Source organism: Helianthus annuus, chromosome 11 (assembly GCF_002127325.2).
Source record: "Helianthus annuus cultivar XRQ/B chromosome 11, HanXRQr2.0-SUNRISE, whole genome shotgun sequence".
NCBI classification, from domain to species: Eukaryota; Viridiplantae; Streptophyta; class Magnoliopsida; order Asterales; family Asteraceae; genus Helianthus; species Helianthus annuus.
The window spans coordinates 122,229,326-122,301,414 of record NC_035443.2 but is presented as its reverse complement, the minus strand read 5'-3'; the positions used below and the strand labels follow the sequence as shown (position 1 = coordinate 122,301,414).

General features: G+C 40.6%; 1 protein-coding gene across 1 annotated transcript; it reads left to right on the top strand.

The window, feature by feature from the left end:
• Positions 1-49,734: 49,734 nt before the first annotated feature.
• LOC110889583 lies at positions 49,735-53,273 on the top strand. The gene is made up of 7 exons (XM_022137136.2): positions 49,735-49,918; positions 50,037-50,104; positions 51,022-51,130; positions 51,469-51,551; positions 52,122-52,280; positions 52,537-52,638; positions 52,874-53,273. The coding sequence occupies exons 1-7, from the start codon at positions 49,855-49,857 to the stop codon at positions 53,024-53,026; spliced, it is 738 nt and encodes a 245-aa protein (XP_021992828.1). The 5' UTR covers positions 49,735-49,854; the 3' UTR covers positions 53,027-53,273.
• Positions 53,274-72,089: the final 18,816 nt, after the last annotated feature.

The following is a 72,089-nucleotide window of genomic DNA, read 5'->3' as shown; positions in this document are numbered from 1 at the left end:
CGACCAGCAGCGTTCCAAGCCTTCTTTATCTCGATTTCTCGCGATTCTTGTAAGTTTTCAACCTAAATCTTGTACTTCTATGATCTACACACACTTCTTCATCATTTTCACCTTCGAATCTTAACTTTTAACCGTGAAATCAGTGGATTTGAGGTGTTCTAGGATGATGTCAACTTGGAGTTCTTATGAACTCCAAGTTTTGGCCTCATTTCACCAAGAACAACTCAGATCTAAAGGATTTCCACAAGATTAAACAATGTTTTCGCAGAGATCTACACATATTTATGGTTAAAAGGATTGAAAGATGGTTTTCTAACTTTCTTTCAACTCTTTTACACTCAATGCACTCAAAACCGATAGAATCGGAGCTCATTCAGACCTTCTACTCTTCTCTAGTGATGTGTCGGTTTGAGATTTGGATCCTATCAACGAGACAACCGACTACGGGATAAACATGAATAACCGTCAAGGAACAATCAGCTGATCGGATTAGGGTGATTCCTTGTTCGATCAAACGACTTGGGACTTGCCAGAGTTCCATTGTTTAGAACGTTGTCATACCGTCTCGAGCAAATTGCAAAACTTTCAAAAATAATCAGGTTCAAGACGATCAGGTTCGTTGGGACGGATTGCCGCCCGATCGGATAGTCATCCGATCGGATAGCCATCTGATCGAACGACTATCTGATCGGCTTGCACTTGGTTCCATACTTAAACTTTTTATTCAAACTTTCAAAGATCTGAACGTCGAACGGACTGTTGCTCGATCGGATAGCTATCCGATCGAACGACCATCCGATCATTTGACTTTTGGAACTTCGACACTTGATCATTTTCATAATTTTCAAAGATCATCAGTAACTAACGGATTGCCACCCAATCGGATTGCTATCCGATCGAGTGACCATCCTGCTATGAAGTTGTTCTCACTAAGTGTCCTGCCAATCGGATCGATAGCCGATCGAACGACCGTTCGATCGATCGACCTGAAGGGTAGAGATACTTCTCTGTTTTCAAAATGCTACAACAAAAACTTCAAAGCCATCATACACTAACACATCCTTATCAAACGAATGTCAATCTAATCGAATGGCCATCTGATCGGATGACCATCCGAACGGATTGACATCCGATCGAATGGCCAACCGATATGTTTGCCATCTGATGATTGCCACTCGATACTTACCCACTTTTCACCGTTTAATGCGCCACTCATCGTTTGTGCTATCGTTAACTGTTCAGGCTAATCTCTCAGCGCTCCCTTCAATCCAAGACAGTGTTTATTAACTTAAATGCTATCTGTGAGTATACTCGAACCCTTTTTGCTTTGCGCACTTTTGGGTGTTACATACGTTACTTATTCTAAATCACAATCAACACACAAAGCAAACACTATTTATATGCTGACCATTATTGCATACTACGTGTTATTCGATGAATGCTTGTATGTTATGTTAACACAGTGATTGTTGCCCGACACCTTAGCAACGACAGTACTATAGTTTGGACTCAGCACCTGTCATGGACAGAGATTGTTAAGTGCTTTGCTTCACGTGCCCCAGTGGGGATATGTGTTGCACATTCTACATCTCGCAGTCACGTCTGTGCATATTTCTCTGTCGATAACCTACTTGCCTTCACTTTGTACATGTTACATGCTGGTTATGCGTAAACGATTTCGAACTCTATTATACTATCAAACTTTTATGCTCACCTTTACACTATGTGTATTGACCTCTATTTTAATGTATGTGACAGGTGTTTAGGATGCTTGTGTTTTGCTGCTATGTGGGAATCAAGCTTAGGAGAGTCTAAAAACCAACGAACAATTTATTTATTTAAATATGAGTTGTCGAAACAGAATTATTTGTCTTTGAATTGTCTGTAATAACTATGCTACTTGTTATGTCATGGTATGGGACGTGATGCTTAAATAATTGGTAATTGTAGTTGTTATGGAAACTTCTGGACATTCTGTTTCGCTCAGTGTCACGCCCTGATGTTTCCGTCATCGGTTGGGGTGTGACAGATTGGTATCAGAGCCATAACTATAGGGAATTAGGCAAGACTCCACCTAGTCCGGGTCGATGTCTTAGAAACGACCTAGTCTATAGTCTAAGTACCAACAGACCGCCTTGTGCGAACTCGTTAGGGGTTACGCACGAGCTTACTGCTATTTCTCGATCGACTCGCACTCACACTATACTATCACACAGCCTTCCCTAAGGCAGTCGCACTACACTATTTTTGAAAATGAACGAGTGATTAGATCGAGATTAGGTGTGAAAACCGTAAACTCTCGATTAAATCGCTTGTTCGACCCGCATTTTACTATCAAACACGAGAATTTGCGTTGAATTAGGAGTGAAATCCGTACTTCGACATAAATTCCTTTCTCAATCTCGTGATTCTATCACATAAACAGGAAGGTAGTCGCTAAGTTAGGGGTGAAACCCGAACCTTGATGACACGTTCCATTCTCTATTCTTGGTTTTACAAAACTCTCACCAAAGTCTCGATGGATTCCAACGACTCGAGTTGCGTAAATAACCGAAAAGATGCGTGCCATTCACCGTTTTCCGGTGATAGAGCACAATATATTAGACCAAAACGTGTACTTGTAGTCATTGAGAAGAGTCAAATCACTTTGGGTAGTCAATGTCTATCAAGCCTTAGACAATCTATCTTCGATTTCAAGCTCGCAATCGCCAATTTTATGCATTTCGATTCTGAGCCCACAACTGCTGACTCTGATATTCGTCGTTTTATGTGGAATTTTATGTGTTTTTATGTGGTTTTACCTGTTTGTATGTTTCGATTTTGGTAATTTATACGCTTTCCGCTACTCGCTTTGATCGACACACACAATTCGCACTTCACATCTATCTCAACACGCTAACAAATCGTTACTACTTGTGGATGATCACATGCTATGTTACTCACTTATGCTATGCTACTCGCTGTGTACCCGCTAATCGCAATTGCTATACTCGAAATCTCGAAGACTTTGAAAGATAGGCGAATACGTGTTGTATATGTAGGTGAATACGTGCAAAATATAATGTGGGTTCTGTGTTCTAACTGCCTTATGTGCTTTATGTGCCTCATGTGTTTTATGTGCTTCTGTGTTCTGTGAATATGTGCCTATGTGTAGACGTGTTCCTGTGCTTTATATAAAGTAGCTCTGGGTGAGATAATAGGCTATACTCGACTTAATCGAATTGTGTCTGAGTCCTTTGGCGATGTCTATTGCAGACAATGTCGTCCTTTGGATCATTTCACTCCCGATCTGCTCGCCGTAATCATGAAGACAAGCATATCGCTTCACTAGTCGTTAAGCAGATAGTGAAAGTGATTTCTCAGATCGTTAATGAGTTGAATGAAAATGGCAGCAAGTCTTCCGAAGAGTCTAGGATTGATTCACCAAAGTCTACTTTTAGCTTCAAGCAGTTCAAAGCTTGCGGTCCGAAAGAATTTACCGGCGAAGATGGGCCTACGACCATGTTTCAATGGTTTGATTCTATCGAAGTCACTCTACGTTAGAGCAACTGTCTAGATAATCTCTGAACTGTTAACGCCACCGGCGTCTTCCAATCCCGCGCTTTAGATTGGTGGACGGCCGAGAGAAACAAACGTGGGAATGATGCAGCTTACGGGCTGACGTGGGACGAGTTGAAGGACTTGATGATGAAAGAGTTCTGCCCTCCCCACGAGCTCCAAAAGTTGGAGGACGAGTTTTGGCATCTCAAGCAGAAGGATGGCGACAACGCTGGTTTGACTGCTCACTTCAAGCAGCTAAGCATAATCTGTCCAGGTTAAGTCTCGATGCCTGAAATCACCATCAAGAAGTATATCCGTGCTCTTCCGGATTGCATGGCTGATTTCGTTCATGCTGCAAAGACGTCAACCATCAAGGAAACTTTTCTACTCGATGCTGAGATAAACGACAAGCGAGTCAAGGATGGATACTAGGATAAAGCCTCTAAGAATCTGCACCAAGTCACCACTGCTTCACCGCTGAAACCGCCGCCGCACCGCAGTCTTCAAAGTCCTCCCGTCGCAAGAGGAAGAACAACAACAACAACAACAACAACAAAAGTAGCAAAAATTGTGCTGTCACAGCTGCCGCTCCTCTCCAAGCTGTACCCGGTCAGCCGAAGCCTCAACACCGCCAAGTAGGGGCACCGGTTACCCATGCACCGCTGGCTAAGCGTGCATACACTGGTCCTCACCCGGCTTGCCCTACTTGTACTTATCACTACCTAGTGGGAATCGCTTACAGATACTGTGTGCATTACAACATGTACGGCCATTTCAATGCCAACTGCCATACAGGTCCACGTCAAACTCCAGCACCAGCTCAAGGTCAAGCTCCTGCTCAACAAGCTCTACTTCCTGCTCCTCAAGGCCAACAAGCGGCTCCTGCACCTGCGATCCACGCTAGAGTTTGCTTAGTGTGTGGTGATCCCAACCACTTCGCAAATATGTGCCCGAATCGAGTGGTGAAGCAAGTGCCACAACAGCAACAGCAACAACAACAGCAACAGCAACAGCAACAGCAGCAGCAGCCAGCAGCACGCGGACGTACTTTCAACATCAACGTCCGTCAAGCTCAAGCCGATAACAACGTGGTCAATGGTACTTCCTTGTGAATGGTATATATGCTTCGTGTTTATTTAATACTGGAGCCGATAACTGTTTTGTGTCGTTAGAATTCGAAAAGCTCCTTAATCGTAAGCGCGTCCATCTCCCCTCGTCATTCGATGTTGAAGTTGCCACCTGAAGAACCGTCGCTGTCAATTCTGTTCTTCGTGATTGTACTCTCGAACTCAACAATTACATCTTTCCTATCGACCTTATTCCAATGCAGCTCGGTAGTTTTGACGTCATAGTAGGCATGGATTTTCTTCGTGAAAATCGTGTTGAAGTTGTTTGTTTCGATAAGATGATTCGCTTCTTGCTCACTAATGGTGATCTATTGTGTGTCTACGATGAAGTCGCGTCGAAGAAACTCCAACTCATGTCGTGTGTCCAAGCTAGCAAGTATCTCCGCAAGGAATACCAAGCTTTCTTGGGTCACGTAGTAGTAGCGGAGAAAACGGAAGTTAAGGCATTCGATAAGGTGCCCGTGGTTCGTGAATTTCTGAATGTCTTTCCCGATGATCTACCTTGTTTACCCCCGAGTCGTGATATTGATTTTCGTATCGACCTCATTCCTGGAGCCAACCCTGTTGCTAAATCTCCTTATCGCCTCGCTCCGTCCGAAATGCGCGAACTCTCGAGTCAACTCCAGGAATTACTTGACAAAGGCTTCATTCGCCCTAGCACCTCTCCTTGGGGCGCACCAGTCCTTTTCGTCAAAAAAAGGATGGGTCGTTCCGGATGTGCATCGACTATAGGGAGTTGAATAAGCTGACAATCAAGAATCGCTATCCTCTACCCCGAATCGATGATTTGTTTGATCAATTGCAAGGTGCTACATGTTTCTCGAAGATTAATTTACGCTCAGGTTATCACCAGTTACGCATTCAGGAGGAAGATATTCCGAAGACCGCTTTTCGAACCCGCTATGGCCATTATGAATTCGTCGTAATGCCCTTTGGTTTAACCAATGCACCTACGGTTTTCATGGATTTGATGAACCATGTGTGCAAACCATTTCTTGACCGCTTCGTAATCGTGTTCATCGATGATATCCTTATCTATTCAAAGTCGAAAACCGAACACACACAACATCTACGTTTGGTTCTCGAGTTACTCCAGGGGAATCGACTCTATGCAAGTTCTCCAAGTGTGAATTTGGCTAGAGGAGGTTCAGTTCCTTGGTCACATCGTTAATAGTCAAGGTATTCACGTTGACCCCGCGAAGATCGTAGCTGTTAATAGTTGGGTTACTCCAAAATCACCATCCGATGTACGTTCGTTTCTCGGATTGGCGGGCTATTACCGTCGATTCATTGTTGACTTCTTGAAAATCGTTGTCCCGCTGACTTCCTTGACGCATAAAGACAAGCCTTTTGTTTGGGGAACCGAACAAGAGACTGCCTTTCAAACTCTCAAGCATATGCTCTGCAATGCTCCCGTTCTCGCTTTACCCAACGGAAACGATGACTTTATTGTCTATTGTGATGCCTCAAACCTTGGTCTTGGTTGTGTTCTGATGTGTGTAAAATGCAACATATAAATTACATCAAATGAGGCATAAAACTAACCCTTTTTAAGTACTAATGTTGGAAAAAGTGTGCTTTTGTCTTCCTTTTGTATTTTCAGGGTTAAAAGAGCTTAAATGAACAAAAGAAGCAAAAATGCAGCCAAATCCAACATAAATACAAAGAAAAGGAAGAAACGTGGCATGCCCGACTCCTCGACAGCATCTCCCAAAGCAAAAACAAGAAGAAAGCTGAGCATGGGGCTGTGCCCAGCTGAGCATGGGGCTGTGCCTAGCTGAACACGGGGCGTGTCCAGCTCAACACGGGGCCGTGCTCAGCGAGCACGGGGCAGTGTCCAGAATGGTCAGCCCTGGCACAAAAGACAAAGTGGTAGAAGCTTCTATTGCCCACCACGGGGCCGTGCCCAGCGGACACGGGGGCGTGGTCAGAGTGCTGCAGGTGCATTTATTGTAATTGCGAATTACAATTAATGAAGAGAGAGAGTGTCAGACGGGCACAGGGCCGTGTCCAGCGGACACGGGGCCGTGCCCAGGCTTCTGTTCAGCCTATAAATAGGAGTGCTTGGAGCCATTTCAACTCATCCCTTGGCACACCACCTCTCTCACACTTCATCCACCACTCACCACCACCATAACACCATCATCCATTGTCCATCGTAGAGTGTGTGAGTCGTCTCGGGATCCAAGATTGATCGTAAGAGTTCTTGACAATCAAGGCCATGTTTGCCTAAGTCTCTTACATCACTTGGTGAAGGCAAGTGTTTAGTATAATACTTTTTATTTTTAATCTTTTGCACTTTTTATTTGGTTTTGTATTAATGACTTTAATAACTAGTTACTTATGTTGAAGGTGATCTTTCCTTATCGTTTGTCCGTGGTGTCTTGGCGTTATTTTACTGTCTATATAAAATAAAAGATTTTCACCATTCATATCTCCACGGTCTATATGGAGGTATGTTGGCTACCTGGTCGGGGGTTTAGGGAACGGTTTGGTAAGGGTCTTGCCCTTGTTCAGCGTTTAGAGGTCCTGCAAGGGACCTGGGTCAAATTTAGTAGGATCTCCTTCAATGCCCATAGGTATTGGATGGCGGGGATCCAAACTCTTTGACCCCCTCATAAGTTAACTACTATTAATACTATAACCCGGCTATTTAGGACTGTATCCCCGCTGACTCAGACTACTTAGTCGAGGGTAACGTCACCGCCAAAAGCGGGGCCTACCATAATTTGCATTAATAACTTAATTCATTATCTTCCAATAATCCGACCCTTTAGGATTGTATCCTTGTTGACTCAAACTACTGGGTTGAGGGTAACGTCGCCTTCAAAAGAGGGGCCTACTACAATAACTAAGATAATCTCTTAAACAAGTGCAAAAGTGCGAAAATAATCAAAGGTTATACTAACACACGTGTCGGATCCAAGTGATTCATCTTGTCTATCTGTTTTTATTTTATTTTTCAGCATTTAGTTAGTTTTTATTTTCTTAGTTTAAAAACATTTTTCTCACTTTTTGATTTGATTAGACGTTGAGGATAAACCGGTATTAAAAGCTCTTGTGTCCTTGGACGACCTCGGTATCTTACCAACACTATACTACGTCCACGATGGGTGCACTTGCCCATATGTGTGTTTAGTGTTAGTGAATATCGTGTTTTTATAAATTTAAAACTTGGCTAAAGGTGTAAAAAGGGCTTAAATCTACATCTAAAATATAACACACTTAACGCACATCAAGTTTTTGGCGCCGTAGTCGGGGACACAAGGATTTTAAGAAAGCTTAAAATCGACGGCCTAATCAGTTTTTCAAAACCTTTTCAAAACGCGCGCACATTTTTCTGCATTTTAGTTTAGTTTGCATTTACAGTAGCCTGAACACGGGGCCGTGCTCGCTGAACACGCCCCCGTGCTGCATATTTTTAGAGTAGATACCCAGATACAGAGTCTGAACACGGGGCCGTGCTCACTGAACACGCCCCCGTGCTCAACGTGACCAGTAACTTTAATTAAAACGCCCAGATACAGACCCTGAACACGGGGCCATGTCCAGCCTCTGTTTCCGTCTTTGTTTTTGTTTTCTGGTCCCGAGACTCAGTTGTGGTCTGCTGAGTGATTCTTATGGATCAATACTCAGGTGATTACAACTACACCTATGATGAGGATGATTATAGGGGTAATTATTGCACTAATTGTCGTAACACACGCTCGGTTCAATATAATAACTCATATCAACCATCCAATTCATACAACTACTATGAGGAGCCCAGGTACGAGCCATCAACTTCATACACATCCTATGAAGACCAAAGGTATGAACCTCCTTCCTCATACTCATATTTTGATGAACCAAGGTATGAACCTTCATATTCATACTTTGAAGATTCAAGATATGAGCCACCACCTTCATACACTTATTATGAGGAACCATGGCGTGAACAACCCACCTCATATGAGTACTATGAAGAACAAAGTTTCGACCCTTATCCATCATATACTTACAATGAAGAACAATGGTGTGAACCATCTACTTCATATGGGTACTATGAGGAGCCAAGGATCGAACAACCGGATTCAAGCTCTGAGGATCCCAATTCTTTTTCTCTCACCGAAGTGACCAATAGGATATTAGAACACATTAAAACTATCGAACGTTACATGAATGAATCTCGCGCAAGGGAAGAGGAGTCCCGCGCAAGAGAAGAATTAAATGGTAATAATAACGTAGAGATAGTTGAAAATGTAAAAATGGAAGAACAAGAAAGTGAAAAACCGACACATGAGTTAAACAACGAAAAAGGTGAGTCCGATAACGTTAAATTACAAGAAGAGTCTAATTTTGAAGAAATTAATCTCTTGTCACCTTCTTTTGAAAATCATTGTTTAGTTACCCCTCATGCTAAGTTTTTAAAAGAGCTAAACACTAATACTAAAATTGAAGAAATGGTAAGTGTTAAGTTAACTAATGATCAAACTTCGCTAATAAAAGAAGATCCTTTTGAAATTAACATTACACCGGTTCCATGTTTTTTTCAAAATTCTTTTATTAGTAATATAACAATTGATAAAGATCTTTGTGTTAATTTAATGCCAAACTACATTTTCGAAAAATTAAGTATTAGTGATTTTTCTCCACTTCAAATACCCATTTTTCTATCTAACCGGAAAATAATAAAATCAATCGGTGTAGTTGAGGATATCTTGGTTCAAACAAATCAAATGGTAATCCCAACCGACTTTGTCATCCTTGATGACGCTCCTCTAGTGTTGGGACGGCCTTTTGTAAAAACTCATGAAGCTTTGAAAAACCGGAAGTACAACAATCTACCTCTTCAATTAGGGGCATTCAAAAGAAGCATAGATCTTGAGCGCTCAATGAAATATCCTTTTGGCAATAATGACCCCCTAATTGAAGATGAGCCAGAACCACCTGATAGGGAGGGTCTAGCCAAGGACCCTTATAAACGTGGCGCACCACGGAGGCATTCCGCGGAACTATCCTTAGTTTTAGATTAGTTTAACTTTTATGCTTTCTAGTTTAGTTTTAATTTGCAGGAATAAAACACACTCAGGATGGTGATGGATACTAAGGGAAGCTTGAACCAACACCCCATGCACAAAAACAGAGCCTCTCGACAATTTTTCTTCATTACAGCAAGTTCAGCACGGGGTTGTGCTCAACCCAACACGCCCCCGTGCCCAAAAATCTGCAGAAATGCCCAGTTCAGGTACCTGGACATGGGGCCGTGCTCACTGAACACGCCCCCGTGCCCAGCCTTCTGTTTACTTTTGGTACTGGCAGTCTGGACACAGGGCCGTGCTCAGCCAACACCACCCCGTGTTCAGCTACCCAGTACCATAAAATCTTGTTTTTAACCCACTTTTACACATTTTAATCAGCCGAAAAAACTTATTTTTGGAACACATTGAGGACAATGTGTAATTTAAGTGTGGGGGGATGCTAAAACCTTGAATTTTGCAAGTCCTAATTACAAGCCTTACACAAAACTTTATTGGAAACGCTAATCACCCCAAATTTTTTCAAAAAAAAAAAAAATTTCGTTTTTTTTTACTTGTCTTGGTTTAATTTGGGAATAACAAGTTCTAAAAAGGTTATATTTTTACAAATTTACAACCGATAGCGTCGTGATAAAAAGAACCAACATAAGAAAATTATGAAACGGCATGACAAATCTAGTTAAAATTTGATTATATATACTTGATCACATAAAAACCCATTCCCACAAAAAGTGAGTTTTGAGCCTTTATTGAGCATACAAATATACATCTTTAAACTAAATGCTCATTTTTCGTTTCTTGTGTGAATAGCCGCTTGGTTTCTTACGACTCTAGAACTTGCCACGACGATACATTCCCGGTCCTTACCAACTTAAACCCGAGTAAGTAAATGATGGAGGCATTAGGACTAACCCTTTTTTATTTCTACTCCATTATTTTTCTTTTTTTTACCACCTACCCAAAATCCCCTAGTTAACCCCTTTGAGCCTAAACCTTTTCATTTCTTAACCTAAAACAAACACCCTTTTTCCCACCAAAACCCCTTTTTCATTTTAAACTCTTTATTTTAGTAACAAAGCGCAGTTTTTCTTATGACTTCCTTAAAAAAAAAAAAAAAAAAAAAAAAAAAAAAGATGTTTATAATGAAGCCAAAAGAAATAAACAAACAAGGTTATCAAAAAGAACTTTGTTTGAAAAAAAAATTGCTTCATTAAATAAAAAGTCAAAAAAAAAGGGTCTTACGAAAACCGACGCTTTTTACGCTTTTCGCCCTTTTACTAACCACTAACCCAACCACCCACCTTTAGCCCAAGCCTAACCCTTCACCCAAAAAGTCCTCTTGATATTTACAAAGGTATAAAGTTAAAAAGGAGGAGGATTGATTGCTTGGCAAGCTTATGGTAGGAATAAGTTCCATGCCGCTCTCGAGTGATTCACTAAAAATACACCTTCGGCCGAGTGTTGAGTGATCCCCCGTGAGGTATGTGAACTTGTATATAAATGAAATTTTAAAAAAAGGCATGCTATGCCCAAATAAGTAATTTATCGTATGAAACGTTCTAAATAAATCATAACGAATAGGATTGTAAATAGTATAAAAATAAAACCCAATAAAGATCTTGGATTCCCGACACTCAAAGACAAGCCCAAAACCTTCTCTTCTACCCATTCCATTTGGGAGTGTAAGCACATATTAAAGAGTTTTGCTTGAGGACAAGCAAAGATTCAAGTGTGGGGGTATTTGATGTGTGTAAAATGCAACATATAAATTACATCAAATGAGGCATAAAACTAACCCTTTTTAAGTACTAATGTTGGAAAAAGTGTGCTTTTGTATTCCTTTTGTATTTTCAGGGTTAAAAGAGCTTAAATGAACAAAAGAAGCAAAAATGCAGCCAAATCCAACATAAATACAAAGAAAAGGAAGAAACGTGGCATGCCCGACTCCTCGACAGCATCTCCCAAAGCAAAAACAAGAAGAAAGCTGAGCATGGGGCTGTACCCAGCTGAGCATGGGGCTGTGCCCAGCTGAACACGGGGCGTGTCCAGCTCAACACGGTGCCATGCTCAGCGAGCACGGGGCAGTGTCCAGAATGGTCAGCCCTGGCACAAAAGACAAAGTGGTAGAAGCGTCTATTGCCCACCACGGGGCCGTGCCCAGCGGACACGGGGGCGTGGTCAGAGTGCTGCAGGTGCATTTATTGTAATTGCGAATTACAATTAATGAAGAGAGAGAGTGTCAGACGGGCACGGGGCCGTGTCCAGCGGACACGGGGCCTTGGCCAGGCTTCTGTTCAGCCTATAAATAGGAGTGCTTGGAGCCATTTCAACTCATCCCTTGGCACACCACCTCTCTCACACTTCATCCACCACTCACCACCACCATAACACCATCATCCACCACCATCATCCATTGTCCATCGTAGAGTGTGTGAGTCGTCTCGGGATCCAAGATTGATCGTAAGAGTTCTTGACAATCAAGGCCATGTTTGCCTAAGTCTCTTACATCACTTGGTGAAGACAAGTGTTTAGTATAATACTTTTTATTTTTAATCTTTTGCACTTTTTATTTGGTTTTGTATTAATGACTTTAATAACTAGTTACTTATGTTGAAGGTGATCTTTCCTTATCGTTTGTCCGTGGTGTCTTGGCGTTATTTTACTGTCTATATAAAATAAAAGATTTTCACCATTCATATCTCCACGGTCTATATGGAGGTATGTTGGCTACCTGGTCGGGGGTTAAGGGAACGGTTTGGTAAGGGTCTTGCCCTTGTTCAGCGTTTAGAGGTCCTGCAAGGGACCCGGGTCAAATTTAGTAGGATCTCCTTCAATGCCCATAGGTATTGGATGGCGGGGATCCAAACTCTTTGACCCCCTCATAAGTTAACTACTATTAATACTATAACCCGGCTATTTAGGACTGTATCCCTGCTGACTCAGACTACTTAGTCGAGGGTAACGTCACCGCCAAAAGCGGGGCCTACCATAATTTGCATTAATAACTTAATTCATTATCTTCCAATAATCCTACCCTTTAGGATTGTATCCTTGCTGACTCAAACTACTGGGTTGAGGGTAACGTCGCCTTCAAAAGAGGGGCCTACTACAATAACTAAGATAATCTCTTAAACAAGTGCAAAACTGCGAAAATAATCAAAGGTTATACTAACACACGTGTCGGATCCAAGTGATTCATCTTGTCTATCTGTTTTTATTTTATTTTATTTTTCAGCATTTAGTTAGTTTCTATTTTCTTAGTTTAAAAACATTTTTCTCACTTTTTGATTTGATTAGACGTTGAGGATAAACCGGTATTAAAAACTCTTGTGTCCTTGGACGACCTCGGTATCTTACCAACACTATACTACGTCCACGATGGGTGCACTTGCCCATATGTGTGTTTAGTGTTAGTGAATATCGTGTTTTTATAAATTTAAAACTTGGCTAAAGGTGTAAAAAGGGCTTAAATCTACATCTAAAATATAACACACTTAACGCACATTATGTTCTCATGCAACGGGACAAGGTTATCACTTACGCATCTCGTCACCTCAAGATCCACAAGAAGAACTATACAACCCACGACCTCGAGCTAGGCGCAGTTGTTTTTGCGTTGAAGATTTGGCGACACTACCTTTACGGTACCAAGTGTATGGACTTCACCGACCATAGTAGCCTACAACACATCTTCAGCCAAAAATAACTGAATATGCATCAACGCCGATGGGTAGAACTTCTCAACGATTACGACTGTGACATTCGTTATCATCCTGGCAAAGCAAATGTCGTTGTCGACGCCCTCAGCAGACGAAGCTATTTGCATAGCATTCGTAATGTTCACGCCCAGCATCATCTCGAAACCCTCATCCGCGACGCTCAGCATGCTTGTTTTACCGAACGCACTTTGAAGAAGGAAAGGATTAACCATAACGGCGAGCAGTTAGTGAATAAATCGGATGGGATATTCCATTATATAGACCGAATTTGGATTCCCAAATGTAGTAAGTTGCGACAAATCCTGTTGGATGAAGCCCACGAGTCTTGATATTCTATTCATCCTGGTACCGACAAGATGTATCATGACCTTCGTCTACGATACTGGTGGCCTGGCATGAAGAAGGATATCGCAATTTACATTTCGAAGTGCCTGACTTGCTTGAAAGTCAAGGCCGAACAACAAAGACCCTCTGGCTTGCTTGAACAACCCGAGATCCTGATGTGGAAATGGGAAAGCATAGAAATGGATTACGAAACTCCCGCGTACAACCTCGGGTCACGATAGCATCTGGGTTATCGTTGACCGTTTGACTAAATCTGCTCATTTCCTGCCGATACAAGAAGACTTTAAGGGAGAAAAATTAGCCCGAATCTACACCGACGAAGTTATCTGTCGACACGGTACACCTCGTGACATCATCTCTGACCGTGATGGTCGGTTTACCTCACGCCTTTGGGAAACATTTCAATCTGCTCTCGGTACTACGCTTAATCTAAGTACCGCTTTTCATCCCCAAACCGACGGTTAGACTGAAAGAACGATACGTACTCTTGAAGACATGCTCCGCTCGTGTGTCATAGATTTCAGTGGTAATTGGGATGCTCACTTACCTTTAGTCGAATTCTCGTACAATAACAGTTATCATTCTAGCATACAAATGGCACCATTTGAGGCATTATACGGAAGAAAATGTTAATCGCCAATTGTGTGGCATGAGATCGGAGATGCGCAACTAATCGGTCCCGAGCTACTTCAAGAAACGACTGACAAAATCCTCCAAATTCGAGACAATCTTCTAAAAGCTCGGAGTCGTCAGAAAAGTTACGCCGATAGACGCCGCAAGCCCCTTGAATTTGATGGTGGCGATCACGTACTCCTAAAGGTATCACTTTGGAAGGGTGTGATCAGATTCGGCAAGAAAGGAAACCTCGCGCCTCGATATGTTGGACCCTTTAAGATTCTAGAAAGGATCGGAAAATTGGCCTACAAACTCGACCTACCGGAGGAACTTAGCAACGTTCACCCGACTTTCCATGTATCGAACCTTAGAAAATGCCAAGCCGAGCAGGACTTACAAGTTCCACTAGAGGATCTACAAGTGGACGAAACATTACACTTCGTGGAGAAGCCTGTCAAGATCGTGGATCGAGAAACCAAGAAGATATGGCGCTCACGCATTCCCATTGTGAAGGTTCGCTGGGAAGGCAAACGAGGCACAGAGTTCACCTGAGAACTCGAAAGTTACATGAAGGCGAAGTACCCGCAGTTGTTTGTTACGGCTTCAGCCTAATTTCGGGACGAAATTCCCTGAAGAAGGGGAGGCTGTAACATGCCGTGTTACGAAAGTCAAAGTCAAAGTCAAAGTCAAGATTTAAGTCAAAGGAAGAAAAGATTCCTAATTGCGGTCTGTCACTCCTTGCTTAATTACTGATTTGACTTCTTTGACTTGTAATCGAATCTTTTATTTTAATCGCTTTAGTTGTATTATGTGGAGTATCTATTAATAATCGAGGTTTAATCGATGTTTATCGTTTTGTCGCTAATCGTATCGCAATCGCATTCGCGCCTTGATTGATAGGTTCTGTATATTGTTTTACGTGTGTGTGTTACATACGTGTTACATGTGCATGTTTACTTTATGATTGTGGTGATAAATCGAAACGCAATTGCAACCCTATCGCAACGCAATTTAATCGCAAACTCTAAACGCAAGTTATTTATGATGATTGTATGTTAGATATGGTATTGGTTTATTAATCTATCGCATCGCTTAATCGAAACTTGCAAAACCCAATACGCGAAATGAAACGCCGAAACTCAACTTACCAAACCACCTCGATCGACTGGCCAACCGATCGAATGGCCAACCGATCGGATGACCATCCGATCAGGTAGCCATCCGATCGAAGTTCTATTCGACACCTTTACACTTTCCCTTATTGGCAACCTATAAATACCCCTCCTGTCACATCACTTGATGTGACAGCTCTCTCACTCGACCAGCAGCGTTCCAAGCCTTCTTTCTCTTGATTTCTCACGATTCTTGTAAGTTTTCAACCTAAATATTGTACTTCTATGATCTACACACACTTCTTCATCATTTTCACCTTCGAATCTTAACTTTTAACCGTGAAATCAGTGGATTTGAGGTGTTCTAGGATGATGTCATAATGGAGTTTTTATGAACTTCAAGTTTTGGGCTCATTTCACCAAGAACAACTCAGATCTGAAGGATTTCCACAAGATTAAACAATGTTTTCGCATAGATCTACACATATTCATGGCTAAAAGGATTGAAAGATGGTTTTCTAACTTTCTTTCAACTCTTTTACACTCAATGCACTCAAAACCGATAGAATCGGAGCTCATTCAGGCCTTCTACTCTTCTCTGGTGATGTGTCGGTTTGAGATCTGGATCCTATCAATGAGACAACCGACTTCGGGATAAACATGAACAACTATCAAGGAACAGTCAGCTGATCGGATTAGGGTGATTCCTGTTCGATCGAACGACTTGGGACTTGCCGGAGTTCCATTGTTTAAAGCGTTGTCATACCTTCTCGAGCAAATTGCAAAACTTTCAAAAACAATCAGGTTCAAGACGATCAGGTTCATTGGGACGGATTGCCGCCCGATCGGATAGCCATCCGATCGAACGACTATCTAATCAGCTTGCACTTGGTTCCACAATTAAACTTTTTATTCAAACTTTCAAAGATCTGAACGTCGAACGGATTGCCGCTCAATCGAATAGCTATCCGATCGAACGACCATCCAATCATTTGACTTTTGGAACTTCGACACTTGATCATTTTCATAATTTTCAAAGATCATCAGTAACTAACGGATTGCCACCCGATCGAATTGCTATCCGATCGAGTGACCATCCTGCTGTGAACTTGTTCTCATTAAATGTCCTGCCAATTGGATCGCTAGACGATCGAACGACCTGAAGGGTAGAGATACTTCTCTGTTTTCAAAATGCTACAACAAAAACTTCAAAGCCATCATACACAAACACATCCTTACCAAACGAATGTCAATCCAATCGAATGGCCATCCGATCGGATGACCATGTGAACGGATTGACATCCGATCGAATGGTCAACCAATCGGATAGCCATCCGATCGATTGCCACTCGACATTTACCCACTCTTCACCGTTTAACGCGCCACTCATCGTTTGTGCTATCGTTAGCTGTTCAGGCTAATCTCTCAGCGCTCCCTTCAATCCAAGACAGTGTTTATTAACTTAAACGCTATTTGTGAGTATACTCGAACCTTTTTTGCTTTACGCACTTTTGGGTGTTACATACGTTACTTATTCCAAATCACAATCGACACACAACGCAAACACCATTTATACGCTGACCATTATTTCATGCTACGTGTTATTCGATGAATGCTTGTATGTTATGTTAACAAAGTGATTGTTTCCTGACACCATAGTAACGATAGTACTATAGTTTGGACTCAGCACCTGTCGTGGACAGGGGTTGTTAAGGGCTTTACTTCACGTGTCCCAGTGGGGATATGTGTTGCGCATTCTACAACTCACAGTCACGTCTGTGCATATTTCTCTGTCGATAACCTACTTGCCTTCACTTTGTGCATGTTACATGCTGGTTATGCGTAAACGATTTCGAACTCTATTATACTATCAAACTTGTATGCTCACCTTTACACTATTTGTATTGACCTCTATTTTAATGTATGTGACAGGTGTTTAGGATGCTTGTGTTTAGGATGCTTGTGTTTTGCTGCTTTGTGGGAATCAAGCTTAGGAGAGTCTAGAAACCAACGAACAATTTATTTATTTAAATATGAGTTGTCGAAACAGGATTATTTGTCTTTGAATTGTCTATAATAACTATGCTGCTTGTTATGTCATGGTATGGGACGTGATGCTTAAATAGTTGGTAATTGTAGTTGTTGTGGAAACTCCTGGACAATCTGTTTCGCTCAGTACCGCATCCCGATGTTTCCGTCATCGGTTGGGGTGTGACAATTATCTCCCATCCCCTGAGTTTCCACAAACTCACCATTGCCGGAAACCTGCATCCCATCGATCGGAGAAGACTCCGAGGATGGAGCACCCTCCGATTCCGAATCGAAATCACGGCCAAGACAATCTGGAACCCAGTCATCGGGATCCTCCCCCACCCATATTCTAAAAGATTTATCCTTCCATTTCAAGGCAACTTCTTCTTTTATCCTGCTCGAATGACTGACGAAAACCCCCACCCTTGCTATTGACATGTCCTGATGTCACACCCCAACCGATGGCGGAATCATCGGGGCGCGGCACTAGGCGAATCAGATTGCTCAAGAGAATCCATAACAACTAAAGTGCGACAGTATTTAATGCGTTCATTATCCCATACTAACAAACAATTACAATCACATAAGCTGTCACGAATTTTTCATGTTCTCTTAAACAATACAAATCCGACAACCTAGATTTTAGGTGTGTTTCTAGACTTCCTAGCTTGATTTGATGTAGACTGCAACTAAACCTGCAACATACTTTAAAATAATGTCAATACAAAAGTATTGGCGAGCATACAGGTTTGATACGTAATAGTATAGTAGATAAAAGCTGAGAATTTCCACATTCATAAATGTAATACACGACATATATACTCACAAAACTGATACTACCATCTAAGTCCTCGAGCTTCGATCGCGATTGCTAAACTTGACCCCGTCGGGCGCAATAGTACTATACTAGTCATGGTGGGACGTCGCGAGTATAAGTCCTAGCACATATGTAACTAGCATCACGTATAACTATGCACATTGGTCATTCGCAAGTGATAAATAGTTTAAGCATTTAATGTGATTTGATTTGATAGCAACGTATGTTACACCCAAAAGTGCAAAAGCAAAAAGGGTTCAAGCATACTCACAGTCGGTGCTTAGCAAGCAGCAACCACGACTTGGTTGGATTGAAAGGAGCGCGTCTGAGATTAGCCTGATTTCAGATTGATAGTGTAAGCGTTGAATAGTGCGATAAACAGTGGTGGTGAACCAAGTGTCGGATGGCAATCCGGTCGGATGGCCAGTCGACCGGGTGGCAATCCGTTCGGATGGTCATCCGATTGGATGACCATTCGATTGGATTATCGCCTTGTTTGGTGAAGAGGTGTTTGTGTATGCTGGTTTGCCTTTTGAAGTTTTCTTTGTAGCATTTTAAGAACAGTGAAGTATCTCTACATTTCAGGTCGGTCGATCGAACGGTCGGTCGATCGGGTGGCTGTTCGATCGGATGGTGACCCGATCAGCGAGACACTTTGGTTGATAAGTTCATCAGACTGGTCGCTCGATTAGGTGGAAATCCGATCGGGTGACAATCCGTTGGAACTGATGTGTGGTGAGGATTTGTAAAACATTTAAGTGTTGAGGATCCAAAAGTCAGCCGATCGGATGGTCGTTCGATCGGACGGCAATCCGTTCGTTGTTCAGATCCTTGAATGTTTAAAAATTTGTTTAAGTCTTGACCCCAAGTGTAACCCGACCGGATTGCTGGTCAATCGGGTGGCAGCCCGATCGGTCGGCAATCCGATCGGACGGTAACCCATCCCACAATCTTATCATTTTACATCTTGGCTATTTCGTTAAGTTTTTGCGATTTGATCGAGACGTTGCGACCACGAGCTAAACAATGAAACTCTACCAAGTCCAAGTCATTGAATCGAATGGGAATCACTCCGTCCGATCATTTAACTGTTCTCGACGGTTATTCGTGTTTAACACGGCAAGCCGGTCATCTCGTCAATAGGGACTAGTTCTCTAACCGACACTTCACTATAGGAAGAGTAGAAGGTCTGTACGAGCTCTGTTGCTACCGGTTTCGAGTGAAAAGTTAAGAAAGTTTGAAGAAAACTTAGAAACTTAGATTTGACTTAGATTTAGGTGAGATTTGTGTTTATACACCGTGGAATCTATCAGATCTGGACTTTTCATGATGAGATGAAGTCACACTTCATTGTTCCTAAGAACTCCATGATGACATCACCTTGGAACGACTCAAATCTGAGGATTTAACGGTGAAAAAGTGAGATTTGTTGGTGAAAAAGATGAAGGAGTGCGTGTAGATCATAGAAGTACAAGATTTGAGGTAGAAACTTACAAGAATTGAGAGAAATCGAGAGAAAATGGCGAGAAGGCGTCTGGTCGAGCGAGAGAAGTCACATCAACTGTTGTTGATGTGACAAGTGGGGTATTTATAGGAAAAGGAGGAGAAAGGCGGTGCAGTGCATCGGATCGGATGGCTGTCCGATCGGTTGGCTGTCCGATCGGATGGCTGTCCAATCGGATGGCCGTCCGATCGGGTGGTCATTCGATCAAACGCCCCCGGCGAGCTGAGTTTTGGCGTTCTGTTTCGATTGTTAAGCGTTGCGATAGTTTGGTTACACATTCTCATCCACATTTTCATATCTTTATTATAATTAGCCACGTTGGGTCGTATATACATATCCATATTTCAAAGTTGCGATACAATAACCGGGTTTCGTTTCGAATGTGCGTTACTTTGCGACGCTTCACGGTCATCGAGGAGGGTAGAATAGGTCCTCTCTCAATGTCACCGTGAACGTTAATGTGTGTGATGCGTTGTGCGTTTTGAGTAATGAGTTGCACTGCGACACATCACGACTATCAAGGAGGGTAGAATTGGTCCTCACTCGACATCTTCGTGGTTGTCAGCAAGTACAATGTGCTGTGATAGCGATAAAATATGCGAAAATATTGCGATATAGCGATGTATGCGATATAGTTACATTATGATCCGAATCTCTGGTGCTAGGCGTAACGGGTGTAACGAGTAGTAACAATGCACGAATGTGCGGGTTGTTACAGCCTCCCCTTCTTTAGAAAATTTCATCCCGAAATTAATCCATAAGAAGGGTCGCGAGAGTTGATGCGAATGAGCGTAGCGATTAAAAGTGACGAGATAGCGAGCGATAGATAGAGAATTAACGCGTGAGAGTATTACGAAGACTAAGCAAGAGCGACGAGTTAAAGCGATTCGTATGATCAAAGGAGATAACACACACAAGAATGCGATCCCAGAGCGTTTTAAATTTTCAAAAAGACGACTTAATTAGGAAAAACTTGTTTATGAAAATCTTCTCACGGTGCGACGTTAAACTGTTTCGATGTTCACGCTAGCGCTATGAGTAGGGTTTTGGTTAGGTTACTAAAAGATTTTAAAGTGATTAAAACTCGTTTTACGAAATTTTCTCGTCACGCGGCAGCAACTTGAGTCGATTGTCACTCCAACGTTATAAGATAATCTCGTCTTGTACAAAGGTTTTGATCAAATGCTAGAAAAGTTTCGTAAGAAAGATCAGTTTAAAATTTGTTGTAAACAAAGCCTTTTAATAATACCAAAATTTAAATTTTAAGGTCGGCCCCGCATGGCACTTTTCCACGAAAGTTCGACAATATGGTTAAAACACTTATATATAGGAAGTACCAGCGGCGTATCCACCATGTTGTAACCATATGGTTTCTGTCTCGTGAGGCAGTGTCATACGTGTCGACATAGTACAAACAGATTTGCGATGACTCGATCCAAACGGAAAAGGGTTGGATCGAGTCTTGAAAGGCGAACTGAGCGATAAATTCGTTTTCGAACTCAGTTTAACGATACGAGCGAGTGCGAGAAGCGATAAGCGGTACGCGAAAACTTGATAGCGCGACATTTTATAATAAGCGAGGTCGACGGTGACAAGCGTAAACAATAAGCGATGAGCAGTAGCGACAACCGTCAAGCGATAGGCGATGATCGATGTGTTGCAAGAAATGGGAAATATGCGCGTTGAATGCGGTTCGATTGGATTGATTAATTACCACAAAATTTAACTAACATTAGACCCCACATGGCCTTTTCCACGAAAATCTGCTAATATGGCTAAAACACTTATATATAAGATGTACCAGCGGCGTATCCATGATGTGCGTGAAGTGTGTTATATTTTTTATGTATATTTAAGCCCCTTTTACACTTTTAGCCAAGTTTTAAATTTATAAAACACGATATTTACTAACACTAAACACACATATGGGCAAGGGCACCCATCGTGGACGTAGTATAGTGTTGGTAAGATACCGAGGTCGTCCAAGGACACAAGAGCTTTTAATACCGGTTTATCCTCAACGTCTAATCAAATCAAAAAGTGAGAAAAATGTTTTTAACTAAGAAAATAAAAACTAACTAAATGCTGAAAAATAAAATAAAATAAAAACAGATAGACAAGATGAATCACTTGGATCTGACACGTGTATTAGTATAATCTTTGATTATTTTCGCACTTTTGCACTTGTTTAAGAGATTATCTTAGTTATTGTAGTAGGCCCCTCTTTTGAAGGCGACGTTACCCTCAACCCAGTAGTTTGAGTCAGCAAGGATACAATCCTAAAGGGTCGGATTATTGAAAGATAATGAATTAAGTTATTAATGCAAATTGTGGTAGGCCCCGCTTTCGGCGGTGACGTTACCCTCGGCTAAGTAGTCTGAGTCAGCAGGGATACAGTCCTAAATAGCCGGGTTATAGTATTAATAGTAGTTAACTTATGAGGGGGTCAAAGAGTTTGGATCCCCGCCATCCAATACCTATGGGCATTGAAGGAGATCCTACTAAATTTGACCCAGGTCCCAAGCAGGACCTCTAAACGCAGAACAAGGGCAAGACCCTTACCAAACCGTTCCCTTAACCCCCGACCAGGTAGCCAACATACCTCCATATAGACCGTGGAGATATGAATGGTGAAAATCTTTTATTTTATATAGACAGTAAAATAATGCCAAGACACCACGGACAAACGATAAGGAAAGATCACCTTCAACATAAGCAACTAGTTATTAAAGTCATTAATACAAAACCAAATAAAAAGTGCAAAAGATTAAAAATAAAAAGTATTATACTAAACACTTGTCTTCACCAAGTGATGTAAGAGACTTAGGCAAACATGGCCTTGATTGTCAAGAACTCTTACGATCAATCTTGGATCCCGAGACGACTCACACACTCTACGATGGACAATGGATGATGGTGGTGGATGATGGTGTTATGGTGGTGGTGGGTGGTGGATGAAGTGTGAGAGAGGTGGTGTGCCAAGGGATGCGATGGAATGAAACCAAGCACTCCTATTTATAGGCTGAACAGAAGGCTGGGCACGGCCCCGTGTCCGCTGGACACGCCCCCGTGCCTGTCTGACACTCTCTCTCCTCATTAATTGTAATTCGCAATTACAATTAATGCGCCTGCTGTACTTTCACCACGCCCCCGTGCCCGCTGGACACGGCCCCGTGGTGGGCAATGGAAGCTTCTATAAGTTTGTCTTTTATGCTGCTTCTTGGGCACGGCCCCGTGCTGGCTGAGCACGGGGCGTGTTCAGACTTCTGCTTTCTCTTCCTTGCTTTGGAGGATGCCGTTGAGGGTCCGGGCAGTCTACTTTTATTCCTTTTCTTGTATTTATGCTAGAATTAGTTGTCTTTTTGCTTCTTTTGTGAATTTGAGCTCATTTCATCCTGAAAATACAAAAGAAAGACAAAAACACTCTTTTTCCAACATTAGTACTTAAAAAGGGTTAGTTTTATGCCTTAATTGATGTGATTTATATGTTGTATTTTACACACATCAAATACCCCCACACTTGAACTTTTGCTTGTCCTCAAGCAAAACTCTTTAAATGTGGCTTACACTCCCAAATGGAATAGGTAGAAGAGAAAGTTTTTGGCTTGTCATAGAGTGTCTCCAAGATCTCTGTAAGTTTTATTTTTATTTATTTACAATCTTATTCGTTATGATTTATTTAGAACGTTTCACAAGATAAATTACTTATTCGGGCATAGCATGCCTTATTAAAATTCCATTTATATACAAGTTCACATACCTCATGGGAGATCACTCAACACTCGGCCGAAGGTGTAAATTTTTTAGTGAATCACTCGAGAGCGGCATGGAACTTACGCCTTCCATAGGCTTGCCAAGCAATCAATCCTCCTCCTTTTTAACTTTTTACCTTTGTAAATATCAAGAGGACTTTTTGGGTGAAGGGTTAGGCTTGGGTTAAAGGTGGGTGGTTGGGTTAGTGGTTAGTAAAAGGGCGAAAATCGTAAAAAGCGTCGGTTTTCGTGACACACTTTGTTTTTAGTGACTTTTTATTTTGAAGTATTTCTCCAAACAAGCTTTTATATAGCTTTTGTTTGTTTTTGACTTCATCGTTTTTTTTTTGATAAGTCACATAAAATAGCGAGTTTACGAAAAACCGAGCTTGTTACTAAAATAAAGGGTGAAAAATAAAAAAGGGTTTTTTTTTTTGGTGGGTAAAAAGGGTTTTAGGGTAATGAAATGAAAGGTTTAGGCTCAAAGGGGCTAACTAGGGGGATTCTGGGTAGGTGGTAAAAAAATGAAAAATAATGGTGTAGAAAGAAAAATATGGTTAGTCCTAATGCCTCCATCACTTACTTACTTGGGTTTAAGTTGGTAAGGACCGGGAATGTATCGTCGTGGCAAGTTCTAGAGTTGTAAGAACCAAGCGGCTATTCACACAAGAAACAAAAAATGAGCATTTAGGCTAAAGATGTATATTTGTATGCTCAATAAAGGCTCAAAACTCACTTTTGTGGGAATGGGTTTTTAATGCGATCAAGTATATATAATCGAATTTTTAACTAGACTTGTTATGCCGTTTCGTAATTTTCTTATGTTGGTTCTTTGTTATCACGACGCTATCGGTTGTAAATTTGTAAAAATATAACCTTTTTAGAACTTGTTATTCCCAAATTAAACTAAGACAAGTAAAAAAAAAACGAAAAGTTTTTGAAAAAATTTGGGGTGTTTAGCGGTTCCAATAGAGTTTTGTGTAAGGCTTGTAATTAGGATTCGCAAAATTCAAGGTTTTAGCATCCCCCCCACACTTAAATTACACATTGTCCTCAATGTGTCCCAAAAATAAGATTTTCGGTTGATTAGAATGTGTAAAAGTGGGTTAAAAAGCAAAGATTTATGTTACTGGCAGCCTGGACACGGCCCCGTGTCCACTAGACACGGCCCCGTGGCGAACTGCCAGTAATGAAAACTTACAGAAGATGAACACGGGGGCGTGTCCACTGGACACGGCCTCGTGTCTGGCAAATAATTGCAGGTCAGTAACCAATCAGCAGGTCTGGGAGATGAACACGGGGGCGTGTCGGCTGGACACGTCCCCGTGTGGACAGTCTGTGAGCCTGAAAAACAGGTTTTGTCTCCTGGTTTCTCCATTTTGGGGCTGCAAGTGCTAAGGTTTAGCACTCTAATCCTTGCATTGTACCTGTTTAATCACTCAATACCACACCAAGCAAACACAAACCATCCTAATTTACCAACGTTAATTGTCTCCAAGCATAAAGTGAAAATAAAACGAAAATAAAAAAAAGTTAAAGAAAGTAAATTGTTCAACAAGCGGCACGCAGGCCGTAAATTGTTCGATAGAGAAGGGTACTTAAACCTGTGGGCTCATCACCAACCTGCCCCTTGTTCCTTCAAACGTCCATGTCTTCACCGCTATCATCACCTCTATCCCCATGCCCTGCCATGTACTCCCGGATGCTACCGATATCATCTTGTATATCGTTGATGTTGCGCTCAATAGCTCCAACCCGGTGGTATGTGTTGTTGGCGAGGTTGTAGGTGTTCCTGCAAAAGATCATGTAAGCTTTGAAAGTTAGGAAAACCGCCTCCTTGTGAGGAGGATTGACCCGGATCGCCATGGGGTTGGTACTGGTAGTGGGGAGGTGGTGCGTGGAGAACTAGGGCCTCTTGTGGGTTCCATGCATAGCCTTGTGTCCTTTGGAAGCTCACCGTCCCGTCTTCCGCCTCATAAAGTAAGTTCATGGCTCGGCAAATGTGGTAGTCAACTCGTCCCGACCACGGACTCCTTTCAAAGGACCTTGGGATTCTCGTGAAATGCTTGAAAAGACGGTACACCCATCCCCCGAAGAAGATAGGCGTAGGAGCGTGAGCAAGGCGATTGAGGTGCATGTTTCGTAACAAGAGATATGGAACATCGAGAGGCTTCTGGTTGTGGATGCAGTGAAGGACAACCAAATCTTTCAACCCTACAACGCCACTACTGTCGTGACGCTGGTTCAGCGAGTAGGTGAGGAGCCTGTGAATGTAGCGGTAAAGCGGGTGCCTCAGTTTGGTACTCTTGGTGCTGCTAGGGTTGTAGATTCCTTCACCGATCTGAGCCCATGCGGCTTGACGTTCAGTTGCATCCAAGTCTCGTAATCCCCCGGTATTCTCCTCATTCCCCGATTCTTCTTCCCCGTACAGTCCTATTATAGCTCCAAACTGTGTCATGGAGATCGAGTACCTTGTCCCGCCACACCGAAATGCAACCCCTTCATTGTCAAACGGGTCACACCTCGAGGTGAAATTGAAAGTACTGTAGAACTCCACGGTGCATTGATGCACCGACCGAAGCCGAGTGTTCAATGCAACTGCTAGTGGCCCTGTCACGATGTTGTTGAATCGGTCTAGCTGGTTCACCATGGTTAACAGGTCCGTGCATGCTCGCCTAGGATACTCCTCGGGTCTTGTTTGGAGTGTCTCATATCGTGCCCTAGCATCGAGTTCGCTTGCGTTGAACCTTGTGAACTTTGACATCTTGATGTTGTTAAACGTGGTAGTGACGTCGGAAATCTGCGGAAAATCGCCTGGAACCAGAGCGTTTTCGGCGAAACGGGGCGTGTGGAATGAGGTAACTGTTGTGAAAAGAGGGTTTTATCCTGACAGTTGCCTCGACACGGCCCCGTGTCCAGCGGACACGGCCTCGTGCCGGGCAAGGTTTCTGAAATTTTTTTTTTTGTGCTCGTGTGCATGCCCCTTTTTCCGAAAATGGTTAGAAGACTTACCGATTTTTAACGTACACTTACCTGTTCGTAACATGTCGGGTATGAGTTTATTCGTTAACCGTTTGAAGTGAGATCTCCTCTTCCTCATCCTTAATGGATCCTCGGTAGAGTTTTAGCCGTTGGCCATTGACTTTAAATGGTATCCCATTTCGAGTTTTAATTTCTACTGCACCGTGCGGAAAAACATGGGTGACGGAAAAAGGTCCTGACCACCTAGATTTTAGCTTGCCAGGAAATAATCGAAGTCGTGAATTAAACAATAGAACCTGATCTCCTACCCGAAATTCATTAGATTTAATATATTTATCATGTAAATTTTTCATTCTTTCCTTATAAATTTCGGAGTTAGAATATGCATAATTCCTTAGCTCGTCTAATTCATTTATTTGACAAAATCGATTTTTACCGGCAGTTTCTAAATCTAAGTTCACAGTTTTTATTGCCCAGTAGGCTTTGTGAGCTATTTCTACTGGCAAGTGACAACTTTTTCCATAGACAAGCTTATATGGGGTTGTGCCTATAGTGGTTTTATAAGCAGTTCGAAAAGCCCATAAAGCATCGTCTAATTTGTCGGCCCATTCTTTTTTATTTATTCCTACGGTTTTTTCAAGTATTCGTTTTAAACCTCGATTAGTCACTTCGGCTTGCCCATTTGTTTGAGGGTGATATGCTGTTGAGACCCGGTGATAGACCCCATACCTTGTTAATATTTTTTCGAGTTGATGATTGCAAAAATGGGTACCTCTATCACTTATTAAAGCCTTTGGTGTCCCGAAGCGAGAAAACAGTTTTTTCAGAAATTTTACCACTACTCTTCCATCATTTGTTGGAAGAGCCTCGGCCTCCGCCCATTTAGACAAGTAATCGACTGCCACAAGTATATATTTGTTTCCCTTTGAAGGTGGGAAAGGTCCCATGAAATCGATCCCCCACACATCAAAGATTTCACAAACGAGAATGCCATTTTGAGGCATTTCGTGTTTGGAAGAAATATTACCTGATCTCTGGCAGGCATCACATGTCTTTACAAGGTTTTGTGCATCCTTGTAAATGGTTGGCCAGTAAAATCCTGAATCAAATACCTTTCGTGCGGTACTTGCGGCACCATGATGTCCTTCATATGGACCTTCATGACAATGACGGAGAATTCTTCGTGCTTCATTACCATGGACACACCTTTGGATGAGTTGGTCGGCACACATTTTGAAAAGATAGGGGTCTTCCCAAAAGTAATGCTTTACATCAGCAAAGAATTTCTTTCTTTGATGATGTGGCCATCCCTTGGTGACTATACCGCTAGCTAGGAAATTAGCGTAGTCGGCATACCATGGCTCTTGTCTACTCTCCATCATTTCCAAGGATTCTGTGGGAAATTTCTCGTTGATTTGCTCGTCTCTGGTCGTTTCCAAAGCTGGGTCTTCTAAGCGTGAGAGATGATCTGCAGCAGTGTTTTCTGCTCCTCTTTTGTCCTTGATTTCAATGTCGAATTCTTGGAGGAGTAGAATCCATCTGATCAAACGGGGTTTTGCGTCTTGTTTCTTGAAGAGGTACCTGATGGCTGCATGGTCTGTATAGACTACAGTTTTAGAAAGAACAAGATAAGAACGAAATTTATCAAAAGCAAACACCACTGCTAGTAATTCTTTTTCTGTAGTTGTATAATTTTCTTGTGCATCATTAAGAGTTTTACTAGCATAATAGATTGGGTGGAAATGCTTTTCTTTTCTTTGTCCCAAGACTGCTCCAACAGCAAAGTCACTTGCATCACACATGATTTCGAAAGGAAATTTCCAATCTGGTGCTATCATGATAGGTGCATTGACTAGCATTTCCTTGAGGGTTAGAAATGCTCGATTGCATTCCTTGTCAAAGATGAAGGGTGCATCTTTTTCAAGTAATTTTGTTAGAGGCCTTGAAATTTTTGAAAAGTCCTTGATAAACCTTCTATAAAATCCGGCATGCCCCTAGGAAACTTCTGATTGCTCTTACGGAGGATGGAGGAGGTAATCGAGAAATAGTTTCTATTTTTGCTCGATCAACTTCCATTCCTTCGCTTGAGATTTTGTGACCGAGTACTATTCCCTCTGTTACCATGAAATGGCATTTTTCCCAGTTAAGGGCGAGGTTAGTTTCCTCACATCGGGATAGCATTCGTTCAAGATTATCGAGGCATTGGTCATATGAGTCTCCAAAGATGGAAAAGTCGTCCATGAAGACTTCCATTGTTTTTTCTATCATATCATGGAAAATGGCCACCATACAACGTTGGAATGTTGCAGGCGCATTACATAGACCGAATGGCATGCGTCGATATGCGAAAGTTCCGTAGGGACATGTGAAAGTTGTTTTCTCTTGGTCTTCTGGTGCTATCGGTATTTGAAAGTAACCTGAAAAACCATCTAAGAAACAATAAAATTTATGACCGGAAAGTCGTTCTAACATTTGATCAATGAAGGGTAAAGGAAAGTGGTCTTTCCTTGTTGCTTCATTTAATCGCCTATAATCTATACAAACTCTCCATCCCGTGATGGTTCTCGTTGGTATTAATTCATTTTTCTCATTAGTTATTACCGTCATACCTCCTTTCTTCGGGACTACTTGAACGGGACTTACCCACGGACTATCGGAGATAGGGTAGATTAGTCCGGCGTCAAGCAGCTTGATGACTTCATTTTTAACCACTTCTTGAACATTGGGATTCACTCTTCGTTGTGGTTGAATTACTGTTTTGTAGTCATCATTCATTAAAATTTTGTGCGTGCACATGGAAGGGCTTATTCCTTTAATATCTACAAGCTTCCAAGCGATCGCGTTTTTGTGTTTTTTAAGTAGGTTAACTAATTTCTCTTTTTCTACGTTACTTAATTTAGATGAAATAATTACAGATAAACTACTATCTTTGCCTAGAAAAGCATATTCCAAACCTTTAGGAAGTTCTTTGAGCTCAATGGGTGGGTCTTTAGAAGACACCTTATTTTGTGGCTCATCTAGATTAAGAACCTTAAAGGTTTGTTCTATGGCTATCTCTTCCTCGACAAAGTGGTCTTCTTCGTTAGTTGTATCGGGTGGTTCAGCTTCATCTTCAATTAGGGGGTCATTATTGCCAAAAGGATATTTCATTGAACGCTCAAGATCTATGCTCCTTTTGAATGCCCCTAACTGAAGAGGTAGATTGTTGAATTTCCGGTTTTTCAATGCTTTATGAGTTTGTACAAAAGGTTTTCCCAAGACTAGGGGGCGTCATCAAGGATGACGAAGTCGGTTGGGATTACCAATTGATTTGTGTGAACCAAAACATCTTCAACTACACCGATTGATTTTATCACTTTTCGATCGGATAGAAAAATGGGAATTTGAAGTGGAGTAAAATCACTAATACTTAATTTTTCAAAAATGTATTTAGGCATTATGTTAACACAAAGATCTTTATCAATAGTGATATTACTAATAAATGAATTTTGAAAGAAACATGGAACCGGTGTAATGTTAATTTCAAAAGGGTCTTCTTTTATTAGTGAAGTTTGATCATTAGTTAACTTAACACTCACTAATTCTTTGATTTTAGCACTAGTGTTTAACTCTTTTAAAAACTTGGCATGAGGGGTTATTAAACAATGATTTTCGAAAGTAGGTGACAAGAGATTAATTTCTTCAAAATTAGACTCTTCATGAATTTTAACATTATCGGACTCACCTTTTTCATTGTTTAACTCATGTGTCGGTTTTTCACTTTCTTGTTCTTCCATTTTTACATTTTCAACTATCTCTACGTTATTATTACTATTAAATTCTTCTCTTGCGCGGGATTCCTCTTCCCTTGCGCGAGATTCTTTCATGTAACGTTCGATAGTTTTAATGTGTTCTAATATCCTATTGGTCACTTCGGTGAGAGAAAAAGAATTTGGATCCTCAAAGCTTGAATCCGGTTGTTCGATCCTTGGCTCCTCATAATACTCATATGAAGTAGATGGTTCACACCATTATTCTTCATTGTAAGTATATGATGGGTAAGGGTCGAAACTTTGTTCTTCATAGTACTCATATGAGGTGGGTTGTTCACGCCATGGTTCCTCATAATAAGAGTATGAAGGTGGTGGCTCATATCTTGAGTCTTCAAAGTATGAGTATGAAGGCTCATACCTTGGTTCATCAAAATATGAGTATGAGGGAGGAGGTTCATACCTTTGGTCTTCATAGGATGTGTATGAAGTCGATGGCTCGTACCTGGGCTCCTCATAATGGTTGTATGAATTGGATGGTTGATATGAGTTATTATATTGAACCGAGCGTGCGTTACGACAATTAGTGCAATAATTACCCCTATAATCATCCTCATCATAGGTGTAGTTGTAACCTCCTGAGTATTGATCCATAAGAATCACTCAACAGATCACAACTGAGTCTCGGGACCAGAAAACAAAAATAAAGACGGAAACAGAAGCTGGACAAGGCCCCGTGTCTGGTGAACACGTCCCCGTGGTCAGGATCTGTATCTGGGCGTTTTAATTAAAGTTACTGGTCACGTTGAGCACGGGGGCGTGTTCAGTGAGCACGGCCCCGTGTTCAGACTCTGTATCTGGGTATCTAACTAAAAATATGCAGCACGGGGGCGTGTTCAGCGAGCACGGCCCCGTGTTCAGGCTACTGTAAATGTAAACTAAACTAAAATGCAGAAAAATTTGCGCGCGTTTTTAAAAAAGTTTTGAAAAACTGATTAGGCCGTTGATTTTAAGCTTTCTTAAAATCCTTGTGTCCCCGGCAACGGCGCCAAAAACTTGATGTGCGTGAAGTGTGTTATATTTTTTATGTATATTTAAGCCCCTTTTACACTTTTAGCCAAGTTTTAAATTTATAAAACACGATATTTACTAACACTAAACACACATATGGGCAAGTGCACCCATCGTGGACGTAGTATAGTGTTGTTAAGATACCGAGGTCGTCCAAGGACACAAGAGCTTTTAATACCGGTTTATCCTCAACGTCTAATCAAATCAAAAAGTGAGAAAAATGTTTTTAACTAAGAAAATAAAAACTAACTAAATGCTGAAAAATAAAATAAAATAAAAACAGATAGACAAGATGAATCACTTGGATCTGACACGTGTATTAGTATAACCTTTGATTATTTTCGCACTTTTGCACTTGTTTAAGAGATTATCTTAGTTATTGTAGTAGGCCCCTCTTTTGAAGGCGACGTTACCCTCAACCCAGTAGTTTGAGTCAGCAAGGATACAATCCTAAAGGGTCAGATTATTGAAAGATAATGAATTAAGTTATTAATGCAAATTGTGGTAGGCCCCGCTTTCGGCGGTGACGTTACCCTCGGCTAAGTAGTCTGAGTCAGCAGGGATACAGTCCTAAATAGCCGGGTTATAGTATTAATAGTAGTTAACTTATGAGGGGGTCAAAGAGTTTGGATCCCCGCCATCCAATACCTATGGGCATTGAAGGAGATCCTACTAAATTTGACCCAGGTCCCAAGCAGGACCTCTAAACGCTGAACAAGGGCAAGACCCTTACCAAACCGTTCCCTTAACCCCCGACCAGGTAGCCAACATACCTCCATATAGACCGTGGAGATATGAATGGTGAAAATCTTTTATTTTATATAGACAGTAAAATAATGCCAAGACACCACGGACAAATGATAAGGAAAGACCACCTTCAACATAAGCAACTAGTTATTAAAGTCATTAATACAAAACCAAATAAAAAGTGCAAAAGATTAAAAATAAAAAGTATTATACTAAACACTTGTCTTCACCAAGTGATGTAAGAGACTTAGGCAAACATGGCCTTGATTGTCAAGAACTCTTACGATCAATCTTGGATCCCGAGACGACTCACACACTCTACGATGGACAATGGATGATGGTGGTGGATGATGGTGTTATGGTGGTGGTGGGTGGTGGATGAAGTGTGAGAGAGGTGGTGTGCCAAGGGATGAGATGGAATGAAACCAAGCACTCCTATTTATAGGCTGAACAGAAGGCTGGGCACGGCCCCGTGTCCGCTGGACACGCCCCCGTGCCCGTCTGACACTCTCTCTCCTCATTAATTGTAATTCGCAATTACAATTAATGCGCCTGCTGTACTTTCACCACGCCCCCGTGCCCGCTGGACACGGCCCCGTGGTGGGCAATGGAAGCTTCTATAAGTTTGTCTTTTATGCTGCTTCTTGGGCACGGCCCCGTGCTGGCTGAGCACGGGGCGTGTTCAGACTTCTGCTTTCTCTTCCTTGCTTTGGAGGATGCCGTTGAGGGTCCGGGCAGTCTACTTTTATTCCTTTTCTTGTATTTATGCTAGAATTAGTTGTCTTTTTGCTTCTTTTGTGAATTTGAGCTCATTTCATCCTGAAAATACAAAAGAAAGACAAAAACACTCTTTTTCCAACATTAGTACTTAAAAAGGGTTAGTTTTATGCCTTAATTGATGTGATTTATATGTTGTATTTTACACACATCAATCCACCATGCTTTAACCATATGAGTTTCGTCCCGTGAAGCGAGGTCATGTGTGCTAACTTAACACAGACAACACTGATATTGGTAAGCGATAGCGATAGCGATTACGTTACGCGGTACACGATGAGCGATGGAGCAATACACGAGTGATAGAGCGATACACAAGCGATAGAGCGATACTCAAGCGATAGAGCGATACACAAGCGATAGAGCGATAACCCACGATATGCGATGACGCGATGCACATAATAAGCGACAGCGCAATACACATAATAAGCGATTGAGATTGCGGGATAGATTCTAGTGATAATGTGTAACACCCCGTGTTTTCCAAAAGTCAAAGTCAAAGTCAAGAGTTGACTGTTATTGGAATTAAAGATTAATAAAGATTAATTTCATTTTAGTTTCATTTTGATTTTCATATTATTTGGAGTAAGTGTTGTATATTCAAACTAATCGACCGATAATCGAACTGTGAATCAACGACCGACTGTGAATGATAGGAAGTAACAATGCAATAAAGCTAGTCAATCAATAATCAAGCTAATCAAATCAATCATCAAACTCAAGTGTGGGGATTTTAGTACTTTTTATACGTGTGTGTGTGTGCCTTATGTGTTACTTGTGCATGCTTACTTTTATGTTAAAGTGTGTGGTGAATCAATCAAATCAATCAAGACTCAAAGGCGAATCAAACTCTATCGAACTCGAATCCAAATCGTGGTGTAAGGATGCTTGTATGTTAGATATAGTAGTTGAGACTAAAAGTAATTTGATTAGGAATTCTATCATTCTCAAATCATCGTTCATCGAAGTCGAAATATCAAAAATCGTCGCGAAACACTCGAAACCAGGTAAGCCGATCGAACAGGGCAACCTGATCGAACAGGCTAGCCGATCGAACAGGGCAACCTGATCGAACAGGCTAGCCGATCGAACAGGCTGTTCGATCGGACAGCTGCTCGATCAGGGATGCTGTTCGATCAGCTGACCCTTTCCTCTTTTGGAAGCCTATAAATAGGGTTGTCCTTGTCAAACTTTCCACTTTTGGAAAAGCTCTGACCGACCAGCCTCTTCTTCTCACTAAATCTCAGATTTCTCTCAAACCGGTAAGTATTTTGCTCTAATCCTTGTACGTTTTTGATCATTAATCGATTCTCCATCTTTCTATCTTTCAAAATCTGAATTTCATCCATGGAATCACCAAGATCTAGGTGTTCTTGAGTGATGTCATCATGGTGTTCTTGGTGTTCATCAAGAACTTCATGTTCTTGACTTCATTCAACCATGAATAAGCTAGATCTAACCGATTTCCACATCAATAACCTAAAATCTACCAAAGATCTTAACATTTCACGGTGAAAAAGGATTGGAAGATGGGTTTTCATCTATCTTTCAACTCTTTTACACTCAAAACGGTGAAAACGAGACTTGAACCGATTTACAAATCAATCTAAGCAAACACATGGTTCAAGATTCGGGTTCCACCGAGAGATATACCGATTTCGGGTTAAACGTTAAACTTAGGTTCCAAACCGTCTCTGACCGAGTTTGGGTGATTCCTGCTCGAGCCAGTAGACTAAGTAGGGACTTCAGCTTTGTGGTTCAACTCGTAGTCAAAATACCTCTAAAACATCAACAATTAACGGGAATAACCAAGTGTTAGGTGAAAGGTTAACCGAATCGAGAAGCTGGCCGAACGGCTAGGCTGTTCGATCGAACAGCCCAACCGAACGACTATGCCAGCCGATCGACTAGGCTAACCGATCGACTAGCACATAGTCCCCCAAACTCACAAGGTGTAATATTGACGAGGTACTGTTCGATCGACTACGCTACTCGATTGTAATCATTACTACTCGAATCATGAGATACTACACTTCAACACTTAACCTGTTCGAAACATTGGAATGTCACCCGATCGAACATGCCAACCGATCGAGTGACATATTTGAAAACAATGAAGTGCTAGCCGATCGGTTGGACTAACCGATCGAACAGCTGTTCGATCGGCCAACTTGAAAGGTAGTACAAACCATCATACACAAACACATCCTTCTCATCAAAGGAAGAAACAATCCACTTGAAGGAACCAGCCGATCGAGCCAGCCGGCCGATCGAATGGATGTTCGAACGAACTTTCAAACCAATCGAACAGCCCACTCGATCGAACTGCTGTCCGATCGAATGGTCTACTCGATCCAAGTATATTGTTTACTTTTCCGCATTACTCATCGTTGTGTTATCGAACTATTCAGGCTAACCTATTCTCAGTGCTCCTTTCAATCCACAACCACCCACTGTGAGTATACTCGATCCCTTTTTGCTTTCAGCACTTTTGGGTGTTACATACGTAATCTATCAAATTCACAAACAACACAAACTATTTGAACGCTAACCTACTTGCATGTATTACTTGTCTAAATGAATGCTGTTTATTATGTTTACACGTGGAGTGCTATCTGCCTGCTTTAGCAACGTAGTACTATAGTTTGGACTCAGCACCCGTTTACACGGGGGTTGCTAAGGACAATTACTTGCATGGATTACGGTGGTAGTCATGTATTGCGAACTGTCTCGGACAGTCAACTTGAAGTCATTGGTATCGATGGTCCCATGTTGATAATTTACATGCATCGTTTGCTCTTGTGTACGTGCTTGGTTATGCGTAAACTATTCGAACTCTATATGCTATATCAAAACTTGTGTACTCACCTTTACATTATATGTATTGACTTTTATTTTAACGTATGTGACAGGTGTTTAAGCTACTAGCGTGCTAGGGAAGCGAGGCAATAATAAGCTTCTAGGAGCCTGTGACCTTAGGACAGTGTCCACGTACCTGTTCCAGGGCCATAATTATCTGTAGATCTTGTACTGGCACCTGTAGTCAGTAAGATTTACAGTTAGTCGTCTAGAAGTCTTAAGACAATATTTACTTTTGGTCTGTAATAATTAAGATTTGAGTTGTCGGAACAGTTCCCATATTGTTTAGTTGATTTCTATGATAACTTGTTATTATTTGGGACACGGTATGGGACGTGTTATATAACTGAATTGTATGATAGTTGTTGTGGAAACTTCTGAACAATCTGTTTCGCTCAGTGCCGCGCCCCGATGATTCCGCCATCGGTTGGGGTGTGACATAATGCGATTGCGAGCGTGTTGACTTACGAAAAGTCTTGCGAGTACACGTTTTGAGTTGCGATTAAGATTGTTACGCCTTGCGATGTAGTGTAGCGTGTCGAAAGTAACCATAATAGTATAATAGGTCTACATTCCAACTCCACATGGCACTTTCTTCACAAAACTTCGGTTAGCATGGCGAAACACCGTCATGCTTCAACCATACGCCTCTGTTCCGTGAATAGGTGTCACACTTCGTCAGACATGGTCAAGACGCTTATATATAGGAAGTAACAGCGGCGTATCCACCACGCTTAACCATGCCCTGAACGTTAAGGCATCATTAAAACTCACTACGATCTTCGTGCACTAACCAAAATAATCCCGTGTGCACCCGTGATTAATTTGATTCTTGCACGTTTATCATACCTTATCTCAAGAACGCATAGTAGGCATTAGATTGTGCGCGAGTATAAGAGAGAAATAGAATTCACATGCGTCGAGAGATAGAATAAGTCCCACACATAAAAGAAATTGACGGCGATAAGTTGTATTATTACAACAGCATTAGAAGCAAAGTAACGTTGCTGTGGAGTACTTCTACGGAGACTGCGGTTGTTGCTGAAATTCCTCAAGGTTGCGGTCCTGTCGGCAGTTCTGAGTAAAATGACCATACCAGTTGCAATTGTCGCAATATCGACAGTTAGCTCCTGGTGGGTGATGATACGTACACATGAGACACAGGGGATGGCTTCCGGTGTAGAGGCGCTTCACAAGAACGGGAGCAAATCGTAGCGGTGTGGGGTTTGGAATTTCATCCACGCTTGGTTCCTTTCGCTTGTGGCTGAGCTCGTTGTGATCCTGAGATGAGGTGCCATTGTCGTTGGAGGGTTCGTCTGATGATTCGCTGGAGACATCGTCAGAGAAATCTTCAGAAGAATCGTCCGATGAGTCGATGACGATTGCTTGATGAGCTTGTTTGACAGGATTCTTGGAGAAAAATCCGTCTAAGACTCGTTTGATGTTGATTTCTGCTGCCAAGCGGTAGGATGTAACAACTCTCACTAAAAATTTAATACTTAGTGTGATAATTATCTACTAAGGAAACCCTAGTTGAGAAACCCAAGTAATTCTGTACAAACCCTAAAATTTTCAGAATCATCAGAATCAGGATCAGGACCCCTAAAACTCAGGGGGGTAAAACCCTAGTTACGATTATCTTAATAACTATCTGTCAAATTCGAAATTTAAGAAACTGTTAACTCAGCAAAGCTACATGCACGAAGGGCTACCCTATGGAATAGGGTGACCCCTCGCGTCACGCGACGCCCATAGGGGTACCCCTCGCGTCACGCGACGGGGGTCAAAATTCGTGTATAAATAGAGGGGTTTGGCAATCGAATTTTGGCACAAAAACGACGTTAAAAGTCGAAATACACACGGAGATATCACCTGTATACTATTAAAACACACACAATTCACGAATCGCTGCCGCAATCAGGGTAATAACTCGATCGCTATTACGATTCAACGTCCGATCGATTGTAACTATCCAACGATTGTTTGAGTGCTGCTCAAATTGAGTTATACTTTGTTATTCATCGTGATTTCGACTTGAATGATTGAGTGCTGTTCGAACTCGGACTATACTCTGTCATTCGTTGTGAATCCGCTGAATTGTTAAGTATTGCACTTGTAAATCGTTGTGAGGGTCTAATCTCGTGAATTGTCGTAACTGCTGTATTAGTTACTAACCCGTTTGTGTGTGCATTGTTATTTAAATTAGGTTAATCAAGGCTAATCAGTAGGCTTATACTCTGCTCGTTAAACCTGCAATGTGAGTCATTCTCTTTTTATAAACTGTTTTACAATACTCCAAATTATTTTCTAAAGTTATAATTACAGGGATTAAGTCTTTGTAATCGCCAAGTTTACAGCCAGTATGTGGGGTATTGTGCACATTACTTTTATTTGTATCATTTTAGGTAAGCAAGCCTAAATCATGATATACACTATTAGGTAGTCGGACCTAAATAGTGATTAACGTCACTTGTGGGTGAACGGACCCAACAGTGATATGACCACAGTCACAGATCCGGTCGAGTGACAAATACTGTGGGTAGTTGGTTGATATGGAAACACTGTAATCGCTCTTAATACTGTAAATTATAACAACGTGTTATTTTAATTAAAATGAATGATTCCCTCAGTATTTCCCCGCTGACAAAACCTTTTTCAAACATGTTTCAGGTGATCTGTTGTGATCCAAGAAAAGTGCCGTGAAGCACTACAAGCTTAGAAAAGTGGCTCAATGTAAATAAATAAAGAAACATGTTTTGAGAAATAAAGATTTCCCCGAGAAATCACCTTATTGTATATTACAGGGTTTTATCCCTAAACTTTATGTAATAAACTAAACGGGCATTTGAGTATTAAAAGATTCTGTATTAAAAGACTTCCGCTGTCGCCTAAATTAAATACCACGGGATTTCCTGCCTCACGGCTATGGACCGGGTCAAGCCGGGGCCAAGGGCCGTGACAGTTTCTTCGAGGGTAGCAGGTCTTGCAGCTTCGACAAAATCGTCCACGCACTCAGGCAAGCCGTGAACATACTTCGCGATGGCTTTTTCTGAAGTGTCGACTTGACTTGGGCAGATAATGCTCAGCTGTTTGAACCTTGCTGTGTAGCCATTATTGTCACCTTCGACTTGCTTGATTTTCCAAAATTCGTCTTCAAGTTTCTGGACTTCGTGGGGAGGGCAATACTCTTTCTTCATGAGCTCTTTCAGCTTATCCTAAGAGAGAGCGTAAGCTGTGGAGATCCCACGTTTGTTACATTCAGCTGTCCACCAGTCGAGTGCTCGCGATTGAAATACTCCAGTAGCGCAAGTAGTACGAAATCCATCGGGACACCCACTCTGACGAAGGGTAACTTCGATAGAATCGAACCACTGGAGTAGTTGGGACACACCTCCTTCACCCGTGAACTCCATCGGGTCACAGGATTTGAAGTGTTTATAGAGGAAAGCAGATTGCGGCCCTTCCGTCTTAGAGTCTTCCGAGGCTCGAGAGTTGCTGAGAGAGTGCACTTGAGTGACAATTCGAGGAATGACCCTGGCCACTTCCTTGGTCACAAGCGAGGCAATCCTCTTCTAGGCGCTTCGTTTGGCTCTTCTCCTAGCTGTTCGTCTTGAGGTAGAGTCGTTGGAAGGCATCTAGACATAGAGAGATTTGGAATGAGATTCGATCATAATGATTTTGAGTTTTGCGATGCGATTGAGCGCGATCAAACTTGTAGCGATTAATATAATAGATTTCACATAGGAGCCACATAGGAGACACGAGATTCCTAAGTTCTCACACAATTGATTCGTTTTGTAGATATAAATAGTTGTAGTTTATGCTTACCCACATACATATCGGTGTAGATTGCGCGAGGACGCGGTGAAGGGAGAGGGAGCGAGAGCGAGCAATTAGACATTAGTTTTGTTGCGAACATTCGTTTTTCGTTTTAGATTGCGATGGTTGTGCGAGTTGTGCGTTTTGTAAAAGAAGGGGCGAAAATTGATAAATGGAGAAATCAATAAGGCGTATAATAAATACTTAAAGTGTAATTAAGTTCATTAAAGCGTAAAACCGGCGAATCGTAGGCTTAGTAAAATAATCGGAGTGACTCGGGTGTTTAGGCGTCGACTACCCAAGGTAACCCAACTATACCCAACAAGTTCGTGCACGCGCGCTGACCTAGAAGGCTTATGCTTCCACTGGGATGCAGCTCATGGCATTCGTCCTCCTAGTCATTGCGTGGCTCGAGTCATCGTTATTGTCGAGTCCTTGGTGAGAGCTTTTCGAAAACCATTTTAGAGAGTGGAACGGTTTATTAAGATACGGGTTTCACCCCTGACTTAACAACTCCGTTCCTATTTGTGGTTATGCTCTTCAAATAAGTTCTTGAGTTCCACTAGATTTCGAAATGGAGACTTTCGTCGAGATGTGGATGTCACTCCTAGCTCGATGAAAGGTTCTCGTGCTAGAAAAATGCGCTGAGTGAGCGATCTTATCGAGAGTTCTTGGTTTTCACGCCTGATCTTGACTGGATCACTCGGTTGTCTTATGCGAGTATCTTCGAAAACGTGTGTATTGTGTTGGCCTTAGGAAAGGCTAAGTAATATTCCAGCCTTAGGAAAGGCTCTTCGCGTGAAATTGTAGTATGTGGTTTTCACGCGAAGTTGTAGTTTTTAACGGATTCGAAAGAGAGTATCGAGTAGGCCCGTGCAATTCCTACTAAGTTTGCACGAGTCGGCCTGTTGGTACTTAGACTATAGATTAGGTCAATTTCTAAGACGTCGACCCGGACTAGGTCGAGTCACAAAATTTTACCTAATTCCCTATAGTTATGGCTCTGATACCAATCTGTCACACCCCAACCGATGGCGGAATCATCGAGGCGCGGCGCTAGGCGAATCAGATTGCTCAAGAGAATCCATAAGAACTAAAGTGCAACAGTATTTAATGCGTTCATTATCCCATACTAACAAACAAGTACAATCACATAAGCTGTCACGAATTTTTCATGTTCTCTCAAACAATACAAATCCGATAACCTAGATTTTAGGCGTGTTTCTAGACTCCCTAGCTTGATTTGATGTAGACTGCAACTAAACCTGCAACATACGTTAAAATAATGTCAATACAAAAGTATTGGCGAGCATACAGGTTTGATACGTAATAGTATAGTATATAAAAGCTGCGAATTTCCACATACATAAACGTAATACATGACATATATACTCACAAAACTGATACTAGCAGCTAAGTCCTCGAGCTTCGATCGCAATTGCTAAACTAGACTCCGTCGGGCGCAATAGTACTATACTAGTCATGGTGGGACGTCACGAGTATAAGTCCTAGCACATATGTAACTAGCATCACGTATAACTATGCACATTGGTCATTCGCAAGTGATAAATCGTTTAAGCATTTGATGTGATTTGATTTGATAGCAACATATGTTACACCCAAAAGTGCAAAAGCAAAAAGGGTTCAAGTATACTCACAGTCGGTGCTCAGCAAGCAACAACCACGACTTGGTTGGATTGAAGGGAGCGCGTCTGAGATTAGCCTGATTTCAGATTGATAGTGTAAGTGTTGAATAGTGCGATAAACAGTGGCGGTGAACCAAGTGTCGGATGGCCAGTCGACCGGGTGGCAATCCGTTCGGATGGTCATCCGATCGGATGACCATTCAATTGGATTGTCGCCTTATTTGGTGAAGAGATGTTTTTGTATGCTGGTTTGCCTTTTGAAGTTTTCGTTGTAGCATTTTGAGAACAGTGAAGTATCTCTACCTTTCAGGTCGGTCGATCGAACGGTCGGTCGATTGAACGGTCGGTCGATCGGGTGGCTGTTCGATCGGACGGTGACCCGATCAGCGAGACACTTTGGTTGATAAGTTCATAGCAGACTGGTCGCTCGATCGGGTGGAAATCCGATCGGGTGACAATCCATTGGAACTGATGTGTGGTGAGGATTTGTAAAACGTTTAAGTGTTAAGGATCCAAAAGTCAGCCGATCGGATGGCCGTTCGATCGGACGGCAATCTGATCGGACGGCAATCCGTTCGTTGTTCAGATCCTTGAATGTTTAAAAATTTGTTTAAGTCTTGACCCCAAGTGTAACCCGGCCGGATTGCTGGTCGATCGGGTGGCAGCCCGATCGGTCGGCAATCCGATCGGACGGCCCGTCCCGCAATCTTATCATTTTACATCTTGGCTATTTCGTTAAGTTTTTGCGATTTGGTCGAGACGTTGCGACCACGAGCTAAACAATGGAACTCCACCAAGTCCAAGTCATTGGATCGGATGGGAATCACCCCGTCCGATCAGTTAACTGTTCTCGACGGTTATTCGTGTTTAACACGACAAGCCTGTCATCTCGTCGATAGGGACCGGTTCTCTAACTGACACTTCACTATAGGAAGAGTAGAAGGTCTGTACGAGCTCTGTTGCTACCGGTTTCGAGTGAAAAGTTAAGAAAGTTTGAAGAAAACTTAGAAACTTAGATTTAACTTAGATTTAGGTGAGATTTGTGTTTATACACCGTGGAATCTATAAGATCTGGACTGTTCTTGATGAGATGAAGTCACACTTCATTGTTCCTAAGAACTCCATGATGACATCACCTTGGAACGGCTCAAATCCGAGGATTTAACGGTGAAAAGTGAGATTTGTTGGTGAAAAAGATGAAGGAGTGCGTGTAGATCATAAAAGTACAAGATTTGAGGTAGAACTTACAAGAATTGAGAGAAATCGAGAGAAAATGGCGAGAAGGCGTCTGGTCGAGCGAGAGCAGTCACATCAACTGTTGTTGATGTGACAAGTGGGGTATTTATAGGCAAAGGAGGAGAAAGGCGGTGCAGTGCATCGGATCGGATGGTTGTCCGATCGGTTGGCTGTCGGATCGGATGGTTGTCCGATCGGGTGGCCATTCGATCGAAGTGCCATCGATCAAACGCCCCCGGCGAGCTGAGTTTTGGCATTCCGTTTCGATTGTTAAGCGTTGCGATAGTTTGGTTACACATTCTCATCCACATTTTCATATATTTATTATAATTAGCCACGTTGGGTCGTATATACATATCCATATTTCAAAGTTGCGATACAATAACCGGATTTCGTTTCGAATATGCGTTACTTTGCGACGCTTCACGGTCATCGAGGAGGGTAGAATAGGTCCTCTCTTAATGTCATCGTGAACGTTAATGTGTGTGATGCGTTGTGCGTTTTGAGTAATGAGTTGCACTGCGACACATCATTATTATCAAGGAGGGTAGAATTGGTCCTCACTCGACATCTTCGTGGTTGTCATCAAGTACAATGTGATGTGATAGCGATAAAATATGCGATAATATGCGAAAATATTGCGATATAGCGATGTATGTGATATAGTTACATTATGATCTGAATCTCTGGTGCTAGGCGTAACAAGTGTAACGAGTAGTAACAACGCACGAATGTGCGGGTTGTTACACCTGATCTTGAGTTAAATGGGTTTTATTGATAATTTCACTGTTATGCCTACGGGTGGGTGGGTTACCGGGTTTTTCTCGGAATTGATAGTGGACCCGGGTTACTCTCGGAGTACTTCGTTTGTCCAGTGGGTACCCAGAGAGTGTTTAGGATTTGTTCTATTGGCCGTTCAAAAAAAAAACTTAAAATATTATTATGTTAATTAAGTATTTTAAAAAATCGAATATTCCCTAATATTTGTCCTCTAATATCTTAAATTTAACCAAATGATTTTTTTTCTTAAATTTAACCAGATAATTTTTTTTTCAAAATCATTGAATTAATTTTACCGTACAAATTATCAAAAAAGACAAAAGTAATATAGAAGTAGGGTAAAGATTCAGTACAAAATGTCCTTAATCTAGGAAGTGTAGGAAATTGGGTTAAACTTCGATTTAGCTCATTTCAACGGCGTTGAAACTGGCTCTACTTCCATTTGGGTGTGTAAGCAAAAAAAAAAAATTGAAGAGTTTTGCTTGAGGATAAGCAAATATTCAAGTGTGGGGGTATTTGATATACGCCAAATGCAACATATAAATTATATCAAATACGGTATAAAAACAACCCTTTTAGTACTAATGTTGAAAAAAATGTTTCTTTGTATACTTTTGATTTTCAGGATTGAAATAGCTTAAATATACAAAAGGAACAAATTAACGGCAAAAACCAGGATGAATACAAAAGATGGAAAGTTGATACAATATACAATCCTTCGAGCTTCACCCCAAGACTAAGAACAGCAAATCAGAAGCTAAGCACAGGTCGTGCCTGCCGGGCATGAGGTCGTGCCCCACCCCAGATTCCATGAAGAAAAAGAAAAACAGAAGCAGACAAGGGACACGGGGCCGTGTTTCATGGACTCGGGCCGTGGTCAACTCTTAGATTCGTAAATCTTGGATGTACAACAAGTACAATGGCCACGGGGTCTTCGTTGACACACGGGGCCGTGTGAGCATCTGGACTGACAAGATCATTAAATGAAGACAGAGAGGGAGAAGGGCACGGGGTCGTGCCTATCAAGCACGGGGTCGTGTACACCTTCTGTTTTCAGCTATAAATAGAGGTGTTTGGTTCAATTGCGACTCATCCCTTGGCAAACCACTTCTCTCATACCTACCACCACTCCACTACCACAATACCACCATCATCCACCACATTCATCCATCATCCATCTTTAGAGTGTGTGTAGTAGTCTCGGGATCCAAGATTGATCATAAGAGTTTTTGTCAAACAAAGGTCATGCTTGACCAATCTCTTACATCAGTTGGTGAAGACAAATCATTTATGTATTACTTTTGATTTCCAGTCTTTGGTTAACTTTTTAATTGTGTATGTATTAATGACTTTAATAGCTAGTTTTTTATATTGAAAGTGAACTTTATTCTATCATCTCTTCAAAGAAAGAAAGTTTAAGAGGCCTTTAGCATTCTTTACGAGACATCCAGATGCATCTTTGGGTGATATTCTCAGTTGGGGATGGTTTGATGATTTGAAGGTTTATGCTATTCGAAGAGAGTTCGGAGTTCAGTGCTTCAAGTTTCTCGTAGCTTTCGTCACGTATTGAGTCTTATTTTGTTTAGTATTTTATTGTATAATTTAGATTGTATTTCGTATCGAAATGGTCGGAATTTCTTGTAAATGACCCATTCGTATGAAAGGCACTTTCGTATGAATGGGACATAAAGGCTATACCTAAATTACTGAGACAACTTTCTCACCTTTTCTCTCTTCAAATCCTAACAGACAACTTCATTGCCACTTTCATTCTTCTGATCCATCTTTGTGTTTTTTCCTCTCCATTGAAGCCGCTTATTCAATTCTTTGAGGTATGTTTATCCTCGACGCGTTTCATCCTGAATTTATCCTAATCTGTTGTTGTCATCTACACAATCTAATACCACCATCTGTTATTTACCTTTTGTTGTATAGGAGAAACACTGGTTTCTTTCACCAATTCACTTGCAAGTATGAAATCTCTCTACATTGTCGTTGATTATAATGTTTAATCCATTGTATATACTTCGGTTCTTTTTTTTATTTTTATTGTTAATGTTTAATTTTTGGATCGCCAACATCCTAGTGAAGTTGGATACGGTGGAAGCCGTCATGTGATGGCGGTGGTCGTCGTCATTAAGGAGGTGGATACGGTTGAAGCTCTGATTCTCTAGATACATATGCTTTGTTCTTCAACGTATCATCCATTGTTAACATAGGTATGCTCTTCCTTATTGATGTTTGTTGTTTTTGGTTATTTTTTTTCTATGGTAGATCTTTGATTATTATTGTTATTCCAAAACCCTACATTCTAATACTGTTTATCCGCTAATTTATTCGACAACGATTCATCGATTGGAAGAACATGTATGTTATTTATGTTTTCTTCTTTGTTATTTTTTAAAGTAATAAATCATTTAATTTTGTTGTGGATAAATGATAAGGTAAATATGTTTTTTTGTTAATTTATAAGGATATGGATAAGAACTCGATGCTTTTAGCTTATTGTCTTAGTTGTTTTTTTATTAAATCTTTTAATTATATAAAAAGAGCATGCATAAAAGCATATTCACCCAGTAGGGTAGGGCTGTGCAAAGGGTCAGAACCGACCCAACCTAGACCCACCGGAACCGCATACCCTTTTATTGATAAAATTGAGAACCACGAACCGAACCTTAGAAAGTTATGTGGTTCCGGGTCCTAGTGGTTCTGATGGGTCGGGTGAAGGGTCTGATGGGCCAGAACCTTCTTATGTAACATGCCTTTGAAGGGTTACATCTTCTTATTCTTTTAACATGTTCGTCAAAGAATTTCTCCATATGGTTCCAACAATAGCCCGTGAGCTTTCTTTTTTATGTCATTTTTCGTTTCCCGGCTTTTGTTTTATTAACGATTTTATCATTCTCGTCACTCGAAACATTATACGAATCCATTATGTATACATATCAAAACAAAGATCCATGTATATATACATTAGAACATACCTAATTAAACATATCCAAAGCTACGTAATAAGACTATACCATAATATGTGGTGCGTTTGCTTTTATTTTTGTTATAAACGAGTCGACGTCACCCGCGCGTTGCGGCGGGATGTTGATTATAAAAGTCTTTAGTATCAATATATGAGATGCGAAAACCCTTAGTTTTATTCATTTTGCTTTTTCCATAGCCTACATGCGCAATTCGCGATTTCAATTCTGATTATGTAAACGTTAGGCATTAATATACTTTATATTTCATCTAACGTAGACTGGATTTTCAATTGTAAATCTATAATAAGTTGAAAGGATTTTTTTTCTGACCCAAATATGGAAATCTTGTCACACACAAAAAGCTTATAATACATGATCAAAAGTTCAAGAATATTAACATTTTTGGGACATTTGTATAACGACATGAAATATAAGAAGACTTGTAGCATACTTGGATGAGTTGTAAAAGCCAATAAATGAATTAATAGAATATCCTTGTTTCGTACATAAACTCACACCCTTGGAATCCCTTTTTTCTTCTCCATCTCTCTTAAACACATCAAATACAAATAACCTAAAAAACCTCATAAACTCACACCAGCATTTTTCGTAGTTGTCGCATACACATGCGACTCGAAATTGTATGTGTAAACATTCGCATTGGAAATAAAAGTTTCAATTTATTTTGTTTACATTACTAATTCATTATAGTCTCCTCTGTTAACATTGTAGTCTCCACCAAGTCTTAAAAAAATCAACCTGGGCTCTAAAAACCTTCCCTTTCGGCCTCCTTTGTTTTCACATACTCAGCCTACTTCTTAATTGCATATTTGAAGCTTTTTAGTTTAAATGCTAGAACCTTGTCCGGGGTCCCTAAAACGAAAACTCATCAACAAACTTAGTCGCCACCTGTTCCAATGCAGGATCCGAAGTCCATGAATTAAAAGCCGAAGTTCTTAGGGTCACTTATAAGGGTTAATGAACAATGGTCCAAAACTCTTTTTGAAAGAGCCGTTGATGCTGTTTTCGGCCATAGGTTCCCAAAGTTGACATAGACTTTTTCGTCTCACTTTTATTCTATAACAAAATGGAGTCGGTATCGTAAAGAAAATGAAGATTACAAATCGGAACCAGGATCATGGTTTCAAAAACAAATACTGTTTGGTATCAAACAAATACTGGTCGGTCGTCGATCAATCTTCACAAACAAATACTCTTGTCCGATGCCGAGACCCAAAATATCAAACCGACGTGGTATGCCGGTAACTTAGACTATAATATACACCGGGGTTTAGCCCAACGGTGACAAAACCAAATACCCTTTAATTTTTATTTTTAATTTCTTGAATATATAATACAACACAATATATATATCTTTCTTTATCACAGTTTGTGTAGAGGTTTTTTCATGAACAGGGGTTCTTTGATCAGAAGTGAATGATATTCTTAGTTCTTTAGCACCTGCAACAACATCAAATAAAACTTATGTTTGATTTTTTAGTAACATATATGACTATATCCTATTGAATACGAAAAGGGGTGATGAATATTAATGAGAAAAAGTTGGTCATTCTTCCGGTTAATCTTACACATCGATATTAGATATTTATTTAGTTACCAAAGAAAGCGCAAAATCATTAAATATAATTAGAATACAGAAACAACATAAATTTCAATTAGCATAACGGGTTAGGGTCATTCAGCATATTTTCAATAAACTTTTTATCAAAACGAATGAAAATAACCGTCATTTCAAAATAAAATGCAGATGATAATAGAAACCTAATTTCACCATTTTTTCCATCATCAGCATATTCATGATTCCAAATAACCGTAATTGTTATAATGAAATGCATCCGCAAATAATTTAACGAAATCGAGCATAATTTCATTGATTATCGTCATCGGTTCAAAACTCCTTATCCGATCATGCATTTTCATAGATCATGTACGATTCCAAATAACCATCACTTCTATAACGAAACACTTATTGTGACAATTAACAAATTATGCAAAAGTTTTCCCTCATCAACACAATCATGATTTCAAACAACCATCATTCCTACAATATAACGCTTATAATAACAAATTAACAGAATCGGAACCTATTTTCACTATATACAGATCACTTACGGACGAAGGATTTGTAAAAAAGATTGAAGAATATTTGGTTATCAAGTACATTTAGTACTTTCATAGTTGCAATTCATAACCACGGGTGTAGAAATACATACCGGAAGATTATGTCACTGATCGAGTGATCGGATTTGAGAGATTAAAGGATATGGTGAATAAACGTAGATGACAATGGTGAAATTTGAAATATTGGTGAATATACCAAGATGGTGGTGGTGAATCTTGTAGGAAGGCGTGAAGGTGTAAACATATGGCGGTGACGGAATTTTGTTTTAGTGTTGCATTGTATATGTAATGTAGATGTTGAAACGGTGGGATAAGATACAATTAGTGGTTTGACTTTTGAACCGTCACTTCTTTTTCCTTCTTGAAACGGTACTTTGCGCTGGTATGTAAAGACATGATGCTTAAATCAAAGGGTGTGACTCATGTTGGTAATTGTATTAGTATATATACACAGGTAGAGGATCCTGTAAAAAGTGCCCAAAGTGTGAGAAGTGTGAGAAGTGTATTATAACACTATATATAACACTATATAACACCATATAAACACCGTATAACAATATATAACACCATATAATACCATATAACACTTTGTAATACTATATATCATTATATAACAAATATAACACTATAGGTTGTCTGATAGCATGTCTATGATAGATGTATGGTGTTATATTTGTTATATAATGATATATAGTGTTACATAGTGTTATATGGTATTATATGGTGTTACATACTGTTATACGGTGTTTATATGGTGTTATATAGTATTATATATAGTGTTATAATACACTTCTTACACTTCTCACACTTTAGGCCCTTTTTACACTATCCTTACCCTATATACACATATGCAAATACATTAGAGCAATATACGTAAATATATACTACAAATTTGGATATAATAGATATATTATGTAGTATATCACATCCATATATATACATCTATATGTACATCTAGCTGGAATATAATTTACGAAAAACTCATTATTATTCTTTAAAAATAAAATTATTTTAATACTGTATTAATATTACGTTAAATTGATTACAAGAACACGTAAAAGAATAGCGAAGAGGCAAAAGAATAGTATTGTTTTATTCTTTTGAGTTAACAATACACATCTATTGGACCTTTTTTTATAAAAAAAATAGTTTTTTTATACATTCTAATTAAATTACGAACGGTTTTGGTGGTTCTTATCTTAGAACCGTCAGGTCGGAACCGGTATTTCATATAAATCTAGAACCGAAAACCGACTCATATATTAAAAAAAAGGTTCGGGTCTAAGGTTCTTATGGGTCAGGTTCAAGGTTCTTGGGGTCGGAACCGTGAAACGCTCACCCCTAGCTGTAGGTACACAAGAAGCATCCCGGCATCCCGCACACGACTGCATCACATCACAGCATATTCCCCCAATTCCCTCATTTTTAGGGCTCAGATTCCCCAAACATTCAAACAGCTTTCAGCTTCAACAATCACTCAAATTCCTATCAATGGCGACTCCTGATGTTCTCCCGCACGATCATTTCTCATCATCTTCATTCGATCACACCAAAGGTACCACAAATTCCCCGAATTTGATCGCCACCACAACCTAGGGTTTCATCGCTAATTGTTCATACAGTTTCAATTGATCGATTGTTTAAAGTTAGATTTGATTTGTGGATGTTTGCAGGCGATGCGAAATCACGTGGATTGGCGCTCGAGAAGAAGATTGAATACCTTGAGAGCTTGAACGACAGAGTAATTTTGATTTGTAGATCTGTGTTTATGTTTACGGATTTGTTGATTGTAGAAGATGATATTATGTGGATGATTTGATTGAATTGATGTTTTAACTGATAAATTTTGTGTATAGTGATGGCATGAGTTTAAACTGTTGTGATTTATGATTTGTCTTGCTGACTAGCTATGGAATGTTTTGATTTACTATGTAATATACGGATGATGCGGAAGTTAGATGTTGTTAATCTTGTTGTAGCTTAGTAAATTGATAGTTGATAGATACTTTTCTACATATGTGATCTGTTCTTAATTTTTTTTTATTTTTTTTCTTGTATTAATTTACATGGATTGATGTTTTAAGTTACAAAAAGTGTATATACTGATGACCTGATGATGAGTTTGAACTGTTGTGATTTTTAATTTAATGGTGAAACTGTGATCTTGCTGACCAGTTAATGAATATTTTAATCTAGTTAGTTATTTCTGTATTTGCTAAAAGAATTATTATTTTTTTACATATTTACGATGTAATCTACGTGAGGAGATGGAAGTTAGATGTTAATCTTGTTGCAGTTTAGTAAACTGATAGTTGATAGATACTTTCTACATATGTGACATGTTTTTAAAACTTTACTCATTTTCTTTCTTGTTTTAATTTATACATGAATTGATGTTTTGACAATCTTGTTGTAGTTTAGTAAACTGCTACTTGATAGATACTTTCTACATATGTAACCCGTTCTTAGTGTTTTCACTCATTGTATTTCTTGTTTTAATTCACATGACTGGAGTTTCATGAATAGTGAACTATTTGGGTTTGCATCATCTTTAGTTAATTTGTAGTTGTGATTTGGATTGTATGTGATTGTTAATTAGGTTTATGACCTGTGTTTTTGAAAACTATGTGGTTGACAATCTTTATTAATTTCTTCCAGGTTAGCAACAGACGGGCACGTAGATGGATAAATGATCGTATACTGTTGGAGCTTGTACCTCGTTTGACTGGAGATGAAATTAGAGGGTTGTTTGCTCCACCACCTTTTGGTAAAACACTTTAATTTATGTGTGTGTAACCGTGTATTACTGTATTTGGATGGTAGTGGTTTGTCTTTCATCTGTTTTCTATTGTAAATTTAAGTATATAGGTTTAAAAGCTGGTCAAAAAGGTAAATTTTAAAAGTTAATTGCATCAGAAGCAAAATTTTAAAAAGTTGGTTACCAAAACGGGAGTTTTAAAGTTCAGTATGGACAAATAGTAATGCTTATAATGTTAAATGCATTTTCATTCGGTTTTGGTTGGCCAAGCAGTGATATTGGCCCACCATGGTATGCTCTTTATTTGCTGAATTGGCAAAATGATACGTTTATGGTTGACTTTACAGGTGATGAGGCACAGCCGTCACCATTTTGCATGACAAATGTGGGGGAGTGGGACAAGTTTAGGAATATAGACATGGATAAAGAGGTTTTCCACTTCTCTTGTTTGTCGTTCTCTTTTCCCATCAATGGTACTCTTGGAAAAAATGATTTCTTACTCATGTTTCTATTGACACCGATGTCAACATCCTATTGTTGAGTATAACTATGCCTCCCGTTTTCCGTATTTCCTTTAATATGGGGTTGGCTTGAAAGAAGTTTATATCTTAGCAACGAGAATATACCTTACTCTGTTTATCTGCTCTTAATTAGCTTTTTTTTTTCTTTCTACTATGGACTTTGTCTTTCTTCATGATGTAAACATGGGTCGTTTGGGTCATTATTGATCTCATATGGGTCAAATAACTTAAATCAAAACGCTTAGCTAAAAAGGAATGGATCGAAGTCACTCAAAATTGTATTTCTAATGCATATAACCTTCTGAATTGTTTTATCCAGTAAGTAGTATTAATATAGCAAGAAAAAGTTATTTTTATATTTTTATTTAACAGTTTGATTATTTATAAATAAATTGAACAAAAGCCTGACCTTTTATGTTTTACACTTTATTTTTTTATGATTTTTATAATATTTAATCCTTAAATGTTTTCCCCTGCAGGCTGGTGCAATAGAGGCTCTCAAAGGTTTCTCATCAAAGAAGAAAAGTAGTGTGGATGCTGATAAGATAGCTGCGTTAACTGCATGGCATAGGGTTGACTGCAGAACTAGAGAGGCATTTCGCCGAAGCTTCCTTCCAGAACTTGTTAATGGTTTTGAGGTATTTTACAGTATACGCATCTATCTTGTTATACCAGAAGATTTTTATTCAATAATCTTTTTGCTTGTAAAATGGTTGTGCAGTTGAAAACTTGAAACATATAAATTTTGGTATAAAGCAAAGATGACAGTTTTGGCCCATTTAGGAAAGGGGTCAAATGGATAAAAACCTTCTGAATCATTCTAATAAGTAAATTAAATTATTGTGTCAGTAATATGATTTTTGCAATCATAGTGATCACACTGATCGTTTTCAGGTTAACATACGGGCCTTTGTCTCAGAGGCAGCTAATGAGGAGGTTCTTGTGATGTATGCCCAAGATCCTTTCCATAGGTTGTTACTTCATGGTGTTTGTGAGGTAAAATATAAATATAAATCTATTTTCAAAAGGTTTTATTAAAACTATTGTCAGTAAAATATAAATTAAACCGTCTTATCCACTTTATGATAATGACCCAAACACTAGTAACGGGTTCTCACGGTTACCAAATAAGAGGAAAAAAACTAATTATCTGACAATGTTCATTCAATATCATATGGTTGCTTTCGAAGTGCACATCCAAACACCCTATGAATCATCTTGTCATTGACAGTTCTACAACTTGGTGTCAACAACGGAGTCCGAGACCAAAGGTACAAAGGTGTTGAAGATGACCAAAATCAAGAAGAAGAAATCGGACAACAACGAGCTCCCAACCATCACACTTTGTGAGTTCCTGAAAATGGCAAAAGATGGTTTTTGGTAGGTGTTTTAACCCAACCAAACCGCGATTACAACCCGTGTAAATAGTTAGCTTAAGTTTGTACCAGCTAAAGTTAACTGGATGTAAACTTATCTCTGTTGTGCCCACCCTTTGAATAACTTATTTCTAGCTCTGCTAATGTGGTGGATGTGTCAAAGATTCTTGGAACATTCTTTTATTTGACTTTGTTGGATATTTATTTCATATGTTTGTTAAATAATAATACCATTGAGTAACGATATGTTGGACATGTATCACTCTATAGAATAAAGAGCATGTTGTAACTTTTATTGTTGCACTTTGTTGTTTTTGTATTTGTTGACTCACAAGTCTAGTTTTAAGCTGCAATATATAGAGAATATTGTAGATTAAAGGTGACATGAGGGCGGGAGCCCTGTAAAGATTGAAAGGAGAGATCATAAGAAGACACATTGTTAATGAGAACTAAAAAACTTCATTTTGACGTTGTGTTACATTGAAAAAATACACAGATGACCGCAAGGAAAAGTCGTTGCAGTCCGCATGGGCTCTTTTAATTTTTGAGTAAATTACAAGTTTTGTCTTTTATGTTTGTATCAAATTGCAGGGGGTGTCCTTTGACTTCAAAATTGACTAGTTTTGTCCTTAACGTATTAAAATCCTACACGTTATGGCATTTAGCTCTAACTCAGTCGGATTTTTTGGTTAAATATGGTCGCATACTTTGCACATGAGCGCATTCTTGTCATTTCACATTTGTAGAGGCTATTTTGTAAAATAATATTATTCAAGGACTATTTACACAATAAAAAAAAATAAAAAAAAAACAAATATAAACTCTCCCTCTTTCTCTCTCTCTCTCTTTAATCTGACCTTCTTCGTCAAACAGATTAGATTTTGGACTTTTGGTTCTTCAGATATCTTTTGTCTTTTATCTTTTTTTTTTTTTTTTTTTTTTTTTTAAGTTTTCACTTAACCCATCTCATTTCTTATTGGATAGTTTAGTCAAAATTGAAGACCATATATTAAAATATGTAGAAACACCATTAATGACCTGCAACAATCTTCTCCCCAACGCCACGACCGGCCCTCTGGTAATTCCCCAACGCCTCAGCTGCGACGGCGTTTTACCTACCTCACAAACCACTCACTCTCAATGAGGGTCGATGGTCGCTTCATCGGAGCTCAAATCCATCGCACTCACTCTCAACCACACCTCCATCGCTCCATTCCTCACCTACCTCACCAACACATCATCCTCCGACAAATCTCCGGTACGCCGGCAATGCATCCGCATCCTAGGGTTTCTCTCAACAACACACAGCGACGCTCTCTCACCTCACGTGTTCAAAATGATCTCTGTCGGAGATTACGTCACCGTTGTTTTCCTCCCAATCAAATCCGTTGGTTGAAGCGGTTATGACGGAGCATGACAGAACTTGTAGATCGGCTCGACTATGTGTTTATCGGCGGCGATTGAGTTGTTTATCGGCGTTGAATTTGTTGGTAAATTGTTTGGTTGAGTTTTTGAGTAGTGGTGATTGGGCGACGAAGAAGGCGTCAGTTGAGGCGGTGAAGGCCAGGGGCGGACCCACGTTAAGCGAAACGGGGTCCCCGGACCCCAGTCTTTTTTAAAAAAGTAGTAGAAGCGGTATATAAAATTTTCTATGGACTCCATAACAATGAAAGTGAGCCTGGTGCAGTGGTAAAACCCCTTGTTTACACACAAAAGGTCTTGGGTTCAATACCTGTTTGTTTTGTTTTTTTGTGTTTTTTTTTTTCCTTAAACCTGATTTTAAATTAATCACTCTATTTTTTTCCTATTTCGATTTTTTCTCACCTATATTTAGTTGAATGTGTAGTAAATGAAACTTATAATTTAGTTATGATATTGTTTTCTATTATGTTTCCCGACCCGACCCGAACAACGACCGATCAAAAAAATTTGAACACCGGAAAAATGGGACCCCATTGTCCAAAAATCCTGGGTCCGCCACTGGTGATGGCCGAGGTGGGTTGTGGCAGTGAAGGTTGTGGGGTGGTGGTGATGGGTTGAGATAGATTAGGTGGTGGTGGTGGTGGGTTCATATCAGAGAGATATAAAAGAGAGAGAAGAGTTTATATTTATTTTTATTTTTCAGTTTATACAATTAGTCTTTGAATAATAATTCTTTATAAAATAGCCCATGGGAAGGTGAAATGACAAGAATACCCTCATGTGCAAGGCACATGACCATATTTAACCAAAAAATCTGACTAAGTTAGGGCTAAAGGACATAATGTGCAGGATTTTGAAACGTTAAGGACGAAACAAGTCAATTTTGAAGTTAAAGGACACCGATTATAATTTGGTACAAACATAAAGGCAAAACTTGTAATTTACTCTTATAGTTATAATGGTGGAACTACAACCTACCACGTGTTGAAACTATATAAGCCTACAATTAAGGAAAGAGTATGAAAATATGCCAAGTGTACTTATTTTTATTTATAAGTATATGATGACGGGGGTAGCCCAAGACTAAATAAAGTGACTAAACATGCAAGTGCTTAAAGGGTTAAACGGTTCAATGGTTGAAAAGCTGTGAAATGGGAAAAGCGAGGAGGGAACAGTAATCAATCACATCCGAGCTCACTTCACCAACCCACGCTCGCAAAAGCAAAGCAGGTCTGAACAATACATCCTATTATCCAGGGGACAAAAGCCTTCAACCCCAAAAGGGGAAACCCTCCACTGCAAACAGGTTCTACTAGTCTTGTACATACCATTTGAGGAGATGTCTTCCCCTATAAGAAGACAACTCATTCACCCTAAAAGACATTCTTCGATCAGTTGAGATTCCCTCATTTCTGGTCATTCGTGGAGTACCTGCTCACTCTCAAGTTACTTCTTATCACATCCACCACACACATTCTGTTTGCTTTCACTTCTGGATTCGAGCACGTCTCGGAGAAAGAACTCTCAGCAAACAACAATTACATACTAGTGAACCTCCTTCCACGTTTTGCAAACGTGGGGGGACCCCGTGACCTGCGTTAGGCAAGGTTGAACCCTTCAACCTTTTTGCCTAACCGACTCAGCTACCATCTTTGGTCTCGTGTTTGTTGCATCAACAAGTTCGCGCCCACCGTTGGGCTACGCCGCCATTTCTTCTCAAAAAAGACCTAGTAGTGTAGCTCTCTTCACTCAAAGTCACCATGTCAGAAAGTGGATCTTCGGGAGAAGTGAACCAGATCCCTAACACTTCCACCCCGGGTGGTGGCCAAGCTCATACGACTATAACAACACCTTTCTAGACTTCGGGGAGCACACCTGAGTTCCTTACCTTCAACACATCAACCCCATCCAGATCCGGGGCTCCATCCCCCAATGTCGGTGTATCTGACACCCCGGCGCGTGTTGAACTTACCCCCGAGGGGGTCGCTAATAATTTCCTCGAGTTAAGGTCACTTCTTAACCAACATGTGAGTAAAGAAAGGGAAAAGGGCATAAGGATTCGTTTAGATTATGACGAACCTGAGCCAACGCTGTCTCCCGGACCACCCCTACCACCTTTTACCACAAGAAGTGAGGCTGGTCCCAGCAACCCTTCAAACCCTCACCCTTATCTATCCACTATGACAAATCCTACGGTACATCCTATCCTCTCTTCCCAACCAATTACTAGTGGTGCTCCTCTGGGACATGAGCTAACACTTGACCAGCTCCTACAGTCCCCAGTGACAAGCTATCCAGCTTCTGTAACAACCACATGGGAGCAGGCTCTGTCCGTGCTCCCTTTAGCACGAAGTGCTGTTAGTAGCACCCCTCTTGCAATAAACTGCTCAGTTGGTCCAGGAAGCCTTCAAGGCTTCCACCTCATGCCCAATATGATGACCCAGATGATGGCCAACTTCCCGTGGCAACACTTCATTAATCAATTGCTAGCCACTCAGGGGAATCATGGCAATAGTAACAATGTGGATACAAGGCCTGAAGAGGACTTGGCTAAACCCTATAAGCCAAGCAACCTTTCATGCTTCTCAAGGCAGATAGCCGATTATGATTTTTGTAGGTCCCTCTCGGAGGATGAGGTCAAACCTTAACCTTGTTATGTGAAACACACTAGCGAGTGCGGAATCCAAGCTAGAGTGCAAACCGAGTTGAAACAAGCACAAACACAAGACACACAATATTCACCGATTAACACCACTTGTATTAATACGTATGAAAGGTTCGGTTACAAGCTCAATTTTTACAAATCAGTTTTGCAAACTCTCTAAGTGTGTGTGTGTTCTTGACAGAATACTCTCTCTATCTCTCGTATCTTTCTGTCTGTGTGCTTGTGTTACTGTCAAGTGAACACTACATGAGTATATATATACCCATGACAGATACACTGGTCGAAGGATCAGAATGTCTGGTCGAAAGATCATCTATCGACCAGAATCTCACCGAAGGATCCACATATACCTCGAAGGATGGTATATCCTTCGAGGTCCAACTGCATCCATCGAAGGTTATCCTTCGAGGTCATCGAAGGATATAAACAATCCTTCGATGACATCCTTCGACACAACATATGTTACAAATTATGTGTTAACTGTTTGGCCAAGTCAAACCAGGAGGATGGTTGACTTGGTCAAACTTACATCCAAACACACATATAAACAAACCTAAGACGTAACCCAGACTAACAAGAGACATCATTTTGTATCATGACGAAATACAGACAAAGTACAGACATAAGTGCACCAACAATTTTCAATCAAAAATCAAGATGCCAACCCACATCAGAACGTATGATGGGACTGAAGATCCCGAGGACCACCTCCAGATCTTCACTGGTGCTGCTCGAATAGAAAAATGGTCAAATGCTGAATGTTGCCTAATGTTCATGCAGACTCTTGTTGGATCCGCCAGAATCTGGTTCAACGACCTACCTGCTCAAAGCATTCGAAGCTTTGACGATCTCAGCAGGGGTTTCCTGGCAAACTTCTCCCAACAAAGGCGATATGTCAAGGACGCAACAGTAATCTTCCAGATAAAACAACGTGATGATGAAAGTCTTCGAGCATTCATTGAACGATACAAGAAGGAAGGTCTGACCTATGTAGGGGCTGACGAGAAAATGAGAGTGGCTGGCTTTATGAATGCCATAACCTCTAAATACCTCACACGAGATTTCAACAAATCTCTGCCCAAAACCTTGGAAGAAGCCCTTGAAAGGGCCGAAGCCCACATTCGGGGAGAGGAAGCTGTAGACATCAAGGAACAAAGGAAAAGAGGGTCTGGCTGGCGAAGCAATAGTCCAGCCAGAAAGAGGGGAAACTTCAACTCCTATGACAGGCGCCCAAAGGGTTCAGACTCTCGAAGGGCTGAAGGTCGGAACCCTTCAAGCAGAGACAAAGGCATGAGTTTCACTCCCCTCACCAAAACCCCTCAAGAAATCCTGGCAACAGAAGAAGTCAAACAAAACTTTAGACCTCCCAGGCCTCTCCCCAAAAGCAGAAAAAATGAGAACTCCACGCAATTCTGTGAGTTTCATGAAGAAAAGGGACATCACACCAACGATTACTTCCAACTAAAAAAGAGAATTGAAGAGGCTGTTAAGTCAGGAGAACTCGCCCATTTGGTAAAAGGAGTTCGAGACAAGATGGCTAAAGGCAAGGGAAAGGAAGTCAATATGGTATACTCTGATGAAAAGGTTCCTCACAAGAAGCAGCGGTTGGAAGCCTGGGAGCTTCAGTGTGTCTGCTTCCCCCCAACGAGGAAGGATCCACTTCCTAGTCCCCTTGTGGTAGAAGCCACCGTGGGAACACTACAAACATGTAAAGCATACATAGATACTGGGGCAGCCACTGAAATCATGTTCGAAAAGTTCTTCAACCGTTTAAGCAATGAAGAACGTTCAAGGCTTCAACCTTCCGGAACCTCCATAAAAGGTATCGCCGATATAACCCTCAAGCCTCTGGGGCAGCTAACCCTTGATGTTCGTTTCAGCGAAGGATCGAAAGAGAGAACCCGATCATTAACCTTTGTGGTTATCAACATCCCCTCAAGTTATGACGTAATCATAGGGAGGCCCGGACAATGTGCATTTTACATGGCAGTGTCTGTTGGCCATGGCACAGTCAAATTCCCTACTGAAAGAGGGATAGCAACCCTTCAACTCTCGCAGGAAGCTTACATAATTGAGGGTGAAAGCTCAAACAGTGAAGAAGACAGGCAAGGGTTGGTCATAAACCCTAAATACCCTGAGCAACGAATAAGGGTCAACCCAAACCTTTCCCAGGAGACCCTTTCATACCTTGAAAAGCTGCTAAAACATCACAGTGATGTATTCGCTTGGTGTCCTGAAGACATGACTGGGATCCCCCGGAACATTGCCGAACACGAGTTAAGAATACCACCGGATGTCAAACCGGTGGTCCAAAAGAAAAGAAGCCTGGCACCCGAAAGAAGCCTGGCAGCTTGCCAAGAGGTTGAAAAACTTGTGTCGGCCGGCATTCTTTGAGAAGTCAAGTACCAATCATGGGTTGCAAACCCGGTCATGGTGAAGAAACCCGACAACTCTTGGAGAATGTGCATAGATTTTAAAGATCTTAACAAAGCTTGTCCCAAAGATTGTTACCCACTGCCGGAAATCGATCTCAAAGTCGATTCCCTCACAGGATATTCGTTTAAATGCTTTCTTGATTCATACAAAGGTTATCACCAAATCCTCATGAAGAAGGAGGATGAAGAAAAGACAGCTTTTCACACGGACAAAGGTATCTTTTGTTATCAAAAGATGCCTTTTGGCCTCAAAAATGCAGGTGCCACCTATCAGCGACTCGTTGACAAGGCCTTCGAAAACCAAATTGGCAAAAACATGGAGGCGTACGTTGATGACTTGGTGATTAAAAGCAAAACGGAACACCAAATGCTTGACGATATTCAAGAAACTTTCAAGAACCTCAGAAAGGTCAACATGAAGCTCAATCCAGTGAAATGCTCGTTCGGATTCGAGGAAGGAAAATTCTTGGGTCACATCGTCGGAAAGCAAAGCATCAAGGCCAACCCTAACAAAGTAAAAGCCGTCCTCGAAGCTAAACCACCAAGAACCAAGAAGGAGGTTGAAAGCTTAAATGGGAAGCTTGCAGCCTTGAAGCGTTTTACCTCAAAATTGGCCGAAAGATCTCTACCCTTCTACAAAACGCTCAAGAACTGCTCAGACAAGAAGGATTTCAAATGGACCGATGAAGCTGAAGAAGCTTTCAATCAAATGAAGCAGCACTTAGCTTCCCTACCAGATATTGCAGCACCAGAAACTGGGGAGGTAATATCGGTGTACCTTTCAATTGCCGACGAAGCCATCAGTGCAGTTCTCACCATTGAAAGAGACAAGGCTCAGGTACCCGTTTATTTTTTCAGCAAAACTCTAAAATTAGCTGAAACCAAATACCCTCCCCTCGAAAAACTTGCCCTAGCTCTGGTTCAAACAGCTAGAAGGCTTAGGAGATACTTCCAAGCACATCCTATACAAGTGGTCACTGATCAACCTGTCAAGAATGTGCTTGAAAAACCTGAGAACTCGGGAAGGCTAGCAAAATGGGCAGTGGAACTAGGTGAACATAACATCACCTATGTCCCACGAAAAGCCATTAAAGCTCAGGTTCTGGCTGACTTCCCGGTTGAAGTCCCAAGCCAAATAATTGACGAAGTAAACACCACAACCGCTGAACCCTCCAACCCTGAAGCCTGGAAATTATTCACTGATGGGGCTTCAAGCGTTGAAGGAGGAGCTGGTTTAGTTCTAATCAACCCTGAAGGGCTAGAATTCACATATGCTCTTCGTTTTAATTTTCAGACCACCAATAACGAGGCTGAATACGAGGCATTGATCGCTGGTTTAAGACTGGCCAAAGAAATGAAAGTCCAGAAGCTTGAAGTGTTCACAGATTCATTACTAGTCTCAAGCCAAGTTAACGACAGCTATATCGCTAAAGAACCCAACATGAGAAGATACAAAGAGAAGTCCAAGGAGTTAATGAACACCTTCCAAACATGCAGCATTAAACAAATTCCAAGGTCCCAAAACAAAAAGGCCGATGCCTTGAGCAAATTGGCATCCCTCACATTCGCCCACCTCACGAAAAAGGTGTTGGTTGAAGTGTTGAAGGCCCCATCAATTGATGAATTGGAAGTACAAGATGTAGTCACCGAGGAAGATCCAAATTGGATGACTCCCATCAAAAAATTCCTCCAAGATAATGAATTACCCAATGATCAAATAGAAGCCGAAAGGGTTAAAATCAAAGCAAGACAATATGTGTTGCAAGGAGAAACCCTCTACAAAAAAAAGGTTACCTTGCACCCTTGCTAAGATGTATGGGTCCCGAACAAAGCAAGTATTTGATTAAGGAAGTACATGAAGGAATATGTGGAGCTCATTTTGGAGCTAGGTCGGTGGTTGCAAAGCTCATGAACCTTGGATATTTCTGGCCGTCGATGCATCGTGACACCGTTGAACAATTGAAGAAATGTGATGCCTGTCAAATTCATGCCCCAATTCCAAGAAGTCCCAAACATGACCTTGTTCCAATAACCTCGGCATGGCCATTCCATAAATGGGGAATGGACATTGTTGGGCCATTCCCTCCAAGCAAAGGGGGAGTAAAGTTCTTATTGGTAGCAATCGACTACTTCAGCAAGTGGCCAGAGGTTAAACCCCTTGCCAAGATCACAGGAAAACAAGTCACAGACTTCGTTTGGGAAAATATCATCTGCCGCTATGGGTTGCCGGGGGTAATTGTCACCGATAATGGAAAGCAATTTGCCGAGAAACCTTTCAGCCTTTGGTGCAAGGAATACAGGATCAACCAGATCTTTAGCTCAGTGGCTTACCCGCAGTCAAACGGCCAGGTCGAAAGGACCAACAGAAGCATTGTGGAAGGCATCAAAACAAGATTGGGAAGATATGAAAGCAATTGGCTCGAAGAATTGCCTAGCGTTTTATGGGCAATTAGAACAACCGAAAAAGCAAGTCACAAGAAAACACCTTACAGCTTGGTATTTGGATCCGAGGCCGTAATCCCTGCTGAAATAGGAGTTGTAACCCAACGAATTGTCAACATGGATCCCGAAGTAAATCAACAAGAGACCATGTTGAATTTACAACTCCTAGAGGAAGCCCGAGATCAAGCGGCAATACAAGAAGCCAAATACAAACAAAAGATGGAAGCCTACTACAACAAGAAGGTTAAGAATGAACGATTCAAACCAGGGGATCTAGTCCTCAGAAACAACGAAGCTAGCAAAAAGGAAAATCAAGGGAAGCTGGGCCCAAAATGGGAAGGTCCATATACCATCCTCGAAGCACACAAGGGCGGATCCTACAAGCTAGCAGACTCAGAAGGCAAAAGGCTTCCAAGACATTGGAACGGAAAAACCCTGAGAAAATTCTATGTTTAGACAAAAAAGTTTGGTTTGTATCAAAATGAAAACCTTTTGTAAAAAGCAGGTACTGCTTGAATGAATGAAGTTGATTTATCAAACTTGTCTTTCTATCCTAATATCAGGTTGAGAACCTAGCAAAAAACTCCATGGCAAGGGCCATGTAAGGGGATGAGCTCCCAGGCCATATCGCTCAATAGGTTCAAGGGTTGAATGAACCTATATAAGGGGTGAGTTCCTAAATCAATACAACTCCATGAGACTTATTAAGCGAAAATAACAATGTCTCATAGGCAGGTTTGAACAGCCTACACCGATCGTTCCTTAAGTCTTAGAAATGCAATCAACAAATAGGCTTACGAAATCAAGTAAATCACAAAAAAAATAATAATAATGAAAAGGATAGATACTACGTCTTCTTGTTCATAAACACTAAGGCTAAGTGTCTGCAGCACTGAACCCTTTAAAGTGTAAAAAACAAAAGACAAAGTAAACTCAACAAAAGACAAGGCTAAGAAAAAATGATAATTGACAAAGGGAAAATAAGCAGGCCCACCAATAAAACATGCAAACCAAACCAAAAGCTATCAAGGCTTCAAGCCACCCAGATAATAAGCTCGAAACGTCGAAGGCTTCAACCCAAAAGCAGCTAACCAAAAGGCTCGAAGGGTTAAGAGCCTACTGAACAAATCAAGCAAAGCAAGTAAACAAACATAACACAAGTAACATAATAACCATCATACCATAACTAGGAAGGTCATAAGAGACCTTCAGAAAAGAGTTAAAGCAAGTTCTAGTAACTTGCAAGAGAAACTATTGTTCAAATGGCCATACAGGCCCAACAAACCACCAACAGGAACCTTAAGGGTTCCTGAAAACCTAATATTGTTTAAAACATTACAGACATAAAGTGTTTTGCTAAGAAAGCTACGAATAAATGTCAGATGGCAGAAGGCTTGGAACCTTCAGCTTTGGACTTCTTGGCTTTCTTAGACTTCTTGGCCTTAGCGCCATCACCACCACCAACCGCGGAGGTCTCTAAACCAACATCCTTTGAAGCATCAGGCAGACTGGAAAGGGCATCATCACTATCTCCGGAATAAGATCTCTTCTTGGAGAGGGAGCCCAAAACCTCAGCACACACCTTTTCATTCAGACCCTCAGGTTTCATATCCTGTAAAACAGATAAAGGCTTACCAAAGCAAGAGGAAACCTGATGAACATAGGGATAGGTTAGCCTCTCCATTTGTTCAACTGAGCTCTTGAATACATCAGAAGAATCCGGGCGAAATAAGGGAGACTTTTCCAGAGCATGCCCAGCTTCATGCAGTTTATAACCAGCAACAAGACCTTGGTGTTTTCCCAAGTTGAGCAATTTTGTATACACTTCACCAAGAGCAGAGTTAAACTCAGTAGAGTGAAGTAGGTAAGTGACAACCTGTTGAAAACCCTGCTCAATCAACCACTGGTTATCGCTAGTGGCACGAGACACTGAAGCCTTCAAACTCTTTTTCTCCTCATCAAAGGCTTTCTGAGCAACAGACAAAGCCTCCCTGTCCGCCTTTAGCTTCAACCGATCAGCCGCGAAGTTCTTCTTAAAGTCAGTCATTTCAATTTCATGCTGCCTGGATAAGCCTTCAACCTTCTTAGACCAAGCCTCCTCCTTCTCAGCAAAGTTGCTGATCTCCTTTCTCATTGACGCCATTGAAGACTTCATTTTATCTTTCTTTTTAGAAAAGTCTTCATACTCTCGCATCCTTTGGCGAAAACGAGCAACCCCCTGAGGAAGCATGGCTGCAAGGTTGCAAGTACTAAGAATCATCCGGGATAGGATCACATCATCGTCCATCTCAGAGATAGTCTTATGAACCGAAGGAGGAGCAATATGACTAAGGGCCTCTTCACAGACAGAAGCATCTTTAAAGCTATCATCAACCTTCACCGACCAGCTTGGCACATAAACGGCATCAGGATTCAACCCTTCAACGTCCATACTCGAAGAACCTTGAACAGGTGTAGCAGCAACCTTCCTGGCCGAATCCTTTTTGTCACGAACAACTAACTTCCCTTCCCTTTCGGAACCCGCCTCAACACCTTGGTCCTCAGACTCTTCGATATCATCACTCAATTCCACCGGTTCAGTAGAGGTGGATTGAGGAGCAGCTTTCAAACGACGAGTAGATCGTCGAGTTGAAGCCTTGGGAGCAAGAGGCTTAGAGAAACCTTTCACAGTCGACACACTAACATAACCACCACTCTCAAACCTTTGCTCAACAGTCCTAACAACAACATTCTCACCCGGAACAGATGGAGCATCCTCAAACACAACGTCCGAAGTGTCATCACTCTTGATGAAATCCAAGGCAGACATAACTGAAAAGAACAAACGGACAAAACATGAGACAAAAATTTGAAAAATAAAAGAAAAACAAAAACAAAAATGCATACCCGTGCCATCTCTCATCAGAACCGGATCCCGGTCGGCCTTTTCCCACAACTTACTAACCCCTAATAGAACCAGCAAATGCTCAGGAAAGGGACGAACCCTCGCAGGGCATTTACGAATACATTGCAGAAAAGCATCGTTTAAATCAAACTCAAGGGGTTCCGGTTCATTGAGAACAGCATCCGGGTGACGCCACACAGTTTTAAACGGAACAATAGTGTCCGAAACCCAGAAAAAACGATTCTTCCAAGTTCCAAGCGTGGTAACCATCGATGAAATAAGGCCAGAATCAACCTTAGACGCTTCAAAAGTAAACCAATCGCCATTCTTGGCGAGTCGGAAAAAACGACGGAATAACAACAAAGAGGGATCATATCCGAGGGCACGGCACAAAACCTCGAAGTGTAAAACCCTAGCCATGCCCTTCGGATGAATCTGACCAAAGGAAACCCGGTAATACTCTAACAAATTCAAAACAAACAGAGAAAACGGATAGCGAAGGTTTGAAAATTCAAAGTGACGGCAATAAAGGGCGATGAAACCAGCCGGACATTTATCAATCGAAGCGTCACACGCAGGAGCAGTAGGTGTAAATTCAGCCCCAATGCCATAATCTTTACAAAACAACTCTACTTCCTCTTGGGTTAACCAGGAAAAGGATCTCGCTAAATCCTTAAGGGCACCCATTTTTGCAAGAAAATTATGAAACAAAAGTAAAGCAAAGGATGAACAAACACTAACCTTGAAAGAAAAGGGGAAAGATTTGCAGGAAACACTTGATGCAAAATGAAACGGCAGCAAAGAAAAATATAAAACGAATTAATATAGGGGCAATAAAGTAATTAAAGTCTTCTGCAAAACCGCCACCCTATCTACTGCCATACATCAATCAAATCAACTGTCAATCATTTAAAATTCAAATTCAAATATTAACTGCCTTCAACCTTTCAACCCATCAAGCAACGAGCCATTGAAACCTTCAAGCAATAACACACATGCATAAAAGTCAGAAGTCTTTGAATATACTACCCAAAAGCCTCTGACTTGGGGGGCTGATGACGGGGGTAGCCCAAGACTAAATAAAGTGACTAAACATGCAAGTGCTTAAAGGGTTAAACGGTTCAATGGTTGAAAAGCTGTGAAATGGGAAAAGCGAGGAGGGAACAGTAATCAATCACATCCGAGCTCACTTCACCAACCCACGCTCGCAAAAGCAAAGCAGGTCTGAACAATACATGCTATTATCCAGGGGACAAAAGCCTTCAACCCCAAAAGGGGAAACCCTCCACTTGAAACAGGTTCTACTAGTCTTGTACATACCATTTGAGGAGATGTCTTCCCCTATAAGAAGACAGCTCATTCACCCTAAAAGACATTCTTCGATCAGTTGAGATTCCCTCATTTCTGGTCATTCGTGGAGTACTTGCTCACTCTCAAGTTACTTCTTATCACATCCACCACACACATTCTGTTTGCTTTCACTTCTGGATTCGAGCACGTCTCGGAGAAAGAACTCTCAGCAAACAACAATTACATACTAGTGAACCTCCTTCCACGTTTTGCAAACGTGGGGGGACCCCGCGACCTGCGTTAGGCAAGGTTGAACCCTTCAACCTTTTTGCCTAACCGACTCAGCTACCATCTTTGGTCTCGTGTTTGTTGCATCAACAGTATACAACAACAACAACCATACCCAGTAAATCCCACAAATAGCAGAGTTACTTATAGGGTCTGGGAGGGTGAGATGTAGACAGACATTGTCTCTATCCATAGGGATAGAGAGGCTGCTTCCAGAGAGACCCTCAGCTCGAAAACGAACAGCAAACCAACACACCAAGTAAAAGAATATAGAAATAAGAAGTATAGAGATAAATAAATGGGTTGCAACATGGAACAATGCAGCGGCGGAGAATCAGTGATGGTCGGAGAAGATGAGATGCAGGTTTTGCTCCGGTGGTCGGAATATCGTCGGAGAAGACGAGTTTAGGAAAAGAGGGTGTGGACTGAAGCGGGGTTAACCACAGGGTGTAAATGTGGAGTTTAGTTTAAATCTTTTTTTATTATCAGGGGCAAAACACGACTTTTCACAAGTTGAGGGGCGAACATTGATGCAATCAGGAACATTGGGGTGTAAAGCATCAAGATTTTCATTTTAAAGGGTAAAACTAACCGCACGCGTGTAAACCTCATGGTGTAAAATTGTAGTTTACTAACATCTCGGACGGACGAACTAGATATCATAAGCTAAAACTAAAACGAAGAACCTGATCTAAACAATCAAACAATCAATCTCCATCGCTCGCTAATCGCACACATGGATCTTTCTCTAATTGTTGTTTCTTTAATCAACTCAATCTTCTCCTCACTCTTCTCCTTCTTCTTCAGTACTAGGGTACGTATTTTCTTATCTTGTCTGATTTAATAATAGGAATAGGAATTAGGGTTGATTATAATACTGTAGGAATTAGGGTTGATTATAATATGATGTTTGGAAGTTGGAATCTGATTAGGAGATTTGCCGATGTTCTTGATTAAATTGATATATGTTTTCAAAACCTAAGTGACGAAACCAGTTTGATCTGATCTGTTAATATGGTTTTAGGATGAATCTATAAATCTACCTGTCTTTCTTTTTATTATTATTAGAGTATTTGATTTGATATGTGTGCCGGTCGTCGTCGATACACAAAGTGGAACAAGACTTTTTTTTATTTGATATGTATTTTGCCATGTATAGTTGAATGCACTTTTCATTGATTGCTCCAGATTTTGTGTTTAGGCCGTTTATCCTAGTATAGATTTATACTACTCATTGTCTTGGTTTTAAAATGCGCGCATAATGCACCCGATGAGAGCGCATCGCAACAGCTGATGCGATGCGAGAATATTGCGCCCTGATGCAAACAACATTGTTTCTTATGCTTTTTTTTCCAGATTTTATGAACTGTGTTCGGTTTTTTCCATAATTATTAACATCTTAGTATGCTTAATTTGAACCAAAAAACACAACTCTTATCTTCTAATTACGTCAGTTGTTTTACTTTAAGTATGTTTTTATGTATAAAAATCTTTTAACTGTTTTTTTTTATAAAGAACGCATCACATACGTGATGCGCTCGCATCGCGCATCAGATTTTTGGACTAAACGCATCGGAGCGCATCACGCAATTTAAAACCAAGCTCATTGCTGAAATTCAGTTTACTGGTAGTCAGTCTAGTCTAGTCTAGTCTAGTTGCTGCTGACTGTGAAAATGTTCATCGCTAATGTCATAAGTTGCTGACTTTGAAACATATAGCTAGCGTTCGTTTCATGGAATTGGAATTAGAATTACTAGGAATTGAAATTTGGCAGATGTTGTTCGTTCGTTTTGTTATTTCTGAAATTTGGCAGATGCTATCAACTGTTATACTTTGAAACCTATAGCTTTCTAACTTTTTTTTTAAATCAGGCTTTTGTAGCAGCAGTTTCACGCTATCATCTTCCTATTCCTGATCATCCTGCTGATCATTTCGTTGAGGATGCCAACTTCTGCATAGCTAGCATGTTAAACGAGCTTGAGGTTGTTGATCGACAGTTTGCTGCTATGCGTGCCGTAATCCACAGTCTTCCTGCCACCCAAAAACCAACTATCCTTACTGCTAGAAAACCTGTTAAAAAGCCCACAAAACTGCCAATTCGCTCTACCCAAAAGCCAACTTCCGTAACCACCAAAAAGGCTATAAAGCTAACAAATCCTGCTACCATCAAAAAGACTTCAAAGTTGTCAATTTGCTCTACCCACAAGCCACTAAAACTGCCAACCCCCGCTCTCACTATAAAGCCACCTACTCGCGCTACCACCAAAGAGACTAAAAATCTCGCAAAACTGCCAAGTTTCTCCACCAGAAAACCCTTACAGCCACTTACCTCTTCTGAAAAGCCGTTAAACCGTTGATGCCAAGTATAAAAACTGTACCACAAGCGCTTCCCTCTTTTAGAAAGCCTTTAAACCGGTCAACCATAAAAACTGTACCACACGCGCTCCCCTCCTCTGGAAAGCTTTTAAACCAATCAACCATAAAAACTGTACCACAACCACTCCTCTCTTCTGGAAAGCCTCTTAACCGGTCAACCATAAAAACTGTACCGCAACCACTCTCCTCTTCTAGAAAGCCTTTAAACCGGTCAACCATAAAAATTGTACCACAACCACTCCTCTCTTCTGGAAAGCCTCTTAACCGGTCAACCATAAAAACTGTACCGCAACCACTCTCCTCTTCTAGAAAGCCTTTAAACCAATCAACCATAAAAACTGTACCACAACCACTCCTCTCTTCTGGAAAGCCTCTTAACCGGTCAACCATAAAAACTGTACCGCAACCACTCTCCTCTTCTAGAAAGCCTTTAAACCAGTCAACCATAAAAACTGTACCACAACCACTCCTCTCTTCTGGAAAGCCTCTTAACCGGTCAACCATAAAAACTGTACCGCAACCACTCTCCTCTTCTAGAAAGCCTTTAAACCGGTCGACCATAAAAACTGTACCACAACCACTCCCCTCTTCTAGAAAGCCTTTAAACCGGTTGAAGCCTTCAACCATAAAAACTGTACCACAACCATCCCCATGGAAGTTTTGACTTTTGATGTTGCAAAAGAAGCAGAAGAATCAGGTTAGTTTCTTTGAGGATAATATTTTGCAATATATTTGTGTTTTTTGTGATTCAGGTATGCACATCTCCTTCCCGATGATGACGATGAAGCCTTTGATCAGTATAATATTTTTTTTTCTGCAAAACGAGTTGATGAGGTAAACAATTTGTAATTACTATAATTGCTTATGTACTTGATTATTATGCTTTTGTTCATCCATGAGCTTTAACCATGGTCAGAGCGCACCCATCTCTCAGGAAAGGAGGCTGCTATGATATTGAAGATCTTGTTAAAGTTGGAGAAATGGTACAAGGTTTGCTCTTTTATCCTAACCTTCTTGGGCCTGAAGTCAACACTTAGTAAATAACCATTTTGTCCTAAATTTTCAGGTTGCCCAGGAGCCCATATTTTGCAGCACAAGCCATGGCAGAAGTGGCAGATATAGTTTTTTGTCCATACAGCTATATTATCAATCCACAAATCCGACAAGGAAATATTATCATTCTTGATGAAGCTCAGTGAGTAATATAATCTCCCAAATATCCAACTGCATTAGTCCTATTAGCATTTGGAAAAAAAAAATCAATTCAATATTTGTGATTTTTATGCTCATTTGGAAAGCCTAATAATCATGTAATGCTGGTAATACCCAACTTTGGGATTTATATTACCAGTCACATGGCATATAATAGAGGACGTAGCTCGGGAGGCTGGTAGTAAGTATAGATGTGGAAGAATGTGCTCTGACCCGTAAGTGTTGTCTAGCCTCATTTTTTGCCATCTATTCTATGTTTTATTAATAATATTGTTATCCTCTTGTATATAGAGGACGTAGCTCGGGAGGCTGGAGGACAGGCGTCAGTGCGTTCGGTTTCTTTCCAGTTTCAAGTACCGGAGTTTAGTTTTTGAATCTCTTCATATGAATCTTCTTTGTGAAGTTTGGTCGTAACATTGGTCCAAAACTAAGTGCTGACAACATGCAGGTTAGTACTTTTGAACTTGCGTTTTTATTTTTATCTTGTCACTTTTGTTATATTATAATGTTGTAGACATTCTAACTCTGTAAGATATTCAGGTAAATTACGCTAAAAATGTTGTAAAGCTTTGTGGCTTTGGGGATGCTATGTTTGCTGGGAAAAACGAGATCACACCGTACCTCGTGAGTCGGTTTTACTCTGCGCCTGAAATAAGTAAGCACTATAAATTTGATAATTTATTTCATTCTGCCGTGTCGTTTGTTGACTAGTCAAACATTATAGAGTAAATTACTATTTTGGCCCCTGTGGGTTAGCCGGTTTAACCCTTTCAGCCCAAAACAAATCTTTTAACATATCAGACCCCGAGGTTGCATTTTATAAGAGTTTTGGCCCCTAACACTAACTTTGTTACTTTTTTGCAATTAAGTGTAAGGGTAATTAGGTAATTATATACCTTAGGGGTTGTTTTGATAAGAGTAAATTACGTTTTTGGCCCTTGTGGTTATATCAGTTTTACTATATTGGTCCAAAATAAGATTTTTTAACAGATTTGCCCTCATGGTCCCTATAACTAACCTTTTTGGCCCCTAAATCTAACCAAACCCCAACTCAGGTTAATTTATTGGTCACATGTTTAGCACATGATGTCTAATTTGGTCATTTTACCTCCCTCTATAAATAAAACCCTGTTTTTTCACTTCATCTTCTTCATTAAATCATCTTCTTCTCCACCACCATACTCCACCACCCACTTGCCACCACCCACTTGACCCACTTGCTTACACGTCTGTATAAATACTCTCTCCACTACCATACTCCACCACCAGCATACACCACCGCCACCACCCACTTTCCGACATCCCCACGCAACCGTAACCACCAAACCAATCAATCCACCGATCTAAAGTTCCAGATCTCAGTTCTTGTATTTATGCTAGAATTAGTTGTCTTTTTGCTTCTTTTGTGAATTTGAGCTCATTTCATCCTGAAAATACAAAAGAAAGACAAAAACACTTTTTTTCCAACATTAGTACTTAAAAAGGGTTAGTTTTATGCCTTAATTGATGTGATTTATATGTTGTATTTTACACACATCAATTATTATATTTATATAGCAAATAACTAGGTTATAGGCACGTGTATTACACAGCTTAAATAATAAAAATAAATTGTTTGAAGTCTGTAAAGATAATAAGATAAGTAGGAGTACATGATAATCAGGGCCGTCTATTAGGGGGTGCAGAAGGTGCCTGTGATCAGGGCCCAAATCAATATATGGCCTGAAAAATTTTTAAAATTATATATATATATATATATATATGTATATAGGACAAAGATCCGTTAGGAACCACCCTTTATTGCGAGAACCGCGAGAACCAGTGTGAACACAAACAGTAATAGCTAAAAAATCTAAAAAACACCCAAAAATTTTTTTTTATTTTTTTACTATTTTTTATATAAAAATCGCTACTTTTAGTATCCAAAAAAAAAAAAAATTTTTTTTTTTTTAAATTTTTTTTTTTTTTTGGCTACAAAAAGTAGCGATTTGAACATAAAAAATAGTAAAAAAATAAAAAAAAAATTTTTAGATTTTTTTTGATTTTTTTAGATATTT

Excerpts from the sequence above, each read along its gene's own strand:
- LOC110889583 (XM_022137136.2), top strand. The coding sequence starts at position 49,855 with ATGGCGACTCCTGATGTTCTCCCGCACGATCATTTCTCATCATCTTCA. Across the intron at positions 51,131-51,468 it reads GTTTGCTCCACCACCTTTTG|GTGATGAGGCACAGCCGTCA; the intron begins GTAAAACACTTT and ends TTGACTTTACAG. Across the intron at positions 52,281-52,536 it reads AACTTGTTAATGGTTTTGAG|GTTAACATACGGGCCTTTGT; the intron begins GTATTTTACAGT and ends GATCGTTTTCAG.